Here is a 72,089-nt window from a genome sequence, read left to right as displayed (position 1 = left end):
CTTTGGGGATGGAATCTGCCATCCTTACCTGGTCTGACCTACATGTGACTCCAGACCCACAGCAATGGGGTTGACTCTCAACTGCCCTCTGGGCAATTAGGGATAGGGCAATAAATGCTGATGATGCCCACATCTCAAACATATTTTTAGAAAAGCAAAACTGCAAAGACATGATTTGTTGGAAAATGTGTAAGCTGACCTGCCAAATTACCAATCAGTACCATTTTCTCATGCAGTATAAATTGTTATTCCCTTGGAAATTTGATATTCTTGCAATGCTGCCCTGATTACTGCAAGATGTAAAGCTTCAACAGAACATCTCTTTTATTCATCAACAATCAAATTCTGACTGTGATCCCATTGGACAGCAGCAGACTTGATGGGCTGAATCACCTGCTTCTGTTCCTGTGTCTGATGGAGCAAAGAATTGAAATCTAGAACTTTCTCCCCCACACAGCTGTCAAGTCTGGGTGCCAGTTGAAAGTTTCAAATCTAGAATTGATAAACTTTCATTGGGTGAGAGTTTTATTGCTGATGGAGCCAAGGCAGTCAGATGGAGTTAAGATGCAGATCAGTCAGGATTGTTTTATTGTTAGTAATGCCCACACCTTGATCAATGCTTTCCAGTTGGCATGGCCTATCTCAGACACACCCCCAGCCTGTGCTATTGTTCCCACCCTTCAGTATTCTGAGGCATTGCAGCCTGGATACAGACCATCCTGCAAACCTCGCAGTATTGATGCTTCTAAATATTACTGAGATGTCAATATCATGTCCCAAGGTCAGACCGAACTCCCATTCCATGTTCAAAACAGCCAACATCAGCCCTGGGATTCTGGGTAACAAATGTTTGTGAATATTTAACCCCTGAAACGGACATTGATAAACTTGATGGGTGTCTAAGGCTTAAGGGATCACGCCTATTAGTGAATTTTTAACAAAGGAAACGACTTACATTGCTACACTTTTCAAAACTGTAGAAATTTTTTTAAAAATTATTTAGGGGCGTGGACATGATTGACTCAGCCCAGAGTTTATTGCCCCAAACAAAAAACTGTGGAATCTGGAGATCAGAAACAAAAGCAGAAATTGCCTGAGAAACTCAGCCTCCTTGCAGAGAGAGAAACTGAGTTAATATTTCAAGACCAGTGACCAATCGCAGCTTGGAAAAGATTAGTAAATATTTATTATATTGTATTTATTGCCCATCTCTACTTGCCCCCTTGAGAAGGTGGGGGTGAGCTGCCATCTTGAACCGCTGCAGTCCATGTGCTGTGAGTTGACCCACAATGCCCCTTAGGGAGGGAATTCCAGGATTCTGACCCAGTGACAGTGAAGGAATGGTGATATATTTCCAAGTCAGGGTGGTGAGTGACTTTGGAGGGAACTTGCAGGGGGTGGTGTTCCCATGTATCTACTATCCGTGTCCTTCCAGATGGAGGTGGTCGTGGGTTTGGAAGGTGCTGTCTGAGGATCTTTGGTGAGTTTCTGCAGTGCATCTTGTAGATAGTACACACTGCTGCTACTGAGCGCCAGTGATAGAGGGAGTGAATGTTTGTGGATGTGGTGTCAATCAAGCGTTACTTGAGTGTTGTTGGAGCTGCCCTCATCCAGGTAAGTGGGGAGTATTCCATCACACTCCTGACTTGTGCCTTGGAGATGATGGATAGACTTTGGAGAATCAGGAGGGGAGTTACTCTCCACAGTATTCCAAATCTCAGGCCTGCTCTTGTAGTCACTGTATTTATATGGAGAGGCCACAGTAACCCTCAGGATGTTGAGAGTATTTTCCAGCTCAGGAAGCTGTGTTATGATGAAGTGGCAGCGGAGTAATGAGCAGATCCTTTGTTTTTGATGTTAAATGAGGAATCAATGGAATTGCAGCAGGAAGGCATTTCACTTCCTTTTTCTCGCATGCAGTCATGGGATCGTTCACATCCACCCACCTGCAAAGATGGGGCATTGGTTAAACATCTCACCAAAAAGATGAGACCTCAGACAGTGTATACGCCCCTCCCCTCAACAGGGAATCGGGAGGGTCAGCCTGCTCAGATCTCCAGAGTGGGTTGTGATCTACAGCTCGGGACAGCTTTCTCTTTAAACATGTCAGATTCTTAACGGGCTGGATAAGGTCAATGCTGAGAGGGTATTTCCCCTCATGGCAGAGCCTGGGACCAGAGGTCATAGTCTCAGAATAAAGGGGCACCAAATTCAGACTGAGATGAAGAAGAACTTCTTTTCTCAGAGGTTTGAGAGTCTTTGGAACTCCTTGCCACAGAGAGCTGTAGGGAGCAGAGTCCTTGTGTATACTTAAGGCTGAGATAGAGAGATAAATACATGAATAGAAAGCGGGCCATGCCACCAGTGCTTCATCCAGAGGCTCACTGATGATGCTGCCCAGTACGGTGATGAAACGTCTGAAAACGAACTTTTTAGCTCAGCGAGCAAACCTACATCCAGAGATAGAGGAATTCTCGATCAGTCGGGGAATCAAGGCTTACAGGGAAAGTTGTTTGTTCCACTCACAAGATGGGCATGTCTCTGGCCAGCCCAGCATTTATAGCCCATTCCTAATTGCGCAGAGGGCAGTTAAGACTCATCCACATTGCTGCAGGTCCTGAGTCACATGTAGGCCAGACCAGGTGAGGACAGCAGATTTCCTTCCCTCAAGGACATCAGTGAACCAGATGGGTTTTTCCAACAATCAACATGGTCATCATTAGATTCTTAATTTCAGATTAATTATTCAATTCAAATTTCACCAGCTGCCTTAGGAGCATTTGAACAGAGGTCCCCAGAACATTCACTGAGTTTCTGGATTAATAGTTTAGCATTAATACTATCACTTCACTGATGTGATAAATATTGGCTCAGCCCTGATCCCAGTGAGTGGCAGAGCAGGCTCGAGGGACTGAATGGCCTGTTCCTATTGCTTATGGTCTTAGGGGTTATAAATGTTGGCCCAGCCGGTGACATCCCAGGAGAGTGAATTAAAAGAAAACCAAGTGTTCTCAAGTGAGTTAGGTTCTGATTGTTGTGAATTACAACTGCCTTACACTGTGGACAATTAGGTTGAATTATTTAAATTACTTTTGCTCAAAATGTTTAATCACCTCTTACTGATAAGCCCATTCACGGTGACAGTTGTGCTGGGTGGGTGCCCATAGTGTTAGTCAGGGGTAAATATAGGGTAGGGAATGGGTCTGGGTGGGTTACTCTTTGGAGGGTTGGTGTGGACTTGTTGGGCCATACTGTAGGGAATCTAATCTAATCTAAACAAAAACATTACATCACATCGACACAACCCAACTTTCAAACAGCACTATCTGACAGTCCATGTACAGCAGCAGCAATAGAATAGCCTCACACAGCCTTCCAACTTCACTGAGAAATCCTGAGAAGGGGCAGTGTCTGATCCTGAAGAACTTTCCACACGAGAATTGCACAGGGGCTCGGTTCTGGAGACTCCCAGCAAGCTGCTCGGTGACATTCAGGACACTTTATACCACACCAGAGGTCCACTTGCTGTATAATACTCACAGACCTGTCTTTCACAGAGGAGGCCATTCAGCTCATTGTGTCTGCACCAGCTGTCCGAATGGGCATCAGCATCATTGACCTGACATTTCCTCCCATGACCCTGAATATTTCCTTTTTATTTAAATAACTATCCAATGCCCAGTAGGAATGCCTCATTTAAACCTGCCTTCACCACATTTCCTGGTAGCATATCTTGTTTTCTTGCTCTTTATTCATTCATAGGATGAGGGTGTCGCTGGCCAGGCAGCATTTATTACCCATCCCTAATTGCCCAGAGGGCAGTTGCAAGTCAACCCCATTGTTATGGGTCTGAATTTACATGTAGGCCAGGATGGCAGATTTCCTTCCCTAAAGGGCATTAATGAACCAGATGGATTTTCCCCGACAATGGACAATTGATTTATAGTGGTCATTAGATTCTTAATTCCAGATATTTATTGAATTCAAATTCCACTATCTGCTGTGGTGGGACTTGAACCCAGATCCTCGGAACGTTATCTGGGTCTCTGGATTAACATTCCAGCAATAATACTAGTAGGCCATTGAGTGCCCTAACTATCTCAGACCCTAACTACTCATTGTGTGAAAAAAGTTTCCCTCACATCATAAATACTTCTTTTGAAAATTCACTTACGTCTGTCTTCTCTCGTTCTTGAATCTTGTCTGAGCTGGAACAGTTTCTCCCTGTCCACTCTGTTCAGCCCCGCCTCATGCTTTCGTAAACCTTGATCAGATCTCCACTTAGCCTCGTCTTATTAAAGTTCCAACTTCCCCATTCTAGCTTCCCAGCGGAAGGGTCTCTTCCCTGAGACCATTATAAACATCCCTCCCATGTTCAGTCTCCTGGCCATGAAGACACTGTACAAGGATGTGCAGCTAAACCTTCACCAGGTAGACAGAGGTTTTTTGTGGTACCTCCCAGTGTTGTTCTACATCACCAACCTGTAACACATCGCAACGTGACAGATAAAGATCAGAAACGTCGCCTACCTTCTAGCCATACAAACACACCAGGAAAGCATTTCATATCACATGGCTCCGCCCATCAGTAAACTGATCTGCTTGTAGTTTCAAATCCATATTCTCACCAGCCCCTGATTATATTCCACGATCTTATATTACTTATAGTGTGGAAACAGGTCCTTCGGCCCAACAAGTCCACACCGACCCTCCGAAGAGTGACCCATTCAGACCCATTCTCCTACATTTACCCCTTCACCTAACATTACGGGCAATTTAGCATGGCCAATTCACCTAACCTGCACATCTTTGGACCCGGAGGAAACCCACACAGACACGGGGAGAATGTGCAAACTCCACACAGACTGTTGCCTGAGGCGGGAATTGAACCCGGGTCTCTGGCGCTGTGAGGCAGCAGCGCTAACCGAAAAGCAATTGACTGACCTCTGCCTTAAAAATATTCTGCTTCCACTACTTTTTCAGGAAGTCAGTTCCAAACACTCTCAACCCACAGAGAGAGGAAGCTTCACCTCATCTCTGTATAAATGGTTGACCCCATAGTCCTGGACTCTGCCACAAGAGAAAACACCTTCTCCTCACTGACCCTATCCCATTCAGTCTGATCATGGCTGATCCTCTATCTCAATGCTGTGCTCCCAGTCTCTCCGCATACACCTCGAAGCATTTAAAAATGTATCCATCTCTTCTGTGACCATACTCAATGACTTGGCCTCTCCAGCTTTCTGTGGGAGAGAATGTCACAGGTTCACAGTCCTAAATGCAGGCCCCTCATTTAACACCTGAGGTTTTTTGAATGAAACTTAAATCTTTGACTCAGAAACAAGCGGACATCCCCCATGGGGCCTGGAAGGCATAAGATATAAAAATTCATGAGTTCTGCCTTTGGAATTTTACTTTAAACACTTTGTAGGATTAGCAACAATGAACAAGTGTTGCTCCAAAGACTCATACTGGTCCCAAGACAGAGGAAAGTGATGGCCTAGTGGTATTATATTAGACTATTAATCCAGAAACACTGGTAATATTCTGGTGACTCTGGTTCAAATCGTGCCATGGTAGATGTTCGAATTTAAAATCATTTTTTTAAAAGCTTGTATGATCTTGGAACCATTGTCAGAAAAACCTATCTGATTTTGCTGTCCTTATCCGGTCTGGCCTACACGTGGCTGAACAATGTGGCTGAAGTTTAGCAGTCCTTTGGTCAATTAGGGATGGGCAATAAATGCTGGCCCAGCCAGTGACTTCCTCATCCCGTGGATGAATAAAAAAGAAGTTTCTCTTTCCACAGATGCTGCAGGACTTGCCAAGTTTCTCTGGCACTTTCTGTTTTTATTTCTGTAAAAGGGTGGAGTGGGGAGAATGAAGTGAAATGATAAAAAAGTGAACATATTATCAGGCCAGTCTGATCAAGAACAGCTCACAGTAAAAAAACAGAAAATGCTTATCATCAACCTGACTGGGTAACTCTACGTCTTTGACTTCAGATTTACAGTATTTTGCATTTGTATCAATTTACAGCTATCACCCTTTCTCGTTCACTACTTTCATTTTACAAGAAACAAACATTTGCTTTCCACACAGTGTGAAACTCAATGGGTGTGTATCAGTCGCTTGGTTCTACTCGGTAAGATATCTTTATTACTCACTCTCTGACCTTTCTACACAGGTCCCCAATTCAAACATGTCAATCAGGCAAAATTTGACCGCATGACAAGGAAGTTTGTTTCGTAGTTTCGCGATGTGAATCACTAAACAACATCTTTCACCTCTTAGCCCAGCTGCTGTATTCATAAATACCACTGGAATCCTTCAGAATCTGGGCACACATCTGTGTACTCACCCAGACTTCCCCTGGAACTGGTCAAATTTCCAGGCAAGATGCCAGCTGACTCTTTGGGTTTGGATCCTACACAATGCTGCACACGGTCACAGAGAGAGTGCATGAGAGCATTGCCCAGCCCACTCGGAGAGACTGCAGAAGCTGGACTGTTCTCCTTGGGACTCAGAAGATTAAAGGGTAAAGGGTGAATTAATAAAGGCATTCAAAATATTGAAGGTGTTTCCACTTCTATAAAACTGCTCCAATCCATGCTCCCTCAGCTCACCCTCTGCTGTAACTCACATCAATGGTACCTCGAGATTTGGCCATTCCAATACACTCACAATCAACCATCCCAAACCTGACAGTATCCAACACTGTATTCCTGCCCATGTCCCATTCTACAGAAAGTCCCATTCTCCTCTCACTCCCAGCACCATGCTCACTAACTCCTCAATAAGCAGTGCTTCCATTTTAAAATTCCCATCCATGGCCATCTCTGAAATCGCCTCCAGCCCCATGACCCTTTGAGATCTCTGCCTTCTTCAGTTCTGGTTTCTTGTGCATCCTCTGTAATTAATCAATCCTCTGTCAAGGACGACCTTCAATTGCCTGGGTCTTCCACATTGAAATTCCCCCTTAAACCTCTCCAAAATTTCTTCCTTTCGGACAAATCTGAAAATCGATCTCTCAAACCAAGTTTTTTTCCAAATATCTCCTCTCATATGAAAACTTAACTCATTATATTCTATTTGAATGTTATTCAAATGCAAGTTGTTGTTGCAAGAAAGACACAGGTGAGGAGGTCAGTGAACAGAGAACATAAATGTAAGCAATTTGGTCTTTATTGTTATGGGACTGCAATTTAAAAATAAAGCCATCTTGTTGCAACTTTACAGAGTGTTGGAGAGGGTCCATCCAGAGTATGCTCTCCAGCCTTGGTCCTTCATAGATTCCCTACAGTGTGGAAACAGGCCCTTCAGCCCAACAAGCCCATACCAACACTCCAAAGAGTAACCCATCCAGAACCATTCTCCTAGCCAATTATCCTATACTTAGCCTGACTAATGCACTTAACCTACACATCCCTGAACACTATGGTGTTTTATCATGGCCAATACACCTGACCTGCACATCTTTAATTGTGGGAGGAAACAGGAGCACCCGGAGGAAACCCATGCAGACACAGGGAGAATGTCTGTGTGGGGTTTGCACAGTCACCAGAGGCTGGAATTGAACCTGGGTTCCTGGTGCTGTGAGGCTGCAGTACAATCCTTGTATTTATAAAAAGGATACACTGGAATTGGAAGCTGTTCAGAAGAGCTTCACTCCGTTGATTTTTGGGACGAAGGGATAACTTACCCAGAACACGGTTGGCCTTTATTCATCGGAGTTTAGCGGGCTGAGGGTGACCTCACTGAAACACACAACGTCCTGAGGGGGCTTGCCAGCAAAGAGGGTGAGAAGATAGTCCTGCTAGTTGGGGTGGGAGGGGAATTCTCAGTTTAGGGAACACTTACACAATAAAAGACTCTTGTTTAAAACTGAGATGCAAAGAAATTTGTTCTCCCAGAGGGTGGATATTGTGTAGAATTCTCTGCCCAGAGATGGAGGATCAACCAGAGAGAATTTAAAACAGAGGTTTTGAAATATCAGGGAGCTGAGGCCTGAGATAGTCAGCCATGAATGATCAGAATTGCAAGGTAGGCCCGAGGGGCTGAATGGCCTATTCCCATACCTAATTGTAATGGCCTTATAAGAACCAGATAGTAGGGATGAGAAACCTTCGTATGCAGAGGTGTGACCATCTTGAGTTGCAATAGTGACTTTCTAAAAGGAGTTTTAAAAAAAAGTTTGTAAGGCTATGAGGCTGGAATAGGGGAGTGGGTTTTAATTCTAATGTAGACACGATGGGCTGAAGAGCCTCCCTCTGTGCTGTCTAATTATGGAGTCATAGTCATAGAGTTGTATAGCACAGAAACAGACCCTTTGGTCCAACCCGTCCATGCCGACCAGATATCCTAACCTAATCCAGTACCACCTGCCAGCACTTGGCCCATATCCCTCTAAACCCTTCCTATTCATATACCCATCCAGATACCTTTTAAATGTTGCAATTGTACCAGCCTCCACCACATCCTCTGGCAGTTCATTCCACCCTCTGCATGAAAAAGTTGCCCCTTAGGTCTCTTTCATATCTTTCCCCTCTCACCCTAAGCCTATGCCCTCTAATTCTGGACTCCCCCAACCCAGGGAAAAGACTTTGTCTATTTACCCTATCCATGCCCCTCATGATTTTATAAACCTCTATAAGGTCACCCCTCAGCCTCCGACGCTCCAGAGAAACAGCCCCAGCCTGTTCAGCCTCTCCCAATAGCTCAAATCCTCCAACCTCGGCAACATTCTTGTAAATCTTTTCTGAACCCATTCAAGTTTCACAACTATCGGAAGGAGACCAGAATTACACACAATATTCCAAAAGTGTGTATGTTTCTGGAGGTGATTAATGATGGAATTACTGACTGATTGAGAAAGGGTGGGTGTGAAGAGCTGCAAAGACAGGAGAGAGGTGGTTTAGAAAATTAACTAATATAGAATATGTAACAAAATGAAAGTCTCGCATTTCTAGAGCACCTTTTATGATCACCAGAGCCTCAAATTGCTTGACAGTAAATGAACTACTTCTGAAGTGCCATAATGTAGTACAGAAAAATAAGCATTTTATACATATTCTATTACAATACAGAATTTGAAGCTGCAATAGGCCATTCAGCCCATCTGGCCAATGCTGTTTTCTGCTCCACACCAGCTTCTAGCACCAAACTTCATCTCACAACATCTATTCTTTTTATCCCTCATATTTATCCATCTTTCCCTTAAAGTGTATAAACAAATTCACTTCCCTCACTCTCAGAGACAGCAAGTTCCATTCTCCCAAATCTCTGATAAAGAAACTTGCCCTGAATTGTTGACTGGATTTATTAGTGACTTATATTTATGACCCCCTAATTTTAATGGAACCACCCCTTTTATTACCCTAACAAACCTTTACATTACTTTAAATAACACAATATGATCTCCCTTTGTTTTTCTACGGAAAAGAGTAGCAGTCTGTTTGGAATTATATCAGAGAAAGACAATGACAAAGAGAAGGTGCACACCACAGAAACACAATTTCACAACGAATCATGTGGGCTCATGTTTCCAAAGAATAACTGTTTTTAGAATTTTGTCAGCAAATAGTTGATTACAAATTGGAAACTTGACCTTCTTTAACTGCGTAAGTAAAAATGGTAAAAACAATGACTGCAGAATCTTAGATGCTGAAGGTCAATCTGCATTACAGTAAGAAAACAAACCTAGTTTATAGAGATTCTGCAACTCAAACTCTTTTTTTTTGCCTGTTAATGATTTAGGTTTGTCACTTAATTAGATCTGCCCATCTACGCACTCATCAATGTTTCAGCTCAAAGCATTTTTGTGCTGGCACAGGTTGGAAATATAATCAGTTAATGTTTCTATGTGTCTTGAGTATATCATTACTGACTCTGGCATGCTCCACCAATGGTGTGATCAATGCAGATTTTGCCTATATAATTTGGGGTGATGCAAGGCAGTTCAACAATGACCATGCTTTGATATCTTCAAAGGTTTTACCAATCACATTAAACCTCCAACTGAAATACTGGATGTGCAAACAGAGATTGGGAAACATTTATCAGTTACCCTCTGATCAACATTGTTCCCATATTATATGTATTTACATATGATACAACCTGACAATTAAAATGTTCAAACTCCTTACAAATCCAACACTAGAAATTGAACATCAGTTGTTTGAGAAAAATCTTCTCTCCCATTACTGTGAGTCCTTGTTTGAAGTTGCTTTAACATCATTCAGTAAAACGAATGTGTAATCTCATTGAGATTTGTATTAAAGTTGTCCCTGCATGACCCATTTGGCACCTCCCTACTTCCCTGTCTCTGTCTTGTGACCTTCCTTCCCACTCCCTGGAATCACCTACGTAATTGCCGTTCAAGATCCAGAGTGAACTGGGAGCTGAAGGCGGAGTCCGGATGATTTAGAAATGCTGGCCTTTTAGGAGCCCTGACTTTTATAAGGGCTGTTCAAAGCTGCCGCTGCCTTGCTGCTCTTCCTCCCTCAGGAAAGGGAAATGGCGAGTGGGAGTCGGTTATTGCAGCAGATACATGGGAACACTACAACCTGTAAGTTCCCCTCCAAGCCACTCACCATCCTGACTCGGAAATATATCGTCAAATGTCACTAGGTCAAAATCCTGGAACTTCTTCCCGAACAGCAACGAGGGTCTACATATAGTAAGGACTGCAACAGTTCAAGACAGCAGCTCACTGTTTTGAAGAACTGGAGAATTATCCTTCTTGTACTAGTCAGTATCTATCCTTAAACCAACATCACACACAAATGCATAATCCAGTCACTACCATGTTGCTGTTACTGGGAGTTGTCAGCTCCTTCCCTAGGGTAATTCCAGATGGGTAATAAATGTCCAGCCAAATTTGTCCACATCCACAATCAAATAAAAAATACTGCATCACACACTCCCCCTCGCCCAGACTAAACTACATAATAACTTTGTTCCTATTCCAAACTCTACATTCCTTTTCCATCTTCTCACAAATTACTTGAGCTTCATTTCCATTAGATCCAGCTCTTCTTCCTTCGACTAATTGCTAACCTAAATTTTTGGAATTAAAGGATCTCTCCATAATTTGCTGGTACAAGTTGCTCCTTCCTTTTGAGCATTGAAACGGGATCTACCCCACTCACCTCTCTTGCCGCTTCCTGTTTGGAAGCTTTCAAGCAGGTGATGCCTACCAGTCACATCACTGATGCTAAATGCCGCGGTTGGATCAAGTGCGTGTTGGACAACCTTATTTTGCCTGATTTCTGATGTTTTCATGCAATCCTCTCCCTGTGTTCTTGTAAGGGAAAGAACATTCCCGAAGGACAGTGCATGGCTAGCCATTTGTCTGAAAATACGGTGCATAAGATAACAAAGTCCACTGGAAAATGAATCATTGTTTCTCCCTCCAAACAAGAGGGCACAGGGATCTTGTCAGAGACTTTGCCCAAATAATAGTATTCAAATGAATTTTAGACTAAAATTTTACTGTCACATATACTCAAGTGTAGGAGTACAGTGAAAAGTATAATGTTGTCACACATGACCCATTTGAGGTACAAAGGTCCTAGGTACAAAAATGTAGGCACAAAGGAATAAGAGAAACAACATTAAAAAGTTAAGTATTACTTTCATTGAAGAAGTAGAAGAATAAAGAAATAAGGTAATAATTAACATTACAGACTTTAATTTAACTAGAAATAAAGGAATTAAAATAAAAGTTCAACCATCTTCAATGCGTCGTCTGTTTAGCTCGCTCTCTGAGAGACTTCAGCTGCCCGTTCTCGCTGCCACCACAGATTCTGGGGGAGCTCCCTCAGTGCTCGCTCTTTCTGCATTGGGCCACGATGCCATCGCTGCTGCTGAAGCTGCCGTCTCCCTGATCTCCCCACCGTACCTCGGGAACATGCCCAAGTAGGACCCACTCACATGTTGAACTGAGACACTGCCATGAGTTGCCAGGACACCAGGCCAAGACCCAAGACCCACCGAGAGACCAGGCCGAAGTTTCCCATGTGCCGCTGAGAGGCCATGGCAAGTTACCCACTGAGAGACCAGGCCGAGACCTGCCAAGAGACCAGGCTGATGCCCACCAAGACCCACCGAGAGACCGGGCCATGGCCCGCCAAGACCCACCGAGAGACCAGGCCGTGGCCCAGCAAGACCCACCGAGAGACCAGGCCGTGGCCCAGCAAGAGACCAGGCCGAGGCCTCCCATGATCCACCGAGAGACCAGGCCGAGGCCCACCGTGAGTCGCTGAGAGACTAGGCCAAGGCCTCCCATGCGCCGCTGAGAAACCATGGCAAGTTACCCACTGAGAGATCAGGCCGAGACACCGTCACTGGCGCCTTGCTGGATCCGCTCCAAGGCTGGGAAGAAACACCAAGAGAAAATGAAAACAAAAGAGAAAGGAAGAGAATGAATGAGAGAGAAAAATGAATGGTGCTATTTAAAAGATAAACAATAGGAGCAACTGCCAATCAAGGGGTGACTGTGTGTGCACTGTTCATCTGCTCATGGTCTCAATCAGAAAATCATCTTCAATCAGGTTCTCTTGCAGTGTTAGTTTTATTCCTTTTCCATTCCAGACTTCTAACTCATTCTCAGCGTATATGAAAGTATTATCACTCATTATCCTGCCATTTACAGGGAGCTTCCTGATGGAGCTGATTAGATTAGATTATTTAGAGTGTGGAAACAGGCCCTTCGGCCCAACAAGTCCAAACCGACCCACTGAAGCGTAACCCACCCAGACCCATTCTCCTATATTTACCCCTTCACCTAACACTACGGGCAATTCAGCATGGCCAATTCACCTAACCTGCACATTTTTTTTTGGACTGTGGGAGGAAACCGGAGCACCCGGAGGAAACCCACGCAGACACGGGGAGAATGTGCAAACTCCACACAGAGAGTCGCCTGAGGTAGGAATTGAACCCGGGTCTCTGGCATTGTGAGGCAGCAGTGCTAACCACTGTGCCACCGTGCCGCCCAAAATCTTCCCTCTGTAGATGGTGAGCCACGTTGTAAAGCTCTGTGGTCCCTGGATAAAGACAAAGAATAGCTGCACCACTGGCTGGGCAATACGGAAACCTGGCTGTGGCTGCAGACTTCATTATAGCTACTTCAGCACTAGCTCCGGCTTTATCACAAATACACTTTAAAACCTGACCCAACCAACACACATTCTTCTTTGGAGATCTCTGATAGTAATAACTAGTTCCTGAGATGAAAAGGACTGAAAGGTCCTCATTAATTTTAATGACAGTTCTGTCACATTATTTACATGTAGAAAACATCACAAACTTTGTGAAGGATCATGAGAGTTAGTTCTAACATTATGAAAGTAATATTAGTTTGTTATATTCTCAGAAACATGGGGTCTAACTTTCCTTAAACTGAGTCCATTTGAAACGGTGTCGATATCATCATGTTCCATTCGTCAGTGTGTTCACTGGTCTACATTCACCCCTACAGCAACAATACTTCAACTCCACAATCCTAGTTCCAAGTTTCAAATCCCTCCATTGGCTTGTCTTTTTCACCTGTCACCTCCGGTTCTATAGCACTCTAAGAACTTTGGGAGCCTTTTTTAGACTCAGGCATCCAGAATTCAATCACGCCACCAGTGGAAGCCTCGTCTTCAGTTCCGGAAGGTAAAAGGAAGCCCAGCACTTTGGATTCCACATTATGTGCCTGAAGATCAGCATGTTGAGAATTGGCCTGTTCAGTCATGTACAGAAACCTGTGACCACAGGTACGTGTCAACTGTGATCGAGGGACACTTGTTGCTGACAGAACTCTAGAATTTTGCAGTTTCCTTCCAGAATAGTCCTTCTGTTTCTAACACTGAATGGAGACTAGTTTGATTCTGGTAGGTGTTGATCTTCGATTGGCATTCAGCCACTAGATGGTGGTAACTCTCTAGAAAGCATGATTTGGAGATGCCGGTGTTGGACTGGGGTGTACAAAGTTAAAAATCACACAACACCAGGTTATAGTCCAACAGGTTTAATTGGAAGCACACTAGCTTTGGGAGCGACGCTCCTTCATCAGGTGATTGAGGGCTCGATCGTAACACAAGTCCACACCGACCCGCCGAAGCGCAACCCACCCATACCCCTACATGTACCCCTTACCTAACACTATGGGCAATTTAGCATGGCCAATTCACCTGACCTGCACATCTTTGGACTGTAGGAGGAAACCGGAGCACCCGGAGGAAACCCACGCAGACACGGGGAGAATGTGCAAACTCCACACAGTCAGTCGCCTGAGGCGGGAATTGAACCCGGGTCTCTGGCGCTGTGAGGCAGCAGTGCTAACCACTGTGCCACCGTGCCGCCCACAATATTGTTCCAGCCAATATTTACGTTGCTACCACTATCACTCAAAATGGATTATCGGCTCATTATCTCATTAATGTTTGAGGGAGCTGGCGTTGCACAGACACATTTCTAAATTACAACACTTACTGTTTTGAAAAGCACTTTGTTGGCTGTAAATTGTTTTCTAAGTAGAACTGCAAAAGTGCAGACAAGACTTTTTGTTCTCATAATTTTTTCAGTCAAATTAACAGCAGTTAACTGTACATTCAGTCCTTCTCAGTGCGTGTCGTGATATATTTGACAGATGACCATGTCACCATGTTACTAAGGTGTATCTATATCTGCCATCATCAACCTTTTGGTAACTTTCTCAAGAAAAACCTCAATCCAGTTTGTGACATACGATTTTCCTCATACAAAACCATGCTGACTATCCCTAACCAATTTTTGCCTCTCGAAGGAATAGGATGCCAGATGATGAGAAAAGATTCAACTGTTCTGCTCCAACTTTCGCTTTAGTCCCTCCAAACTGCAAAATGGAAGGTGGTGTTATATAAGGTCATAAGGGTCACAGAGTCAGAGAGACGTACAGCACAGAAACAGGTCCTTCAGTTCAACTCGTCCATGCCGACCAGATATCCTAAAGTAATCTAGTCCCATTTGCCAGCACTTGGCCCACATCCTTCTAGTCGTGTACCCATCCAAAAAGTTAATGCTGAGGAATGCCTTAAGCATCACTCACCAAGATAATGTCATATTGGCTTGCTGGGAGAACAGTTTAGAATCTCAAGGGAGTAAGACCTACCATCTCCCTGCCCCTAATTGTTAGAGACTATATCTGTCACATCAGTGTCAAAACATGTGTTGCTGGAAAAGCACAGCAGGTCAGGCAACACCTAAGGAGCAGGAGAGTCGACATTTCGGGCATCCTGATGAAGGGCTTTTACCCAAAACGTCGATTCTCCTGCTCCTCGGATGTTGCCTGACTTGTTGTGCTTTTCCAGCGCCACACTCTTCGACTCTGATCTCCAGCATCTACAGTCCTCACTTTCTCCTGTCACATCAGTGTAACCTGTCTGCAATTGTTAGTATGCAATAAACAATATCTCATTAGACTACCAAGTGGTCGTCTTCTATCACACTAAACCAAGCAAGCTTTGCAGATCCCCTGCCCTGAAGAGGAAAGGGGGGTGGGGATGGGGCAACCAATCTAATAGATAACTCATACAATAAGCTGAGCAATGATGAGGATTAATTTTATGACAGGGACAGCCATCCAACAGCAACAGATGAGTCATGTGGCTGAACTGAGTCAGATTATGAAATCTGTTCTTCAAAGCTGATTTTGTAATTTATATGATCCAAAATATACCATCCAGGGAAAGTAGTGCATAATTCACATTGTACCATAAGCACAATTGTTCCAAAATATAGTCAAACATGTTTAGCAGTTCAACAGAAACTTATTTTAATATGTGCTGTGATATCGGGATATAAGATACAAGCAATCAGACCTTCACCACCTAAACATTAATATTCAGTTTATAAATTTAATCCTAATGCAACTACAAAGTTTGAATTACACATCCAATCAAAGATCTTCATTCAAATGCTCTAATTTTTCAGCTCCAACCCTGATCTACCAAATTTGCATAGTAACTATCAAAGGATAACAAATCAGATGCAAAGTTGTCAGAATGTATATAATATGCACATATGTAACTTTAATTGGCTTTCTTAAAATATATAGAATATTAAACTAAGGCGATGGCCTAGAGGTATTATTGCTGAACTGTTCATCCAGAGATTCTGGGAACACTAGGTTCAAGTCCACAATGGTAGAAAGAAAATCTGGAATTAAGTGTCTGATAATGACCATGCGTCAATTGTCGGAAAAACCCACCTAGTTCACTGATGTCCCTTAGGGAAGGAAACTGCCATCCTTACTTGATCTAGTCTACATGTGACTCCAGACCCACAGCAATGTGGGTGACTCTTAACTGCCCCCTGGGCAATTAGGGATGGGCAATAAATACAGGTCTAACTGGTGATGTCTTCATCCCGTGAATGAATTTTAAAAAGGTGACAAATTGTTTTTCAAAATTGTAAGTGATTTCTATGATTATAAACACGAGCTACCACACATTAAATACATTGCAGCAAAGTCTATTGCCTTATTAGCTAACTTTGCAATCTCCTCAAATTAATAGAAATGCTACCATTTATACACTAGAAATTTACAACATACCCAAATTCAATTAAGTTCCCAATCAGATATCTTTACATGTTTATTATCAGATTATATACTCCTCAAATGTAAGGTTTAACATATGAAGACATAGTCCAAAAATATGCTAACCTTACCCATGATAAATATATTTCTTCAAATCTGTCCTGTGAGGGTTTTGCACCCAGAGGCTTAAGATAAGTTTGGTCTATTCCCAAAGTTTGAATTCTTCCCCTGAGCCATTTTACTTTTTGGTCAGAGTATTTCAGGACATTGTAGATAGAACCTCAATACCCATAACATCATTCTTCAGCTCCTGCTTCAGATCCACTTGGTCCAGCCTTTCCTCCTGTGACAGGGCACTATCATTGAGCACATTCCATCTCCTTGTTCACTTCGACTATACACACTTCCCCGAGAGATTCAATATTCAATACTGACCAAAAACACAATCTCCCAGCTGACCGAGAGAGAACAATACCAAGGCAAAGCATCAAAACTTAAAAACCAAGAAAGAAGACTCAACAAAACCAACTGTTAAATGGAGGATAACTTTATGCATTCGTGGGATGTGGAAGTCATCAACACACCCAGCATTTGTCCATCCTGAACTACCCAAGGAGGTGGTGATGAGCTGTCCTCTTAAAACTATGGCTGTACTTTGCTGTCAGGGTTTGTTACATCTGAGTGGTTTGCAAGACTATTTCGGAGGTCAGTTAAGAGTCAACGTGGGTGTGGGGTCACATATAGGCTAGATTGGATAAGGACATTAGTAAACCACGAGGTTTACGATAATCCAGAAATTGCACTGTAATTATTGATAAGAAATTAAGTGTAGAACGTACAGTCCTTCATGTCTGCTCTGCCATTCAATATGATCATGGCTGATCTTTTACCTCAATGCCACTTTCCAAATGCCTAACTTCCTGAAAGACCAAAGACCTACTTCATCCTTAAATATACTCAACAATGTAACATTAAGAACACTCTGGGGTACATAACCCCAAAGATGAACAAACCTTAAAGCAAAGAAATTTCTGCAAATCTCAGCCTAAAATGACTGCACCATTATCCTGAGACTGTGCCTCAGCACGTTAGATTCCCAGGTGGGGAATAAGCCTGCCAGTGTCACAATCGGTCAAGCAAACTTCTCACCCTTCAGAGTCATAAATGTTTCAAAAGAATCATTTCTCATTCTTTTCAACTCGAGAGAATTACAGACCCACTTTACACAGCCGCTCATCAGAGTACAGCTCTAGGGACCAATCCAGCAAGTCTCTGTTGTGCTTTCATTGATTCATACAATCTTACAGTGCACAAAAGGCCGTTTGGCCCATCAAATCTGCACCAACATAACTAGCACTAAAGGTGAGCTAATCCCAATTTCCTGCACTTGTCCCATATCATTGAATGTTATGATATTTCAAGTACTCATCCAAGTATTTTTAAAGGTTATAAGGTTTCCAGCCTCCACTACCTTCTCAGGTAGTATAGCCCAGATTCCCACCACCCACTGAGTGAAAAAGATGTTTCCCCCCCCAAATCCCCTCTGAATCTCCTGTCCCTTACCCTAAAACATTACCCTCATGTGACTGGCCCTTCAACCAAGGAGAACAGCTGCTCTCTATTCACCCTGTTCTTACCCCTCATAATCTTATACATCTCAACATGTCCTCCTCAATCTTGTGTTCTAAACAGTCCAAGCCTATCTAGTCTCTCCTTACAGCTCAATTTCTTTATCCCAAGCAACATCCTCTGTACCCCTAGAGCCATCACATCCTTCCTGTAGTGAGGTGACCAGACCTGCATGCAATATTCCAGCTGTGGCCTCACCGATGCTCTGTACAACTCCAATATTATGTCCTTGCGCTTATACTGAATGCCATGACTAATGAAAGCACTTGTTCCATATATCTTCTTAACTGTCCTATTTGCATGTTCTGCCAACTTCAAGGATCTGTGAATAATTACAAGATTCCTCTGAGCTATCCAGTGTCCTGCCTCTCATTAAATACTCCCTCATCTTGTTTCTTCATCCAAAGTGCATAATCTCTCACTTATTGGGGTTAAATATCATCTGCCACTGGTCTGCCCATCTGACCAACTCATCTATATTTTCCTGTAAGCTACAACCATCTTCTTTGCTATTAACCACTCTACTAATCTTGGTGTCATCTGTAAATTTGCTTAACATTTCCCCACATTTCCATCTATATCATTTATGCATGTAACAATCAGTGAGGGTTCCAGTATTGATCTTTATGGTACACCGCTGGACACCGTCCTCCAGTCATTCAAAGTCATCTACCGCTACCCTTTGTGAGTTATTACTGAGCCAGTTTCTGATCCATCTCGCTAACATTCCCTCAATTACATTGCGTTAACTTTCACTATCAGTCTCAATGTGGATCTTGTCAAAAGCTCATCTAAAATCTGTCTCAGCTTCCTCAACTGAACTGCCCTCATCCACACAAAATCACATTTTCAAAAAATTCTAACAAACTTGTTAGTTATTAGATTAGATTAGATTACAGGGTGGAAACAGGCCCTTCGGCCCAACAAGTCCACACCGACCCGCCGAAGCGAAACCCACCCATACCCCTACATTTACCCCTTATCTAACACTACGGGCAATTTAGTATGGCCAATTCACCTGACCCTGCACATCTTTGGACTGTGGGAGGAAACCGGAGCACCCGGAGGAAACCCACGCAGACACGGGGAGAACGTGCAAACTCCACACAGTCAGTCGCCTGAGTCGGGAATTGAACCCGGGTCTCTGGCGCTGCGAGGCAGCAGTGCTAACCACTGTGCCACCGTGCCGCCCACAATGACCTCCCTATACTGACTATCCCTAATTAACCCATGCCTTTCTAAGTGGATACTAATTTGTTCCTTCAGAATTTTCTCCAATAGTTTCCCTCCCAGTGACATGAGACACATCGGTCTGTAAACTCCTGATTAATCTCAACCACGCTTCTTGAAAGGTGGAACCACATTATCTGTCCTCCAGTCCTCTGGCACATCCCCCATGGCCAGGGAGGAATTAAAATTTGCGTCAGCGCCCCTGCAACTTCCTGTCTCGTCTCCCACAGCAGTCGGGGATGCAATTCATCCAGGCTAGGGGGTTTGTCGGTTTTTAAGCCCAACAGAGCTTCCAATACCTGCCCTTTTCCTTTGTCATATTGTGCTAGTTTCTCACAATTCCTTTTCCTGAATTCCATATCTATGTTTCCTTTTCCAGAGTGAAGACTGAAGAGAAGTATTCAATTATCAATGCTGCCTTCAAGTAGAGTATATTCTTCCTCATACACAGGAACCAAAGCTGTGAATGATACTCCAGAGGAGGTCTCACCAAAACCCTGTACAGCTCCTTTCCAACTGTACTCCAAGAGGTTTTCACCTGTGTTTCCCTCAGGTTCCTCTGCATTTCTAGCCATTTAGGACTCAGTGCACATCTGATACTAACTCAATGGAGTAAAGATAGAAATACCAGAGACCATAGAAGTACAATTACAGGTGGATAAAGTCAGGAAACATTAACCTGCCCTGGCTTTTATACAGTAGCAGTACATATATTCCAGAGATTACTAACAGTCTATACTAGAAATCAGTTGAGGCACAGTTGGGGTATTGAATGAATGACTTTATTGTTACATGTATTTGGGAAAATACAGTGAAAACTGTTGTGTCGCCACAATCCAGCGCCATTTTGGATTACAAAATGAATAAGAAAAAATTACTTTGAGACTCATCTTTTGTTTAAATGACAGAAAAATAAGAAATAATATTCAACCTAACAGTCCTTCTTTTCAAGCCCGGCTCCAGGTTTTCTGAAGGTATTCCAGTCTGCGAGCTACAATGAGTCCCTATTCCGGGTCTAGCCGATGCCCCAGGAGTCCCTGCCCTGGGTCTACCACAACCATGAGCCACCTCCTCACTGCCTTCCCCATGAATCCCAGTCCAGCCTCCTCCATGATGACACCTCGTTTCCCACCAAGAAAAAGAAGACAGACGACAAAAACAGAAAAAAAAGGATGCGGCAGACCTGGAGCGGACAGATTGAAGAGCCCAAACGTTATCTACCTTGCTGCTACCACCACTGTGAGAACCTTTGTGCATTTATCTGCATTCATAACAAATCTTATTGGTAGCATCAGTGAGTAAATAGTATCCATTCAGGGAATGGAGTGTCTTGCATTGTTTTTAGTCTCAAGTTGATCTTAAGAATGCAACTCATGGACATTTAGTTCCAGGATACAAACGCTTGCTATTTATACCCAAGCAATAACAGGCATATTAGAGAAAAAGAATGATTTGTGACTGTGAACTTCTTTCATGACTTCAGGACACTCCAAAGCACAGTGCATAGAGGCTGGTACCCTGTCACCAAGTCCCCCTTTATTTACACGGGGAGAGTCCTGGACACTGATCCAGCTCCCTCAGAGCCAGCTCTCAGAGTGAGCCGAATCTCTGACCCTCCTGTTTATATCTGTCAGCCAAAGCTCCCTGAATGAACCAGATTAACAGCCCCAGTTAGGGAACTCAGATTCTATGAGGTCCACCTGGCTGACCCTGTTACAGTCACAACAGTAGCCAGTGAAGTAAGTGCAGTCACTGTTGTACCATAGGAAAAGTGACAGAGGTTTGCATATAGCAAACTGCCACAAACAGAAGTGAGATGAACAGAATTTGCTTGACTGATATTGGCTGATGGTTGACTATTAGCCCGACCACTGGGATGAATGCACCTGCTCATCTTTGAAATAGTGCAAGGAGATCGTTGACATCAGCCTGAGAGGAGCGGAGGGTGCCTTGCTCTAACATTTAATCTGCAAAACAGCACCCTCCAGTAGTGCAGCATTTCCTCTGTATTCCACCAGGAATATTAGCCTGGATAATGCAATCGAGACTATGGAATGGGTCTTGAAGCCACAAGATCACTGACTCAGAGATGTAAATGCTGTCTATTGACTCAGCTGATGCATACGAAACAAAAGCACATCTCAGCAGTTAGCCTTTGATTTAGTTGGCTTGTGCGCAATGGAGGTTCACCACTCACTGGGAGTGGCAGATGAAAGATCCATTGGAATAAAAGGAAGATGATGATATTGAAAACTAACACATTGCATATTGAAATACTAGAAGTCATAAAAACATGCTTAAAACAAAGACAATGAAGCAGAAGACTGCCAGAAGCAAAGTAAATAAAGTGTCAAATGAGACTGTTGACGTGAAAATGTCAATGTAAACAATATTCACAATTTAGTACTTTTTATACTTTTATAGGGCTTGCACGGTACCTTAAAGAATGCACAATCTATATTGCAGTAAGCTGTAGGACATTAAAGAGCGTGCACAACATGCAATCCTGAATGTAAAACTATAAACCTGGTGCTTGAGAACAAAATGACATACATGACTAAATAAAACCCAAAGACAGTTCTAAATACTAAATTCATGCAGAGCATTGATTCAAAGGATGTATTATTATATTGGCTTAGCTGCAGCAATTGATTTGAGGAGCAAAAATATTCTGCAAAAGAAAGCAAGAACTTCTATTCGAGATTCTGAGCTACAAGATAACACACAGTTTTCCGATACCCATGATTGCAGAACGTGTGAGCGTGAAAGCACATCCAGAAATAACTGAACATCTTTCAGTGCACCAATGTGAATTGAAAGATCAGCTGATCTAAGTACAAGACAAGCCAGTTTCTCGATCCTAACATGCTGGAAAATAGTTTCAACTTTACCTGCCAATGTACAGAGTAAATGGGGAAAACTACTATACACAAAAAAAGTAAGGATTTAAGTGGATTATTGGCCCCCTAGACAATGAATTTACATTTAATGAACAGTAATTATGGATGCTTTCTGATTGCTAGTTGGATAATTGTCAGAAGGAAGTTCGCCAACCAGATATTTTGAGTTCATTTTCAAGAGGTTTCATTGAGAGCTCTTCAGGCTGGCAGGCTGTGTGCGCATCATTGTTCTCCCTGTGCTGACATCGGTCCTCCATCTTGGGCAGTGTTGTAAGACCCACATCCACTACACTTCAAACCCAAAACATGGAAGGGCGTGGTGCTATGCAGCTGGCAGTCATTGCACATGATCTGAGGAAGAAACCACACAATCACATCTACAGTCTACCAACCCTGCAGGCAGGAAAGCAACCATTTGTCATTATTTAGTGGCGTCTGTGATTCCACATACCCCAACCTGTTTTACAGCCAATGGAGTACCATTTGAATAGCTGTCACTGTTGTAATGTAGGAAATGCACAATCTATTGCACAGCAAGATCCCACAAACAATAAAAGCACAATTTTCAGTAACGTTGATGGAGAGATAAATATTGACCAAAACACTAGCCAGGACTCCATAAATTCTCTTTGGAATAATGCAAATGGATCTCTTATGTTCACCATAACAGCCTCAGTTAATGTCCAGTTTGAAACACACCACCTCCAACGACGCCGCACTCCCTCAGCAATGACACCAGGAATGGCAGCATCTATTTTATGCACAAGTCCCTGGAGTAGGACATGAACCCATAACCTTCTGGTTCATAGGTGCAACGTACTGTTTCCACTTTCAAAATGGAGCATTGTTACATAGATGGCGATCTAAACAGTCATGCACACTGCAGAATTCAAGTTACTGGTTTCTAGGATCCTATGTGAAATGGCTGGTTCTCATTTAATTATCTCAACTGCAGTATCTGAATGACTTAGTAGACCTTATTGTGGAATGTTACAAGTCAAGTGGGGGGCTGCAGTTGCAATGACAATCTGATCAAGAACAGGTGGTAGATTCGTTGCTGATTCGTTACAACATGCCTGGCTCATGACTTTGGCCCAGTGCCCTAACATCTTGTTATGTGGCTCTCAGTTAAATCTGGTCCGTAATGCTTCCTGAGAGAGCTCACGGTATAGTCGATTAAAAGGTTTTTTTTATAATTGCTATTTTTGGCCATTTGCTATATTAATATCCATCTGAAAGGAAGAGATAATCTAAACCGGAATAATATTCTAACGTCGTGAACATTTCACAGTGACATTAGTAAATGGTTTTAAGTTACAGACATTAAATGTCCACTTTTAACTATTTCTTGGAGATTGTTGCAAATGCTGGATGTTAAATTTGGAAAGTAAAACTCAGCTCTTACCTTAACAACCATATTCTGATAATCTGATGGCATAGCAGTTTGGGCTATTTCCAAGTCAAGTTCCTCCCAATATTTTGTCATGTCCACAGCAGACTGCATACACAAAGGGCATCGATAGGCTCTGAAACAACAGGGAGAAAGTGAAGACTGCAGATCCTGGGGATCAGAATTGAGAATGTGGTGCTGGAAAAGCACAGCTGGTCAGGCAGCATCCGAGGAGCAGAAGAACCGATGTTTTGAGCATACGCTCTTCATTGGGATGAAGACCATATGCTTAAAATGTCGATTCTTTGCTCCTCGGATGCTGCCTGACCAGCTGTGCTTTTCCAGCACCAGACTCTTCCACTCAAACAGCAGGATTATAGAAATGCTTGAACAAAACAGAATCAAAATACAATTGATAGAATTTGGTGTAAAAGTAATCATCAGACTAATGGTGCTCATCAATATTTACACAGAGAGAATGGCAAATTCCTCTTATTTTATTTTGATATTTGTCTCTGTGTTTTAAGTTCCATACTTGATTTGATATTGAGTTCTAACTTGTATAACTTCTCTTTCCAATCTTCCCACTTCCTCTAAACCAAAGGAGTAGCCATGGGCACCCGCATGGGCCCCAGCTATGCCTGCCTCTTCATCGCTTATGTGGAACAGTCCATCTTCCGCAGCTACACTGGCACCACCCCCCATCTTTTCCTCCGCTAAATCGATGACTGTATCGGCGCTACCTTGTGTTCCCACGAGGAGGTTGAACAGTTCATCCACTTTATTAACACGTTCCACCCCGACCTCAAATTTACCTGGATCACCTCAGACTCCTCCCTCCCCTTCCGAGACCTCTCCATTTCTATCTCAGGTGACCGACTCAATACGGACATTCACTATAAACCGATGGACTCCCACAGCTACCTAGATTACACCTCCTCCCACCCTGCCCCCTGTAAAAACGCCATCCCATATTCCCAAATCCTTCGCCTCCGCCGCATCTGCTCCCAGGAGGACCAATTCCACTACCGAACAACCTAAATGGCCTCCTTCTTCAAAGACCGCAATTTCCCCCTAGACGAGGTTGACGATGCTCTCCACCGCATCTCCTCCACTTCCCGCTCCTCCGCCCTTGAACCCCGGCCCTCCAATCGCCACCAGGTCAGAACCCCACTGGTCCTCACCTACCACCCCACCAACCTCCAGAGGCAGGCATCATCCTTCGTCATTTCCGCCACCTCCAAACAGACCCCACCACCAAGGATATATTTCCCTCCCCCTCCCCCATCAGTGTTCCGGAAAGACCACTCCCTCCGCGACTCCAAACCCCCCACCAACCCAACCTTCACTCCCGGCACCTTCCCCTGCAACCGCAAGAAGTGCAAAACTTGTGCCCACACCTCCCCCCTTACTTCCCTCCAAGGCCCCAAGGGATCCTTCTATATCCATCACAAATTCACCTGCACCTCCACATACATCATTTACTGCACCCGATGTGGCCTCCTCTACATTGGGGACACAGGCCGCTTACTTGCGGAACGTTTCAGAGAACACCTCTGGTATACCCGCACCAACCAACCCAACTGCCCTGTGGCTGAATACTTTAACTCCCCCTCCCACTCTGCCAAGGACATGCAGGTCCTTGGCCTCCTCCATCGCCAGACCATGGCAACACAATGCCTGGAGGAAGAGTGCCTCATCTCCGCCTAGGAACCCTCCAACCACAAGGGATGAATGCAGATTTCTCCAGCTTCATTTCCCCTCCCCCCACCTTATCTCAGTCCCAACCCTCAGACTCAGCACCGCTTTTTGACCTGCAATTTTCTTCCCGACCTCTTCCCCCCCACCCCCTCTCCGACCTATCACCCTCACCTTAATCTCCTTCCACCTATTGCATTCCCAATGCCCCTCCCCCAAGTCCCTCCTCCCTACCTTTTATCTTAGCCTGCTTGGCACACCCTCCTCATTCCTGAAGAAGGGCTTATGCCCGAAACGTCGAGTGTCCTGCTCCTTGGATGCTGCCTGAGCTGCTGCGCTTTTCCAGCAACACTTTTTTCAGTTCTAACTTGCATATCCTGGTGTAGAGTTTTGTTACTTGTTAATGGTGTTTCAGATTAGTTTACAAGATCCTTTTGTTTTAAATCTCCAACACTAAATTTCAATGAATGAGTCCATAACCGTTGACAGTAATGATCACTGAACACCCCTTTAAAAAATTCACTCCCTTCCAAATATATCAGCCCTATTTTCTCGGGATGTTTCGTGGATTATATGAAAATAGCAACAGCTTCTGCTGGCAGAATGAGCACGCTCCAGAACCTCAGAGATGGTGATGCTGTCTTGTCAAGAAGTACTGAGGGTATGTCTGAGACAGTAAAGGGAGAAGTTGTTCAAACATTTCTCCTGTTCAACAAATGTTGTCCAAGTCTCACCACTGCAGAAGAGACGGTTTACACCTGTTCTCAGTTATGCAGCTGTGGATACGTATTCTCTTATTAGCTTCAACAGAACAGACGCAGCTTTTGTGATGAGTACATGGATTTCAGTGTTATGTTGCAGATTGCTGGTGAGATGTGAAGCTACCATCAATCTCCAATACTGACGGGTGGAGGTCTGGCATTGACAATGACCCAGGTCCTTTTGATGTTGATGACAAAACTAAATTCAACAAGAAAGAGTTTGCCTACTTTTGGCTGAAGGTGTTGTTCATTACGGATTGCATCATCAGCATAGAATTTGGAAACTTGACACATTTGCGTCTTGTATCTCAGGTCAGCAATGTTGAACAGCTTTTAATTAGTTCTGGTACATAAGTAGACATCCTGTGTATTGAATGTGAAAGCATATGACAGCAGTAGGGAAGATGATGTCAATGAGTGATGGCACCACAATACAAATCTGTTGGACCCCACTGTAGATCTCAAAAGGATCAGTGCTGCACTGTGCTAGCTGACTGTACCCATCTTACTGTCAGGGAAAGTGGAGATCACACTGAGCAGCTTAAAAAGAGAGTCAGTTTTCTTTAGCAAGTCAATTATAGCTCACCCTGATCTGAAACTGGAATTCAGGGCAGATGCACTCAGTCAGGATGGGCAAACCAACAAATCTGTAATTTATTTCTTAAAAATTACGTAGGATCCTTTCAAATCAGTAACTAATAATAATACTTTAAAACACTTACCCTTTGTTAAACAGCATTTCATAGCATGTCCTGGGAGAGATGTGAGAGAGAGATAAAATTACTTTTTATTGTCATTTAGTTATTGGAAGTTCTGACTTCCATTACCTGCAGTCCAATCAAACGATTGGATGCAGTCTCTGAGCAAATGATTATTTACAAAGGCTGATGCTAAAAGCATCTGCTACCACCACAGTTACATACAGAACATTTCAGATCTTAACAACTCACTGTGTGAGACTCCCCTTACCTTTATGTTACGACTGGTTCTTTTGTCAATTCTCTTAAACTGGCCTCTGACTTTTCTGCCACTGGAAACAGCATTTCCAGATTTACTCTATAAGACCCTCGGAGTACCTTTATTTAATCTCTGCATCAAGGAGAATGAACCCAGCTTCTCCAGTCTTTCCTCATTACTGACATTCTTCATCTTTGGCATTAACCTGGTAAAATCTTTTCTGAAAACTTGCCCAAGGTCTGAAGATACTCCGAATTGGCTACAATACTCCTGCAAAGGTCTAACCAGTATTTTATGAATATTTATCATCGTAGATTATTATTCACAATTTCTCTTTAAAACTTATTTCCTCAGTGGTTGCAGAGATTTCCAATAGAAATTTGAATATTTTGAAATGGCTTGCTGATGTCCTCTACAGCCGCATTGTGGTGTCCCGGTTCCTATACTCAGTGCACTGAAAGAATTCAGAAAAAATTTACAAGAATGTTGCCAGGACTGGAAGGTTTCAGCTACAGGGAGAGGCTGAATAAGCTGGGGCTGTTTTTCGTGGAGTTTCAAACTCTAACAGCTGACCTTAGAGGATTATAACAGCGTGATGGGTATGAATTGGGTGAATAGTCCTGGTCGGTAAAAACAATAACTGCAGATGCTGGAAACCAGATTCTGGATCAGTGGTGCTGGAAGAGCACAGCAATTCAGGCAGCATCCGACGAGCAGCTTGTTGGATGCTGCCTGAATTGCTGTGCTCTTCCAGCACCACTGATCCGGAAAGTCCAGGTCTTTTACCCAGGGTAGGGTGCTCCAAAGTTAGAGGCCATAGGTTTAAGGTGAAAGGGGAAAGATTTAAAAGGGACCTCAAGGGCAACATTTTCACACAGAGGGTGGTGCCTGTATGGAATGAACTGCCACAGGAAGCAGAGAAGGTTGGTACAATTACAGCATTTAAAAGGCACCTGGATGGGTCTATGAATAGGGAGGTTTGAGAGGGATATGTGCCAAATACTGGAAAATGAGACTAGATTAATTTAGGATATCTGGTCGGCATGGACGAGTTGGACTGAAGGGTCTGTTTCCATGCTGTACATCTCCATGACCAGGAAGGTTGACAAGGGCAGGGTAGTAGATGTAGTCAATATGGTTTTCAGTAAGGCCTTTGCTAAGGTTCCAGAGAGTAGGCTGTTCTGAAAGGTTAGATTGTGTGGAATCCAGGGCAAGTTGGCAAATTGGATACAAAATTGGCTTGATGGTAGTAAGTAGAGGATAATAGTGGAAGGATGCTTGTCGGACTGGAGACCTGTGACTAGTGGATTGCCTCAGGGATTAGTGCTGGGCCCATTGCTGCTTGCTATCTATATCAATGATTTGGATGAGAATGTACAAGGCATGATTAGTAAGTTGGTTGATGATACTAAAATAGGTGGTATTGTGGACAGTGAAGAAAGTTATCAGAAATTGCAGCAGGAACTTGATCAGCTGGGGAAGTGGGCGAAGAAATGGCAAATAGAGTTTAATATAGATAAGTGTAAGGTCTTGCATTTTGGAATGTCAAATCAAGTTCGGAGTTTCATGGTGAGTAGCAGGGCCTTAAAGAGTGTAGTGGAACTTGGAGTTTAGGGTCACAGTCTCTGAAAGTGGAGTCACAGATAGACAGGGCAATGAAGAAAGCTTTTGGCACAATGGCCTTCATCAGTCAGAGCATCGAGTATAGAAGTTGGGCAGTTATGTATAGTTGTACAGGACTATGAGCCAACACTTGGAGTATTATGTTCAGTTTTGGTCACCTTTGCTCTAGGAAGGATGTTATTAAACTGGAAAGAGTGCAGAAGAAATTTACAAGGATGTTGCTTGGACTCAATGGTCTGAGTACAGCTCTATGACTCTATCATGATCCTTTGCTTTCATGCTCTATGTCCATCATTTTACTCATCGATCCACTCTACCTTCCGACTAACCAATCACAATAACCCCCTACCTGCATCCACCTATCACCATCCTACCTCACCTGCCCCTAGTCCCTCCTCCCTCCCTCATCTGGACTCCCTCCTCCTCTCCAGTCCTGACTTTCCTGCTCCTCGGATACTGTCTGACCTGCTGGGCTTTTCCAGCTCCACATCTATTGACTCCAGCTTCCAGTATCTACAGTTCTCACTGTCGCCAGGACAAAATAAAGTAACCATTATTGGAGTAACATTACAGCTAATGTCATAAATTACAACTTACGATGCAAACAGGCCTTGCAGCCCAACTGAACTCTGCTGAGATGCACCAGACGATATTAATTCAAGCAGAGTTCCACAGTTCTCTCCAATTGCCAGTTGTTGAAAATCACAACCATCAGCACATATCCCCCAATTTACAAGGAGGCTCCTGGGGTACTCTTTACACTGTAATAGCCCTTACAAATCTTTCCCTCTCTTAATCCAGATCAGAAGGCACACAATACCACACTATAGTCCAACAGGTTTATTTGAAATCACAAGCTTTCGGAGCGCTGCTCCTTTGTCTGGTGAAGTGAAGCACAGAATTGGTAGGCAGAGAGATCAAAAGATTGTATGTAGGGTGTGAGCTGAGTGTCGACGGCTGAGTAACAAGTCTCTGCGTGTGATGAAAAATGTCAGACGGTGTGAGTAAAATGTCAACCGCTGAATAGCAAGTGAAGGGACGCCCTATGACCTTTGGGGCAGCACGGTGGCTCAGTGGTCAGCTTTGCAGTCTCACAGCACCAGGGACCCGAGTTCGATTCCCACCTCAGGCGACTGTTTGAGTGGAGTTTGCACATTCTCCCCATGTCTGCATGGGCTTCATCTGGGTGCTCCGGTTTCTTCCCACAATGTGCAGGTCAGGTGAATTGGCCATGCTAAATTGCCCATAGTGTTAGGTGCATTAGTCAGGGGTAAATACAGGGTTAGGGAATGGGTCTGGGTGGGTTACTCTTCGGACGGTTGGTGTGGACTTGTTGGGCTGAAGGGCCTGTTTCCATACTGTAGGGAATCTAATCTAATACCATCACATGTGGGAACACCACCCACCATGTACATGGCAGATACTCATGAGATTCAGTCAATATTGTCTATTTCATACATTGCAGGCAAGGATGCCCCAAGGCATGGTTTATTGGTGAGATCATACAGACATTATGACAATTGATGAATGGACACCGCGTAATAATTGCCAGCCAGGAAATATTCCCTCCCAGTTGGGGAACACCTCAGTGGTCAAGGACATTCAGCCTCCTATCTTCGGGTAAGCTTCCTCCAAGGCAGCCTTCGTGTTATACAACAATACAGAATCACCAAACAGAAACTGATAAGCCAAGTTCGGTACCCATGAAGACAGCGTCAACTGTGATTTGGAATTCATGTTGGGCTGTATCTATAAAATCTTCCGTACTGCCCTGTTTTGACACTATCACTTTGATAACTTGTGATCACTCGACCTTAATTAGTTTGTACAGTTTTGGATTACTTGTTACCCTTGGCATGTGACTCTTATACATTCATGTTATTTCAGCCATTTGGTTTGTCTCCAGCACCACCTGATTTTTAATATTTTGTAATTATATCTCTGCCTCAATTAGTCAGATCGTAGGTCATCCCTTCACTTGCTATTCAGCTGTTAACACTTTATTCACACTGTCTGACTCTTTTAATCACCTGCGGAGACTTGTTCTTCATCCGTCAACACTCTACTCCCACCTGTTGGATAGTCTTTTGATCTATTTGCGCCTATGTGCTTCTGTCTCACCTCATCTCATGAAGGAGCAACACTCCAAACCCTTGTGATTTCAAATAAACCTGCTGGACCTGGTGTCATGTGACTTCCGACCTTGTCCACACTAGTCCATATTGGCACCTCCACATCATCTCTTAATCCAGGTTTTCCCTTTTTAATTCCCTTTCTGTCTCAATTTCCTGCCCTTAATTTCCTTTTCCACTGTCCCTCTGCTTCTTCATCAATCTTAAATCTATTAAGCACGCAGACTATCCATCCTGCTATTCACACCCTTTTGCCCTCTCCATGCTATTAATCAGTTTCCACCACCAGCAAGTTGCAAGCAAAAATATTTGAGTTTAAATCTAACTAACGGGGTCACATTATGAGATGCCCCACTCTAGGAAATTGAGGGACATTTGATTTCTCTCCAATCTGCTTCCTACCCTCTCTCCACACTGTACCAACCCATCATCCCAACCAAAACCAGCTGTTTATTAACTTTTGCATGTTTCACTAACTCACAGCCTGGTCTACTATCAATCAGCTGAGCTCAGAGTGATGTCATGACCAAACTTGTGACTCCAACTCATGATCCTTAGTTGGCTGAGGAGCAAAACTGCATGAAATTCAAATACATCTCATTCCTAACATACTGACAGCTCAGAGAGAAAAATAATAAATAATTTTAGTTTTTCGACACGTACCAAACCATGCATTAAAGCATTAATACACTGGTGTGAGTTGCCTCTTTATTCATGTGGGATATTTAGTTTTCGGGTCGTCATATATGAAAACAAGTTGTCTGTTGACTTTTCTTCCCTTTGTTGATTCCTACATTAACCCTCCATGGTACCAACAGGGACTCGAACCAAGGGCCTAGTTGTGATAATTTAGCTGCTGTTGTACTGCTGCTCAAACCCTCACACACAGTGCCAAGATAATGGATTTGCTTATTAGCAGCTGACAGACCTTTATTCAATGCCTGGACTGGAACTTTAACTTTAGCACAACTGCAAGGCAGTTTCTGTTTCATACTGACTTTCATGTAACAATGTAAACCTGAAGACAGGGACTAACCCCAATTTCATGATGGGGAGACTGCAGTCCCACTGCTTAAAATAAAGAGACTGCATTATCATGCTGCTTGGGATCAGATAAGGAGGCTGCAGACTCACTGCCTAAGTTACATAAGAAGGTTTCTGTCATATTGTTGGGTTGGAATAAGGATGAGCTAGGTTTAACTCCAGTGCATTGACTAATGGTTTGAGGAGGACAGACTTTTTAATTCCTTACACTTAGTTCCGGGCAGCAATTTATTAGGGAGAGAGTGAGGTCTGCAGATGCTGGAGATCAGAGATGGAAATGTGTTGCTGGAAAAGCGCAGCAGGTCAGGCAGCATCTAGGGAACAGGAGAATCGACGTTTCGGGCATTAGCCCTTCTTCAGGGCTCCTGAAGATGGGCTAATGCCCGAAACGTCGATTCTCCTGTTCCCTAGATGCTGCCTGACCTGCTGCGCTTTTCCAGCAACACATTTCCAGCAGCAATTTATTACCCAGCTGAAGCCCACCGTGTTTCTACTGGTCTGAGTAAGCCCAAGCAACAATTAGAAGAGGAACCAACACCAAGGGTCAATTCCTTAATCTGTGCCATACTTTTCATTTTCTTGTTTACTTCACTTTCAGTAGCTCCCCAACATGCTGTCAAATACTGCGAAGTATTTTAGAATAAATGCCCTTTTAAATTGTCTTTAGTCAACAGCTGAAGGTCTCACACTCTCATCAGTTCCTCTCAGTAGTGATCTGAACGTAGTATGCATTCTTCAGTCAAGGAAAGAATTTGGTACACTTACTTGTGAAGAAGATGACCACAGGTCAGGACATGAGCCCCAATACGAGAAGTATGAATATCCTATGACAACAAAATTAAACCAGCAAATGATTAAACAGAATAAAACAAGAGGGGTATTTCGGATTATAAGATAAATTCAGCAGTTTCAGCAGAGATTCAATGGAAGTGCACAGGTCAGAGAAGCTATAGAACACTGGTCTAAAACAAGCCTAAACACAAGCACAGAGTAATTGGGCTTAAATGGCCTGTTGTGCTTTACAAATGCAATCCATCTTTATTCATCTGAGTGCAGCACTCTACCAGAAGCAGGATATCACTGGACATATTTATCATCGGAATCTAATTTTTTATCCAAAGCCTGATACTGCCATACATCAGTTCAATTATACAACTATCAAGGTAAACAACAATGACTTGTGTTTATATAGCATCTTAACATAATAAAGCAGTGGTAGTCCAAAATGCTTCACAGGAACACTACATGACAACAAAAATATAGCAGCAAAATAGAACACAAAAGGGAATATTAAGTCAAAAACGAAAAGCCTGGTCAAAGAAGTGACTTAAAGGAGGAGAATAAGGTGGAGAGACCGAACGGTGTAGGGAGAGAATTCCAAACCTTGGGACTGAGGCACAGCTCCCAATGGTGGAACAATTAAAATTGGGGATGCACAAGAGGTCAGAATTAGAAGAGTTTAAGTATCTCAGGGGGTTAAAAACCAAAAGAAATGTGAATGTTGGATTTCAGAACAAAACAGAAATTGCTGGAAAGACCTAGCAGGTCTGGCAGCATCTTGAGAGAGAAAGCAGTGTTAATGTGTCAGGTTTGGGCTCTATCTCCACCTATCTTTCATTCCTTACCCCTTCCCCAATCTATTTACTACATAAACACCAAATGTTTCCCTTGGTACTATCAGTTTGGAGGAAGGGTCACTGACCCGAAATGTTAACGCTGGTTTATACAGATGTTGCTAGACCTGCTAAGCTTTTCCAGCAATTTCTGTTTTTTTGTATCTCAGAGTTGGGGATTGGAGGAGGTTTCACAGCAACTCATTGAGGGATTTGAAAACAAAGACGAGAAGTTTAAATCAAGACATTGCTTGACTGAGAGTCAATAGTCAGCGAAATCAGAAGTGCTAGAGAATCAGTACTGAAAACACCAAGTGTTGGAGGTCACAGCATATCAGACAGCATCCATGGAGAGAGAACAAGCTAATGTTTCAAGTCTAGATGCCTCTTCGTCAGAGCTGAAGTGAACTGGTGAGAGTGCAAACTGGGCAATGCAGCATCATTAAGGGTCCGCTAGAGTTACAGATCCAGTCACAAATCTGGCCAGCTGTGCAGTGATTGCAATTAGATCTGCCAGACTTCATAGCATGAGTTCCCTGATTGGGGTTATTAATCTGGTCTAATCGGGGGCCCTGGCTGACAGATAAGAACACAGAGTCAGCACTGCCCTTTGTCACTGGGCTGCTTTGTCTGGTGTTTCCTTTCTTCCTGGTGGTGGAAAATGAATAAAGATTTACATACTTGTTGCTCTTCACTGTGTCCTACACCTGTACACACATGGCATGGGTGCTGGGGAAGAATAAGCACTACCACATTTAAAAATTAAAGAAAAAAAAAGAGAAAAAAATAAATAGGAGTGTCAGAACCCAAGTGTCAGCATTGCCCTTTGTCTAGAGGGGCACTGCTTGTCATTGGCCACACTGGTGCTTCCTTTCTTCCTGGTGGTGGAATATAATTAAAGATGTAGACACTAGTTGTTCCTCACTGTGTCTCACACCTACACACACACACACACACCATGGGTGCTGGGGAATGAATAAGCACTATCGCTGTTAGGTAGTAGTGTGGGGGTTTATAAAAGAAAAAAAAGATTAGAATCTCCTCAGTACAAATTATAACCAGGAGAACAGAATCTCCTCAGTTCAGTTGACTGTCAAAAAAAAGCACAAGTGTTGCCCAGGCAGCTGGGTGCGACCCAATCCCAGGGACAATGGCAGGTGGGGAGTTTGACAACAGGGTATGCTTCTGTAGTGTAGTGGTTATCATGTTCGCCTCCCACGTAGAACCTCTTGGTTCAAAACCATGTTGGAACTGGAACTAGAACTGAAACTGAGGAGCTGTCCTACAGGCGACCCAATGACATTGCTTGGTGGCTCTATTGGCACAACTGATCAATGCCGGGTACTTAACGGAGCATAAAATGCCACGGTTGTAAGTTCAATCCTCATATAAAGTTGCTTTGGCAGGATCCTGGGCTGGGCGCTGCCGCAGGATATAGTGAGCAGGGCAGCGGTAGACATCCAGTTCATGACCATTGCCATTCACACCTTAAAATGGCAGTGCTCGGACCAGACGTAGTGCACCAGTTGGAGGATGCTCAGGTGTGCGGTGGGATCCCGTCCACGCTCACCCCAGCCCAGACAAAATTTCACATTGGCCCCAAGGTCCCGTACTTCCTGCAGGAGCCTGTCCCCCACAACCTGAGCTGCCACCGGAATTTTAGTTTTGTCCCCTTTAGGGACGAAAAACGGTGGGCCCTGAACAGACTGCTACTGCACACAGTCCAACTCTTCTCCCTCATTCAACACCCAGACACGCCTTGGCATGCCCACTTACCAGGAGTCCTCGCTCTTTCCCTCGGGGATCTGGGGTGGAGGGTGTTGTACGCAGCGGTCCCCTGCAACCACAGGGGCATGGGCTCCCAGCCCAACTGCTTGTTCTGTGGTGCAGTGGAGTCTGTATACCATGTATATATTGGGTGTGGGCACTTGCATGCCTCTGTTTTTTGGTTGCTCTTCAGTCCCATGCTCCTGATCTTCGGGCACCCGGTACGGAGGAGGGAGGGCAGGTCTGAAGACTTCCTCGTGGGTCTGCTCCTGGGCCTGGCCAAACTGGCCATAAACAGGTCCAGGCAGTGGGCCGCAGAGTGGTCATTATGGCTGATTGCCTGCCCCTCTTGCGCGGTTATGTTCGAGACTGGGTGTCCCTGGAGAAGGAACATGCGGTGTCTACCGACACCCTCAAAATGTTCAGGGAAAGGCGGGCAATGCAGAGAGTGGAGTGTTTTATTTCCCACTCCAAATTTATTTTGATTTAATCCCTTCCCTCCCTTTCACGTTTTTGATCATGCAGCATCGCCCTTTATTGAGAAGGGCACAGCTCGTCACTGACCACTCTAGTGTTTTCTTTCTTCCTGATGGTGGAATATAAATAAAGGTTTACACACTTGTTTTTCACCGTGTCTCACACCTGCACACACACACCATGGGTGCTGGGGAAAAAAATAAGCACTACCGCAGTTAGGCAGTAGTTTTGGGGGGGGGGGGGGGGGGGGTGGCAGAAGAGAGAGAGAGAAGAAAATGAAAAACAAAGAACAAGTGTCAGAGGTTCTATTCTCTCAGAGCTGGCTCAGTGGTAAAGGGTGATTTGGTTACTGGATACTGGCCTCTGGCCAGTTTATTTCAAGCTGCTTTGTAATTAGTGCAACAGATACATATTTACTTTGAGAAGCAAGCAGGTTTTCTCAGAATCTATTAAAAACATATAATACCATTAAAAAAGTTCATTAAACAGAAGTTTACAAACTGTCCAATCCAGCAAATGTAAAATAGATAATATGTACACGTTGGATATGCAGTTCAGTTAGTTTGTTGTAATCATATTGTAGGACAATCCTAGAATCAGGTAAATAGGAAAATGTACACCCACTCCAGAAACAAACTGAAGACCAATTTCATATTCAACAACTACTCTTGGTGAGTTTGATCTTACCTCCATGCACACTGGACAGTTCTGCCGGGAAACATTTTCAACACACTGCACAGAAAGGAAACTTACTGTCAATATTCAAATACCATTAACCATAAGTCCTTTTCTACACAACCTATGTCAAATACCAGAACATATCAGCATTAATATATTGGCGTCACTGCAAGCATTACTGAAACAAGTATCAAAAAACAATTATCATTGACAAATGCCAAAACATGATAAACATATGTGAAACCTGTCTGGCATTTCTTGGGTGCAAGGGAAACTCAGAGCAATGTACAGGATGACAACATAGAACTGACGGTGGAAAAGCATGGAAGCAGATTAAACTTCCAAGACACAATTCAATATATACTTGAAGGGAAACATTTACCAGGCTCCAGGGAGGAGCAAGAGCATGGAATTAATAGAACATAGAACAATACAGCACAGAACAGGCCCTTCGGCCCACAATGTTGTGCCGAACATTTGTCCTAGCTTAAGCACCTATCCATGTGGAGAAAGTGAGGTCTGCAGATGCTGGAGATCAGAGCTGAAAATGTGTTGCTGGAAAAGCGCAGCAGGTCAGGCAGCATCCAGGGAACAGGAGAATCGACGTTTCGGGCATAAGCCCTTCTTCAGGAACGAGGAAAGTTTGTCCAGCAGGCTAAGATAAAAGGTAGGGAGGAGGTACTTGGGGGAGGGGCGTCGGAAATGTGATAGGTGGAAAGAGGTCAAGGTGAGGGTGATAGGTCAGACTGGGGTGGGGGCGGAGAGGTCAGGAAGAAGATTGCAGGTTAGGAAGGCGGTGCTGAATTCGATGGATTTGACTGAGACAAGGTGGGGGGAGATGACCTCTTTCCACCTATCACATTTCCGACGCCCCTCCCCCAAGTCCCTCCTCCCTACCTTTTTTCTTAGCCTGCTGGACAAACTTTCCTCGTTCCTGAAGAAGGGCTTATGCCCGAAACGTCGATTCTCCTGTTCCCTGGATGCTGCCTGACCTGCTGCGCTTTTCCAGCAACACATTTTCAGCACCTATCCATGTACCTATCCAATTGCCGCTTAAAGGTCACCAATGATTCTGACTCTGCCACTCCCACAGGCAGCACATTCCATGCCCCCACCACCCTCTGGGTAAAGAATCTACCCCTGACATTCCCCCTATACCTTCCACCCTTCACCTAAAATTTATGTCTCCTTGTAACACTCTGTTGTACCCGGGGAAAAAGTTTCTGACTGTCTACTCTATCTATTCCCCTGATCAACTTATAAACCTCTATCAAGTCACCCCTCATCCTTCGCCGTTCCAATGAGAAAAGGCCTAGCACTCTCAACCTATCCTCGTACGACCTATTCTCCATTCCAGGCAACATCCTGGTAAATCTCCTCTGCACCCTCTCCAAAGCTTCCACATCTTTCCTAAAGTGAGGCAACCAGAACTGCACACAGTACTCCAAATGTGGCCTTACCAAGGTCCTGTACAGCTGCAACATCACCTCACGACTCTTGAATTCAATCCCTCTGCTAATGAACGCTAATACACCATAGGCCTTCTTACAAGCTCTATCCACCTGAGAGGCAACTTTCAAAGAGCTATGAACATAGACCCCAAGATCCCTCTGCTCCTCCACCTCACTAAGAACCCTACTGTTAACCCTGTATTCCGCATTCTTATTTGTCCTTCCAAAATGGACAATCTCACACTTGACAGGGTTGAACTCCATCTGCCACTCCTCAGCCCAGCTCTGCATCATATCTAAGTCCCTTTGCAGCCGACAACAGCCCTCCTCACTATCTACAACTCCACCAATCTTCGCATCATCTGCAAATTTACTGACCCACCCTTCGACTCCCTCTTCCAAGTCATTAATAAAAATTACAAACAACAAAGGACCCAGAACTGATCCCTGCAGAACTCCACTTATAACTGGGCTCCAGGCTGAATATTTACCATCTACCACCACTCTCTGACTTCGACCGGTTAGCCAGTTCTCTATCCAACTGGCCAAATTTCCCTCTACTCCATGCCTCCTGACTTTCCGCATAAGCCTACCACGGGGAACCTTATCAAATGCCTTACTAAAATCCATGTCACTACATCCACTGCTCTACCCTCATCCACATGCTTGGTCACCTCCTCGAAGAATTCAATAAGACTTGTAAGGCAAGACCTACCCCTCACAAATCCGTGCTGGCTGTCCCTAATCAAGCAGTGTCTTTCCAGATACTCATAAATCCTATCCCTCAGTACCCTTTCCATTACTTTGCCTACCACCGAAGTACGACTAACTGGCCTGCGGGGTTATCCCTATTCCCTTTTTTGAACAGGGGCACAACATTTGCCACTCTCCAGTCCCCTGAGACCACCCCAGGTAATAGGGCAGCTCTATCAAAGAACTAGTACAGGCACAACCAGCTCTTTTCATGCCACGATGAAAACTAATAAAAGTTTTTTTTAAAATTTGATTTCACTGCTAGCTTTTTGTTGTGAAGGTGAACCCTTTCCTATCATGTAGTGACTTAAGGATGCTTTCAAGTTTCATTTATGCTTTAACAACACTGATGTCAGAGTAGTATTTGAGCCAGTCTGATGCATTTTGAGTTTTATCTTAAAGTCAACTTGTATCTGATCACAGACTAATCTTATTTCAACATCTAATCTACTAGCCAAGGTAATGATAGGTGTATGGGGTAGCTGGTTTGTCAAAGAATACAGTCACATGTTGTCAGCAAAAATCCAACAGGAGGCACAGAGCTAAAGCAGCGTCAAATCAGCACATCACTTCCTGCAGAATCTACAAGTCATCAGTTTCTTACAGACTCTCTCTCTGGTCAAACATGGGGAGTAATGTGCTTCAAAGTGATAAGCTCCATCATAACCGCTTCAGATAACAACAACTAGCACAGTTACTCTTTCAGTATCAATGTACAATAGGCACACTATCAATCTTCATCTACATGTCAGCTTGGCTCAGTGACTTTGCCCAAATCAACAAGTTATATTTAAACAAGTCTCCAATACAACAAGTTGAACCCTCAGGAAATATGATATTGTCCTATATATAAACAGCAGAAAAGTTCATGTAAATAATTTATAACCTTTTGCTATATATATACACATTTATGAAATAGTGTTTAAATTCTGAATGAAGAGAGTGAACATTTTATTCAAAGGTTTAATTAACTTTTCAAAATAATAGCCGGTCCAAAGATAATATTTAATTCATATTTAGTCTAGGCGGACCAGTAGCGTTTGCACATTGCATCACACCCAACACTAATCAAATGTACTCATTATACTCATTATTTGATTTATCCATGAATTAAGAAAGGTTTGTAGCATGATTCAGGTGAGATTGCCAGTTTGTTTTTAAATGTAGAAAAGTACTGCCCCAAATACTGTAGTGTGTAAATGAGGGCAGGATCTACTAGTGGTTTCCAGACTTAACAGCACAGAAACTGGGCACACAAGTTGCTCCCCTAACAGTACAACCCTCCATTCAGTTTGCCCTTCACATACTCATCTAACTTCCTTTTAAATATTCTTTTTTATTTGGCAGCTATTTATGTCAACCTGACAGTTGTTTTCAATCAAACTACATTTTTTTAATAATAATTTTTCTTTCCACTGTTGGCTTTTGACATTTGTACCTCTGCTGCCACCTGTGGGCAGGAATATGTACAGTCTGAATCACAAGGACTGCTCAGCCATCAAGATGCTTAGCAAATAAACTGCAGAAGCAGGATGATATATTCATTCTTTTTCTCTCCACTCATCCTCAACAAAGTTCCCATAATAAAACCAGAATTACTTCTCCTGGAATACGCTGCAAGGTGAGGTGATAGAAACAGATGACAGCAACATTTAAGAGACATTTAGACAGACACATGAACAGACAGGAAACAGAGGGATGCAGACCACTTGTAGGGAGGTGGGATTAATTTAGAATTGTATCCTGGCCAGCACAGACATGGCTGGCTGAAAGGCCTGCTCCTGTGCAGCACTGTTCTATGTAAAATGCAGTGACTGGGTGATAGCTATATCATACAATGTAAGCACAAAAATAATCCAGTCATTTATACCAGGCAAAATTGATAGATAATTTAGCCAATCATCTTCATCTGGATAGGACTTGTGCTAATTTGTGAATCTGGTAAAATTAGTTCAGTTTTAATTAACTTGCACAAACACATGCAGAGAACTAATTTACAAGAATTAGTTGTGTGAAGACCCGCAATGCAAATTTGATGAATATGATTAACAGCTATACTGTTATTTCACATATAAACCAAATAAAAGTCAAGACTCAGGTTATTCAAAAACCAGTTTAGCCAAAATTAAAAGCTGGAATCACTCAGATCCAGCAGAATGTGTGGGGACTGCAGGGAAGGAGCAATCGAGCAGAATAGGACAGCTCCACCAAAGAGTCAGCACAGACACAACGGACTGCTACTGCGCAGTGACAAAACCGTTGTGCTGGCAGCATTTTCTTCGAAAGGGATCAAGTGAACCCATTTCTGTTATGTAGTCAAGTTAGTTAAGGATGCTTTCATATTGCATTTATGCTGTAACCACATTGATGCAAGGGAAGCAAAGTGGCATTTGAACCACAGCCTTTCAGGTTGTATCTGAAGCATTTTAAGTTTTATCTTAAAGTCAATTTGTGTCTGATCACATACTAGGTAATAGATAGGTGCTGCCCGCTGAAGCCCTGACACCTCAGTAAACAACAAGAGTGGTTTACCTTGTGGTTCCCACGGAGATGAGTAGCTAGACACAGGTTACATTTCACGCAATGGAAAAAATCATCTTTAGGCCCAATTCTGCTTGGAAGATATTTTAAAAATGTTATGAAACAGCATAATTACATCAATGCAGTGCCACTGGTAACCATGTTCCCCACCATCCCCACTGCCACATGTTTGAGCAATTATTTGATCACTTTTCTTGTTACCAGAGATGGAAATTTCTGAGAGATGAGAATAACTGTCCCTTAAATGCTCTGAACAGACGTTCTCAAGGGCAATTAGGAATAAGCAACAAATGCTTATCTTGTCAGTGATGTTCACATTTCATGAAATAATGTTTTAAAAATCAGCTTTATGTTATTTTCCCCAACTTAGAAGAATTGAGGAAAATGAAAATCCAGTTGAGCTTGGAACATGCTGCAGATTTTAAGAACTTTCTATAATCCATTTAGACAGCAATGTGTTCAGCTCTGACAAGCGCAGACCACAAACTGCAAACCGTACACACCATTAAAGAAAGATATGATCATCCCTTGTTAGCAAAGAACTACAACCTGAAACAATTTTGTTTTCTAGCTCATTACAATTCCTTCATTTGTAATTTTGGAAAATCATCACCTGAATAACAATTTTGCCAAGTAATATTATTTACTGAACTGTTCTCATCCTTAAACTATTGTAGCTGCTGTGTGAAGTGCTCACGGCTGGTCCCGGCCTAGCCTCTCATGGCAGTGTCTTGGTTCGGTGTGCAAGTGGATCTTGCCCTGGCATGTTTCTGAGGCACCAGGGATGTTGGAGAGATGGCAATTCCAGCAGCAGTGATGGTATCAAGAACAGGCAGCCGAGGTCTCCCAGAGAGTGAGATAAGCAGAGGACTCAAAGACTGGTCCTAAGTTTATACTACAAAAGACTTTAAAGTAACTACAGAGGAACCTCAATTATCCAAACGGGCACTATTTCGTTCGGATAATTGATTATTCGGTTAATTGCTTCTATGCCTGTTCTGGGGCTTGGAGTTTCCTCTTTCCTTGCTCTGCCTGCCTTGCTCCCTCTCTCTGTCTCAGGGTTTGTTTCTGAGCAGACACACACTTGTGTGTAAGGGAAGTGCAGCATTACTGAAGCCTCCCGCAGCCCCATCAGTTCAATGGGATTGACACAGCGAGCACTTGCTAAGTCCACTCCCTATTCAGGAGACGACGCAGCAGCACACTGCACACAAGCCCCCGCCCCACTTCTGCCCCCCCAACTCCGTTCAAACCCATACCCCATCCACCCCCTCCCACCATCCAACCCCGTGTCCCCCAGGCTGGGTATCAACATCAAGACTGCTACTGCATTTGGGGGGGGGTGTTGAGTCTCAAAGTAGCGCACACAAACATTTTACTGCAACATTTTGACAAGTTCCATCTTTGCCCTATACAGGACAATGTTGGAGAGATTATCTTGCAAAGGGGGGGTTTGGGGTACACCCCTGTGTAGAACTCCGAAGAGAGAGGGCGGGCAGTCAGTCATTTGGAGAAGGTGCCTGGGGTCCCAGCCAGGACTGTTCTCGGCAGCATTTCAGTAAGCCCAGATCGTTTTTAATCATTGTAAACAAAAGACGTGATCAGTGATGGGTACACCTCTTTGATGTAATGTTTCTATCAGGACCCTGAGATCTTCTTCGGATAATCCAAAATTCAGGTTATTGATATTCGGATAATTGAGGTTCCTCTGTGTTATATTATTTCTTTATTTTTCTACTATTCTATGAAGTAATGCTTAACTTTTTAACTCTCATTTCTTTTACAACCTTGCACCTAAGTTTATTTTGTACCTTGGTACCCAAGATGGTACCATGCACAGCGATATTATACACTTTTCACTGTGCTCCTGTACTTGGTATATGTGATCATAAAACCTAAATCTAAAGTGTCAAAAAGGGCTAAAATTGGAACACAAACAATATTATAAAACTGGCCCTGAAATTATATAAAATTCAAAGTATATTCATATCTCTTGCTTCATTGCAATATGCACAATACAGTGCCACAAACAAATCTTTTAAAAGTTTACTGATGTTGGCAGCCCCTTGGGTTGAGATGACAACTGTGAGGCTAGATGACTCATGAACCCAATTTTGGATCCACAAATCTTTCTGCAATGAGGCACGTTATTACGTGGGGAAATGGAATGTGTAGTCTTCTTTCTCCTTCCTCTGTTGCCAACACTCCACCTCACAGACAACTCACTGAGCCTCGTGGTTTGCACCTTGATGGATCAGCAAGTGCCAAACTGAGCAGTTGGTAGCTTCCTCCTCCCAGGAAAGGGCTGGGAGGAGGAAGGGCTGACGAGGTGGAGTCATTAAATATATTCAAGGTTGAGGCAGACAGAATTTTAATCAGTAAGGAAATCTAAGATGTTGGGGGAAAAGGCAGGAAAACGAATTTGAGGGTCATCAGATCAGCTTGATCTCACTGAGTGGTAGAAGGGACTTGATGGGCCAAATTACTTACTTCTTTTCCTAGAACAAAGAACAGCTCAGCACAGGAACAGACTCTTCAGCCCATGACGTCTACGGTCTACGCCAACCTTTCATTTTAATGGTTGGAGTAAAGAACTTTCAAAACTTGACTGGAGTAGACTGTTCACACATAAGGGGACAACAGACAATTGAGAGGCCTTCAGAAGTATGATAACGCTTATAGGCTTCAGTAAAGCCTTTGATAAGGTTCCACATGGTAGGCTGTTGGAGAAAATGCAGAGGCATGGAATTGAGGGTGATTTAGCAGTTTGGATTAGAAACTGGCTTTCTGAAAGAAGGCAGCGAGTGGTGGTTGATGGAAAATATTTAGCCTGGAGTCTGGTTACTAGTGGTGTGCCACAAGGATCTGTTTTGGGACCACTGCTGTGTGTCATTTTTATAAATGACTTAGACACAGGCATAGGTGGATGGATTAGTAAGTTTGCAGACGACACTAAAATCGGTGGAGTAGTGGACAGTTTGGAAGAATGTTACAGGTTGCAGGGGGACTTGGATAAACTGCAGAATTGGGGCTGAGAGATGGCAAATGGAGTTTAATGCAGCGAAATATGAGGTGATGCACTTTGGGAAGAATAATAGGAAGGCAGAGTACTGGGTCAATGGAAAGGCTCTTGGCAGTGTGGATATGCAGAGGGATCTTGGAGTCCATGTACATAGATCCCTGAAAGTTGCCACCCAGGTGGATAGTGCTGTAAGGCAGCATACGGTGTGTTAGGTTTCATTGGTAGAGGGATTGAGTTCTGGAGCTGCAATATCATGCTGCAACTGTACAAAACGCTAGTGCGGCCACACTTGGAATATTGTGTACAGTTCTGGTCGCCCCATTACAGGAAGCATTGGAAAAGGTGCAGAGGAGATTTACAAGGATGTTGCCTGGTCTGGAGGGAAGATTTTATGAGGAAAGGCTGAGAGACCTGTTCTCATTGTAAAAGAAGAAGGCTAAGATGGGATTTGATAGAGACATACAAGATGTTCAGAGGATTAGATAGGGTAGACAGTGAAAGACTTTTTCCTAGGCTCAGTTTATACGAGGGAGCATAACTACAAATTGAGGGGTGATAGATTTAAGACAGATGGCAGAGGCAGGTTTTTTATGCAGAGAGTGGTAAGGGCGTGGAATGCCCTACCTGCCAATGCAGTCAACTCAGCCACATTAGGGAGATTTAAACAATCCTTGGACAAGCACACGGATGATGATGGGATAGTGTAGGGGGACGAGCTGAGAATAGTTCACAGGTCGGCACAACATCGAGGGCTGCAGGGCCTGTTCTGTGCTGTATTGTTCTATGTGAAGTTATTTGGGTGGAAATGAGAAATAAGAAAGGGACGATCACCTTATCGGGATTGTATTATTGACGCCCTAATAGTCAGAGAGAAATTGAGAAACAAACTTGTAAGGAGATCTCAGCTATCTGTAAAAATAATAGGGTGGTTATGGTAGGGGATTTTAACTTTCCAAACGTAGACTGGGACTGCCATAGTGTTAAGGGTTTAGATGGAGAGGAATTTGTTAACTGTGTACAAGACAATTTTGATTCAGCATGTGGGTGTACCTACTAGAGAAGGTGCAAACCTTGACCTACTCTTGGGAAATAAGGCAAGGCTGGTGACTGAGGTGTCAGTGGGGGAGCACTTTGGGGCCACCGACTATAATTCCATTATATTTAAAATAGTGATGGAAAAGGATAGACCAGATCTAAAAGTTGAAGTTCTAAATTGGAGAAAGGCCAATTTTGATGGTATTAGGCAAGAACTTTCAAAAGCTGATTGGGGGCAGATGTTCGCAGGTAAAGGGACGGCTGGAAAATGGGAAGCCTTCAGGAATGCGATAACGAGAATCCAGAGAAAGTATATTCCTGTTAGGGAGAAAGGAAAGACTAGTAGGTATAGGGAATGCTGGATGACTAAAGAAATTGAGGGTTTGGTTAAGAAAAAGAAGGAAGCATATGTTAGGTATAGACAGGATAGATCAAGTGAATCCTTAGAAGAGTATAAAGGAAGTAGGAGTATACTTAAGAGGGAAATCAGGAGGGTAAAAAGGGGACATGAAATATCTTTGGCAAATAGAATTAAGGAGAATCCAAAGGGTTTTTACAAATACATTAAGGACAAAAGGGTAACTAGGGAGAGAATAGGGCCCCTCAAAGCACAGCAAGGCAGCCTTTGTGTGGAGCCGCAGAAAATGGGGGAGATACTAAACAGGTATTTTGCATCAGTATTTACAATGGAAAAGGTTATGGGAAGATATAGAATGTAGGGAAATAGATGGCGACACCATGCAAAATGTCCAAATTACAGAGGAGGAAGTGCTGGATGTCTTGAAACGCATAAAGGTGGATAAATCCCCAGGACCTGATCAGGTGTGCCCTAGAACTCTACGGGAAGCTAGAGAAGTGATTGCTGATATTTGTATCATCAATAGTCACAGGTGAGGTGCCGGAAGACTGAAGGTTGGCAAACGTAGTGCACTGTTTAAGAAGGGTGGTAAGGACAAGCCAGGGAACTATAGACCAGTGAGCCTGACGTCGGTCGTTAGAGGGAAGCCTGAGGGACAGGATGTGCATGTATTGGGAAAGGCAAGGACTGATTAGGGATAATCAACATGGCTTTGTGCATGGGAAATCATGTCTCACAAACTTGATTGAGTTTTTTGAAGAAGTAACAAAGAGGATTGATGAGGGCAGAGTGGTAAATATGATCCACATGGACTTCAGTAAGGTGTTCGACAAGGTACCCCATGGGAGACTGATTAGCAAGGTTAGATCTCACGGAATACAGGGAGAACTAGCCATTTGGATACAGAACTGGCTCAAAGGAAGAAGACAGAGGGTGGTGGTGGAGGGCTGTTTTTCAGACTGGAGTCCTGTGACCAGTGGAGTGCCACAAGGATCGGTGCTGGGTCCACTATTTTTTGTCATTTACATGATTTGGATATGAGCCTAAGAAGTATAGTTAGTAAGTTTGCAGATGACATCAAAATTGGAGGTGTAGTGGACAGTGAAGAAGGTTACCTCAGATTACAACAGGATCTTGACCAGATGGGCCAATTGGCTGAGAAGCTGCAGATTTAGTTTAATTCAGATAAATGCTATGTGCTGCATTTTGGGAAAGCAAATCTTAGCAGGACTTGTACACTTAATGAAAGATCCTAGGGAGTGTTGCTGAACAAAGAGACCTTGGAGTGCAGGTTCATAGCTCCCTGAAAGTGGAGTTGAAGGTAGATAGGATAGTGAAGGCAGCATTTGGTATGCTTTCCTTTATTGGTCAGAGTATTGAGTACAGGAGTTGGGAGGTCATGTTGCGGCTGTACAGGACATTGGTTAGGCCGCTGTTGAAATATTGCGTGCAATTCTGGTCTCCTTCCTCTCGGAAAGATGCTGTGAAACTTGAAAGGGTTCAGAAAAGATTTACAAGAATGTTGCCAGGGTTGGAGGATTTGAGCTATAGAGAGAGGCAAAACACACTGGGGCTGTTTTCCCTGGAGCGTCAGAGGTTGAGGGGTGACCTTATAGAGGTTTACAAAATTATGAGGGGCATGGATAGGGTAAATAGACAAAGTCTTTTTCCCGGGGTCGGGGAGTCCAGAACTACAGGGCATAGGTTTAGGGTGAGAGGGGAAAGATATAAAAGAGACCTAAGAGGCAAATTTTTCACACAGAGGGTGGTACGTGTATGGAATGAGCTGCCAGAGGAAGTGGTGGAGGCTGGTACAATTGCAACATTTAAGTGGCATTTGGATGGGTTAATGAATAGTAAGGGTTTGGAGGGATATGGGCAGGGTGCTGGCAGGTGGAACGAGATTGGGTTGGGATATCTGGTCGGCATGGACAGGTTGGACCGAAGGGTCTGTTTCCATGCTGTACATCTCTATGACTATATTCTATGTAACGCGAGTTCATAGGCATCATGTTCCCATTAGTGAAAGGCAAGTCTAGTGAGATTAGGAAACAATGGATGAATAAAGATACTGAGTGAGCTTTGAGAAGATTTGTAACTCAAGTTGAGGTTCTGGATGTAAATTTGTTCGCTGAGCTGGAAGGCTTGTGATCAGACATTTCGTCACTATACTAGATAACATCATCAGTGAGCCTCCAGTGAAGCGCTGGTGTTATGTCCTGCTTTCTATTTGTGTGTTTAGGTTTCCTTTGGTTGGTGATGTCATTTCTTGTTCTTTTTCTCAGAGGGTGGTAAAGGGGTCTAAGTCAATGTGTTTATTGATAGAGTTCCAGTTGGAATGCCATGCTTGCAGGAATTCTCGCGTGTGTCTTTGTTTGGCTTGTCCTAGGATGGATGTGTTGTCCCAGTCAAAGTGGTGTCCTTCCTCATCTGTATGTAAGGATACTAGTGATCGTGGGTCATGTCTTTTATGGCTAGTTGATGTTCATGTATCCTGGTAGCTAGTTTTCGGTCTATTTGTCCAATGTGGTGTTTGTTACAGTTCTTGCAAGGTATTTTGTAAATGACATTAGTTTTGCTTGTTGTCTGTATAGGGTTTTTCAGGTTCATTAGCTGCTGTTTTAGTGCGTTGGTGGGTTTGTGGGCTACCATGATGCCAAGGGGTCTGAGTAATCTGGTGGTCATTTCCGAGACGTCTTTGATGAGGGGAGAGTGGCTAGGGTTTCTGGGTGCATTTTGTCTGCTTGTTTGGGTTTGATGCTGAGAAATCAGCGGACTGTACCCGTTCTTTTTGAATATGCTGTACAGGCGATTTTCCTCTGCTCTTTGTAGTTTCTCTGTGCTGCAGTGTGTGGTGGCTCATTGAAATAATGTTCTAATGCAGCTTCGTTTGTGGGTGTTGGGATGATTGCTTCTGTAGTTCAGTATTTAATCCATGTGTGTTGTTTTCCTATAGACGCTGGTTTGAAGTTCCCTATTGACTGTTTGTGGCATTTAGGAATGGCTGTTTGTTGTTGTTTTCCTCCTCTTTTGTAAATTTTATACCAGTAAGGGTATTATTGAAGGTCTTGAAGGTTTCCTCTAATTTGTTTCATTTAGTGATGACAAAGGTGTCATCCACATAGCAGACCTGAAGTTTGGGTTGGATGGTTGGCAGAGCTGTCTGTTAGAGTCTCTGCATTATTGCCTCTGTTAATAACCCTGATATCGGAGATCCATGGGTGTTCCATTGGTTTGTCTGTAGTGTTGTTATTGAAAGTGAATTGTGGTAAGGCATAGGTCCACTAGCTTGAAAATATTGTCCTTGCTGATGAAGTTGGTGGCGTTTGGTGTACGTGTCTTTGGTTCTTCTAATAGCGTAGCCAGTGTTTCTTTGGCCAGGTTGATGTTCATGGATGTAAATAGGGCTGTTACATCAAAAGAGAGCATTATTTCATCCTCTTCTATCTTGGTGTCTTTGACAGTGTTCAGGAATTCTTGGATGGAGTGCATGAGTCTTCTACTAAGTGTTTTAGTCTTTGGTGTACTTCCTACCAGACTACTCAGATCTCTTGGCATCATGGTAGCCCACAAACCCACCAACACACTAAAACAGCAGCTAATGAACTGAAAAGACCCTATACAGACAACAAGCAAAATGAACATCATTTACAAAATACCTTGCAAGAACTGTAACAAATAGACAGAAATCTAGCCACCAGGATACATAAACGTCAACTAGCCACTATCACTAGTATCCTTACATAGAGATGAGGAAGGACTGGGACAACACATCCATCCTTGCACAAGCCAAACACACATGCACGAGAATTCCTAGAAGCATGGCATTCCAACTAGATCTCTATCAACAAATACATCGATTTGGACCCCATCTACCGCCCTCTGAGAAAAAGAACTGGAAGTGACATCAACACAAGAAATGACATCACCAACCAAAGGAAACCTAAACACAGAAATAGAAAGCAGGACATAACACCAGCGCTTCACTGGAGGCTCACTGATGATGTTACCTAGTAAGGTGATGAAACGTCCAAAAACGAATCTTCCAGCTCAGTGAGCAACTTACACCCAAAGATACTGAGGTCAATGGGCTGATGAATGGAAGATGGAGTTTATAGAGTCAGAGCATACAGCATGGAAACAGACCCTTTGGTCCAACAAGTCCACACTGACCATGTTCCCAAATTAAACTAGTTCCACTTGCCTGCATTTGGCCCATATCCCTCCAAACTTTTCCTATTTGTGTACTTATCCAAATGTCTTTTAGATGTTGTAACTGTATCTGTATCCACCACTTTCACTAGCAATTCATTCCACATAACAAACACTATCTGCCCCACATGTCTTTTCTAAAACTTTCTCCTTTCACCTTAAAAATATGCCCCCTAGTATTGAACTCCCCCACCCTAGGGAAAAGACCCTTGCTACTGACCTTATCTATACCCATCATGATTTCATAAACCTCAAGAAAGTCACCCTTCAATCTCTTACGCTCCATTGGAAAAGTCCAAGCCTATCCAGCCTATTTTTATAACTCAAACCCTTCATTTCCAGCAACATCCTGGTAAATCTTTTCTGACTCCTCTCCAATTGAATAACATCCTTCCGATAGCAGGGCGACACAGTAGAAGAGGCCTCACCAATGTCCTGTACAATCTCAACATGGCATCCCAACTCCTATACTCAAAGATCTGAGCAATGAAGACAAGTGTGCAAAATGCCTTCATAACCACCCTGTCTATCTGTGACACAAATTTCAAAGAATTATGTACATGAACCCAGAGGTATGTCTATTCTCAAACAATACCAAAAGGCCCTACCATTAATTGAACAAGTCCTGCTCTTGTTTGTTTTACTAACATTAATACCTCATTTATCCAAATTAAACTCCAAATGCAAAGTACACGTTTGGCATGGACTAACTGGACCAAAGGGTCTGTTTCTGTGCTGTATGACTCTACAACAACGATGCAATTCTAAATTAATCCCATCTGGCTGCATGTGGTCCATATACCTCTACTCCCTGCATTTTCAGGAGTCTGTATAAATACCTCAGAAACACTGCTACGGTGTCTGCTTCTACCATTTCCCACGGCAGTATGTTACAGGCACCTACCCACCCTCTGTGTAAAAACCTTGCTTCACACATCTTCTTTAAACTTACCCCCTCTCACCTTAAACCTATGTCCCTTAGTATTTGACATTTCCATCCTGGGAAAAGACAGACTACCTACTCTATTCCATGCCTCTCATAATTTTATATACTTCTATCAGGTCACCCCTCAGCCTCCAATGCTCTAACAAGAACAATCCAAGTCTGTCCAACCTTTCCTTGAGGATAATACACTCCAATCCAAGCAACATACTGATAAATGTCAGTTTTCACCCTCTCCATAGCCTCCACATCTTTCATCCAGTCTAATGACCAAAACTGCACACAATACACCAAATGTGGCCCAGATAAAATCTTATACAGCTGCAACATGACTTGCATGACTTACATCTTACAGTCAATGTGTCTGTGTATTACAACAACCTTAGTGCATCCTTACACATTTTCCTCTAGTGCCTTTTTAGCATAGGTCAACAGAGAGCTGGGAGAAGAGAACCTTTCAAGATAAATGGGTTTGAAGCATCTAGACACAATGGCCTGTCTATTAAGGTTGGTTCTTCAGGAGCCAGGATGTGATACAGGTGGACGCAGCTTCGTGGAAAATGCTTGCATTGGTTTGGCCGACATGTAATCTGACTCCCAGGATTCAACTTAGGCTGGTGAAAGTTCTCAAAGATTGTCTAGGTCTTGTTGCAGTAGAGGAGGGTGGACAACACAACAGCCCTATTGACCAGGTCATTTGTTGACAATAGTGACCTCTAGAAGTCAAAGAGATATTGTTGCAGCTTGAAGAGGGCAGCAGTTGACTTGGTGCTGGATTTTTCATCGATGGTGGTCCCTTGGGAGAGGGACATACTCCAGTGGCACACATCGTTGGAACTGGAGTGTGGGGGTATTTCTCCAACAAATTGCAGCAAGTGGACATTAGTTACATTGTTCAATACAAATACACAAATCAATACCAGTCATTTACACCAGGCAAAACCAATGGGAAAATTTACCTAATCATCTCCATTGTGGCTGGGAGTTGTGGCACTAATTTATGGATCTAATAAAGTTAGGTAAAGAACCAGTTAATCAAGAAGTAAATGCTGGAATCATTCAGAACTAGGAAACAGCTAATAGTTATAGGTTAATTATGAGATAATTGGATGAGTGATTGACTGTATGTACACATGTCTGAACAAATTGATTAAAGCATCTATACTTGGGGAGCCAGTAATCAATGGGTTTGGGTTTGTGCTGTGAGTGCTGAAATAAAACTGACTGATACAGTAAATGACAGGACTTTGTCTAACCAACATTGTAGCCTCCAGGGTCTAACAATTCAATCGAGTGCACACTTCTACTCAACACTTACAACTACACTGCTTGAGGCTGACCCCTGTCTGGTTGATGCTCTATGACTACAAACCAGATAAAACAATTTGTTTTTAAAGTTTCCATCTCACTGAGGAAACTTGAGCCTACATCCACCAACCTACTCTGTAAACTCTGTTCGCTGTGATAGCTTTTACTAATTTTACATATTGTGTTCACAGACAGGCTAAGGAAAAGGAGCAAAAACATTACCTTCGCCCAACTTCAGTGGCAGAGATATGAATTAAGGTTGATCATTTATTGGCAAAACCAAACATATTATCCCTGTTCCCATAAATGCTGCTTGAACTCCTATGAGCTTTTCATCAGTTATTCAATGGGCTGGCACAAATACAATGGACTAATTTCTGTGTTGCAAGACTTTCTACCATTTCTAGCAACCCAGTGTTTTGCGTCAGCCTAAAGTGAAGATTTATTGTTATAAGTTGAACATCTAGAAGAGTTCATTAAATGGGGACTTAACATTTAACTTATTTAGCATTGCTCTTTTTCTACATAGATATTTTCTAATCAACTTGTTCAGCGATGTCATTACTTACCTCTGGAGCAGGTGGGACTTGAAGCTGGACCTCCTGGCTCAGTGGTAGGGACACTATCACAGTACCACAGGCACAAGAATTTCTTTCCGTCAACAGTTGATATCTGTGGTGCAATCAACAACCTTCGTGTCCAGACTGACCACTTCAGCTGGCCACAAAGAACTGACAATCTTCAGTTTCCTAAATTTGGAATTTGCAACATTACCTGGATACTTCTTTGCGATCCAAAACAGACTAACTACAATGTTTGCAGAAAATACTATAATCTCAAAAATACTTATTAAAGCTCAACCGGAATAAACACTTAAAAGGAAATGGAGGATAAACACAGAGTGTATGGGTCAAAGAGATTGTTTCCAGGTTGTAATTTACATTGCATGTACAGCACAGAAACAGCCTGTTCAGCCGATCTAATCCTTGGTGATTTTCACAGTCTGCTTAAACTTCCTCCTATTCATTTTCATCCTTCCCCAATGGCAGGTCATCCTATTCCTTTCTACCTCATGTCTTTATCAGGCTTGTACCAGTCTGATTTGTGATGAAGGTTCATTATGCAGTATTATTTTGATTTGGAACCTTGGGATCTAACTTGATTTGTATTTCTGTAGTGTGTGTGTTTGGAAGGGGGAAAGACAGTTGTAGTGTCATCTTAGATTTGTTCTGAGAGTAGTGCCAGAGTGTCTGAAGTTAGCTTTATGCATGTTAGGGAGATGATTAAACATGAGGTGAATTGTGCAATGCATTACAAAGAAAAATCCTCCAGTGACACAAAGACAGAAACATCCAGAATCAGTCCGGCAGTTTGCAGTCAGAAAGAACAGATCTGTAGCAGCAGAGATCCTGTTAGCTTGGCAGTTTCCAAACAGCTTGCGCTGAAAAGAAGCCCTGATGAACTTAAAAGTGAACAAGAGAAAAACTCCAGAGTCAGAAGGTTGTGGAAGACACATTTAAGGAATCTATCTTAGAAGTAGATGAGTTGCGACGGCAGTTGGTTTAAGAAGTTCGGGAAGAGACATTAAATTTTAGAAAAAGCATTGTGTGAATGCAGAAATTTGACAAACAGAAACTGATTATGGTTGTGCCAACTGAACAGGGTGTTTGTAAATGGAGTGAGAGTGACCCTTCATTGAGGTTTGAACATCTGTAACATCGCTGTTGAGTTTGAACTTTTAATTCTGATATTTGTAACAAGAGCTTTTCATACAGTTTTCACATGATGCAACATATTTACAGCCTCCCTTATAAATACATTGTTAAAAATCACACCATACCAGGTTATAGTCCAACAAGTTTATTTGGAAGTACTAGCTTTCGGAGACCTATTGAACAATTCTACCTATTGAAGAAGCAGTGCTCCAAAAGCTAGTACTTCCAGATAAATCTGTTCGACTGTAACCTGGTGTTGTGATTTTTATCTTTGCTCAACCCAGTCCAACACCAGCACCTCCACATTATAAACACATTGGCCCCTTATGAAATCAATGTGACTGAGTACTATTGTAAACAAATATCAAAACAAAAATGATGGCCGTTCAACTTAGGCCTTATTTTGATATCTGACTTGTCCATTGGCTAGGATTATAATACATTAATGGGGCAATAATTGCCACATTCTCACCGCACTCCTAAGTTGCTTTCGGATAAATTGGTTACATTATTAAATATTCAACTTAAAATCATTCTTTAGTGTAACCAGTCACAACAAACATTAATTACTTCACCTTAATTGCCCTTGAGAAAACGATGGTCAGCACCTTTCTGGAACAGCTGTGTGGATTATAATATTTCCAAGCAGTTTTTAATATACTTGAGTGACTTTCCAGGCCAATTAAAAGCATAGTTAGGAGCAGTGGAGCCATATGTAGGCCACACCAGATAAGTCCTCCCCTAAACGACATTAGCAGATGGTATTTGACAACGATGTAGTAGTTTCACGTTCACCGTCACTGCCAATAGCTTTTTAATTCTAGATTTTATTCATTGATTTTAAATTCCACAGCTGCTGGAAATTGAAACCACATTTCCACAGTTCTAACAGTAACCTCTAGATTACTAGCAAAGTAACTAAAGCATTGCACTACCCATGCTCATTATAAATAAGCACAGTTTATTAAATACAAAAGGTGCTAAAATTACATACTACAGTCAGCTCTGTTAAAGCTCACCTACAAATTCCACATGGTGGGCAATGGTACTGCTTCTTGTCTACATCAAAGAGATGACAGGTGTCACAGTAGTATTCTCCGAACACAGTTTTACAGTTTTCACAGGTCTTTTTCACCTACCGGGAAAAGTAACAGAATAAAGAAAGCGTCAAATTGCACATGCAAAACAGTAACCCACAAGTAAATGATCAAACAATATTATTGCACAAATTGATAAAACTGATGCTAACAGAAAAAGAAAACTTCAGTCTCAAGATCTGAAGTATATAGTTTAATAATGTTGTAGATGATAATCAATTCATATCAAACAAATACACACAAATTTCTTTCATCCACAACGAACCAGTAACCTCTACCACCTAGAACAGTGTTACCCAAACTTTTCCCAACATTACCTCATTTTGAGACGTGTGAATTGTTAGAATCCCTCATTGAGAATTATGAAGGCAGAAGGGGCAGGGAGAAGAACAACTGGGGGGTGGGGGCAAAGAGAACAGACCTCCTCTATGACCACTGCTACCTCAGAGCTCCTGACACCAACATTTTAGCTTGCGATCCCATCTCTGAAAATCACATGCCATCTTCCTTCACTGTAGCCAGGCAAATTCCTGGGAGTCCCTCAACAGCATTGTGGATGTACATATAGCACAAGCACTGCAGCTACTCAAAAAAGCAGCTCACCATCACGTGCTGAAAAGCAATTAAGGATTGATAATAATGTCCTTGCCAGTAACATATACACAGAGTCATAGAGATGTACAGCACGGAAACAGACCCATTGGTCCAAATTGTCCACACCGACCAGATATCCCATCCCAAACAAGTCCCACCTGCCAGCAGCCGGCCCATATCCCTGCAAACCCTTTCTGTTCATATACCCATCAAGATGCCTTTTAAATGGTATTCTTCTTCGCTGTCCACTACACCTCCAATTTTGGTGACATCTGCAAGCTTACTAACTATACCTTTTATGCTCACATCCAAATCATTTATATAAATGCAAAAAAATCTCATGAATGAACAAAAAAAGCACAGTTAGTTCTGAAGAGAGGGGCGATACACTGAGGTTGGTTTCCTTGGAGCAGAGGAGACTGAGAGGGGACATGATTGAAATGTCCAACATTATGTGGGACATATATGGGGTAGTCAGGAAGAAACTTTTCCCCTTGGTGGTGGGATTAGTGATCAGGAGGCATAGATTTAAGGACTTGAGGTTCAGATAGGATGTGAGGAAAAATGTTTTCACTGAGAAGATGGTGGGAATCTGTAACTCACTGTAAGAGTGGGAGATGCAGAAACCCTCAAAACATTTAAGAAGTATGCATTTGTGATTCCAAGGCATACGAGGCTATGGGTCAAGTACTAGAAAATGGGACTAGAATTGTTAGTTTGTTGCTGTTGACTTGATGGGCAGAAGGGCCTTTTGCACTGAAGATCCTTATGACTATGACAACACATAAGCAATTCTTTAAAAATTCTAAATCTTAATTTGTGGTTGCTAAGCTAGCCTAACAGTTACAATATGGAGGATGCCCTATGTGTACAACCTAAAATGCAAATCCAAGGTTTGGACTAAACATAAAATAATAAAGTGCTTACTTTGCATATTCCTAAATTCATCCACTTAACAAATGCCTTCAGGAAATCAAGAGGAAATGCAAAATTAATGAGGATTTGGAAAAACCTTTTTTTTTATTCTAACTATACTTGTATTGCTGGATTTTGTAGAACATCTAAAAGGTCGAAGTCAAAGCAAAACATGAAATTAATCCCATGGGATGTAGCAATTACTAACAGATCTAAGCTTAACATTCACGCTCATTATTAGTTTATTCCACTGAATTATGCTCAAATGATAACTATTTGTAGTTGTACCAACATTCAAATGTTGCGGGCTGACTACTAAACTTGAACAAACAGTTCTTGATTCAACACTGGCATCCAGAAACAGAGTCATAATGAGTGACTTAAAGGCAGAGAGACGACTGATGTTTTGTGCTTGTGATCCTGAATATCAATATTTAAGTTTTCAAACATCCATAAAGTTTCTGCGGATAGAATTATTTAACAATTCCAAAGCTTCCCTTGCTGACCTCCATGTTCCATATATTCCATTCTATCAATATTTGCAGATGTCACCAAAATTGAAGGTGTAGTGGACAGCAAAGAAGGTTACCTCAGAATACAACGGATCTTGATCAGATGGATCAATGGGCTGAGGAGTGGCAGATGGAGTTTAATTCAGATAAATGCGAGGTACTGCATTTTGGAAAAGCAAATCTTAGCAGGACTTATACACTGAATGGTAAGGTCCTGGGGAGTGCTGCTGATCAAAGAGACCTTGGAGTGCAGGTTCATAGCTCCTTGAAAGTAAAGTCGCAGGTAGATAGGATAGTGAAGTTGGTATACTTTCCTTTATTGGTCAGAGTATTGAGTATAGGAGTTGGGAGGACATGTTGTGGCTGTACAGGACATTGGTTAGGCCACTTCTGGAATACTGCGAGCAATTCTGATCTCCCTGCCATCGGAAGGATGTTATGAAACTTGAAAGGGTTCAGAAAAGATTTACAAGGATGTTGCTGGTATTGGAGAGTTTGAGCTATTAGGAGAGGCTGAATAAGCTGGGGCTGTTTTCCCTGGAGCGTCAGAGGCTGAGGGGTGAATTTACAGAGGTTTATTAAATCATGAGGGGCATGGATAGGATAAATAGACAAAGTCTTTTCCCTGGGGTCAGGGAGTCCAGAACTAGGGGGTATAGGTTTAGGGTGAGAGGGGAAAGATTTAAAATGGACCAAATGGGCAACTTTTTCACACAGAGGGTAGTGTGTGTATGGAATGAGCTTCCAGAAGAAGAGGTGGAGTTTGGTACAATTGCAGCATTTAAAAGGTATCTGGATGAGTATATGAATAGGAAGGGTTTAGAGGGATATGGGCCAAGTGCTGGCAAATGGGACTAGATTAGGTTAGGATATTTGGTCGGCATGGATGAGTTGGAACAGTAGGTCTGTTTCTGTGCTGGACATCTCTATGCCCCTCATGATTTAATAAACCTCTGTAAGGTCACCCCTCAGCCTCTGACGCTCCAGGGAAAACAGTCCCAGCTTACTCAGCTTTTCCTAATAGCTCAAACCCTCCAACCCCAGCAACATCCTTGTCAATCTTTTCTGAACCCTTTCATGTTTCACTGTATGCATCTGTCCCACACTAAGTCCAATTCATCATGAATTTGCACCAGTTCCTTTCCAGCAATATTACCTCTAAGTTGCATGAGCACACATCAGTCCAGAATTTAATATGCAAGGGATAAGACTGGGACCAAAAAGTGATCTTTTTACGATGTATACATATTTAGCTGTGTTGGAATCATAGAAGGAGCATGAAGACAACTGATTCTGGACTCAAAATGCTAACTTTTACTCTTTCCATAGATGAGCCAGATCTACTGAGTTTCGCCAGCACTTTCTGGTTTATTTTATATGGAACAAACCAAACGACTTACACACACATAAACGAGGAGGAGTCTTGCCTGCTATCCTAAGGTCCTCCTCCTCTTAATTTATGCCATGACTTCACTTATTCAATCATTGAAACCTCCACCAGTTAGCCTCCAGCTGTCCTCAGTTCTGCTGTGGGTTCATCTCTCTCACACACAGCCAGCTCTGACCACACATTCTTAAAGGTGCCTAAGTCAAGTATCCCTATTTTTTCTAAATCAGACTTAAGATTCAATATTTTTCACCCAAGCTTTCAGCTAACCATCCAAAATGGTGTCTTCCCTATATCTGTGTTTTTCAGAATTCCTCAGGATAGTTTGTATATTAATTTTGGACACTGAAGGGGTGAAGGGATATGGAGATTAAGCAAGACAGTGGAGTTAGACATGATCCTTTTGAAGAAGAATGCAGGCTCAAATCGCTATATGATCCATCCTGCCTCCTAATTACTGTGTTACAGATGTTAAAGGCTTCAAGAATATGGGGAGAAAGTGGAATAAATCATTGAGACAGAGTTTGCATATCAAATGGTGGAGCAGACTCAAAGGATCAAATGGCCAACCCCTAGTTTCCATGTAATGTTATTTATGCTGTTGTTTAATACAAGTTGTTGGAGAATTGTGGTGAAATGTGAAAGGATTGCTGGACAGTTGATTCCATGATGTGATGGTTACGTTATACATACATACACATCCACACACTTCGCACAGCTTAACTGGTACACTGATGCTCTGAAACAGATTTTTCCGTATTGACCAACCTGCTGAACTGTCTCACACTTTGCACACTGAACCTGTGTAACTTTGAAGCGATCCATCTGATGATTCTCTATGTCATCGTGACATAGTCGGCAAATGTAAAACTTCCCGCAGCATGGTGCCTGAAAGGTTAAAACAATGTCCTTCTCAGCTCTACACATCAGCGCTCTACACATCAGCTTTCTTTATTGTATACACATATTGATAGATTTCTCACAGTGCTGGTCCATGGTAATTTTGGTGTGTTGTTTCATAAGGACAGGATCATGTTTGAATTCAAACAAACATGCATATTTCTTTAAAACTGGAATGTACAATGATTTCTATATTCTTGAACAGGGTCAGAAAATAAGCTCCAGGTGGCTTTGTTTGACTGAAACAGCAACTTGTATTTCCGTAGTCACACTACTTTTGAAGCTTGACACAGTAATAATGTTTGAAATACACCAAGTTCTGACAATCAGCAATGTAATAATGACAAGATAGTCATTTTGTGGTTAGTAATAACTATTGGATAGAACAGTGGGGAGAAGTCGCCTACACGTCTTTGAGAGCTTAGGGATCTTTCACATCCACCTCAGAGAACAGATTGATAAGACAAAAAATCTGAAGGTTTTGTAGTTTTTGGAGATGAGTGAAGTGTGCAGCTTTTTAATATTCCTTTGTCACTTTGCAAGACAAATTAAAAATTCACAAGAGTTTGCAATATATAGTTATCAGCTAATCAGCCTTTGATATCCATAATTTGTTGAATATGGTAAAGCAAATCTCTTTTGTGATGAAGCAATTAACCATTGCCCTCTCAGCAGCTTCTATTAAAAATTAAAGCTAGCCAGTGTCAAGATTTAATTAATCTCGTTTGCAGGAAAGTACATTAACACCAGAGGAATAGAACACAGTAAAATTCAAAGTTAAAAATTAAAACAGTTAAAATAAATCTGAAGGATGATACAGAAAAGTCAATCTAAGCAGAGAAAGTTCACAGATCTATTGCACAACCCAACTAGTGGTTAATTCTGAAACTGCCTAATGTGCCACCAAGACAATTAATAGGCTTTACATTAAACATAACGGAGACAAAGGTCCTTTACCAAATTGGCTCCACCACACTGAAGTGACTCCAGTTATCAAAATCCAAAAGGCGGCTTTGGACAATGTGGATCACTTTCCTTAACTTCGGAGCCAAATGTCAACAACAGCAGACATTGATAATGAAATTCAACATAATCTTCAGTGTGCTAGTATAGGGTTCAGTTTTCTGAGGAAGATAATGTCTGAAGACCAGGAGTTCAAACCCAGTACCAAAGTCATGCCCTTCAAAGCAGTAGCAATACCTGCCCTCCGAAATGACAAAGTCAACAAGATACAAGGAGACACAGGTGGGGGAGGCAAGCAAAATGAAAGATGGAGTCTGAAGCATGGAACTCAATGAGTGCTACTGGCTGTACAGTGCCCAAGTATAAAATGAGGTGGTGTTCTACCAGCTTGTTATAAGCTTCATTTGAACACAGTAGCAGGCCAATGATGGGAATGCCAGCATCAGAGCAAACTGGTTTTGTGAAATGGCAAGCAACTGGAAGATCAGGGATATTCCAATGGTTAGAGCAGATGTGTTTCGCAAAGTAGTCACCCACTCCACATTTAGTCCCCAGTATAAAACAGATTGTGTTGTCAGCAGTGAATATGGTAGCCGACCTGAAAGAAATATACAAGTAAAACACACATCTACCAATACCGGAACAAAAAAAATCAGGATGTGTAAGAAAAATTGGAAAAATACAGTGATCTCCGAGGGCTACAGAGGTGAAGGAATTTCAGGACAAGTGAGATTCTGGAGGGTTTTGAAAACAAGGTGTTGCCAGACTGGCTATCAATATAAGTCAGTGAGGCGATGAGGAATAAGAACCAATAGGAGAAAAAATAAATAAAATGGTGATACAGAGCACAAAGAATGTAGTAACAGGAGGTCAAATTGTGCGCAATGTAAGAATATGTATAACATAAAAAGGCACAGACAGAACTACAGCCTGAAACCATCAAGATAATCATTTAGAATAGGCCAGTGAGCTTAACACCTGTCATAAGGCAAATGTGAGAAGTTATTATTAAAGAAGTTATGACAGGGCACTTTGTTAAGTTCAAGGTAATCAGGCAGAGTCAATATAATTTGACCAACATTTTGAAGTTCTTTAAGGAGGTATAATATGTCATGGTTGAAACTTTATTGCTGGAACAGCACAGCAGGTCAGGCAGCATCCAGGCAACAGGAGATTCGACGTTTCGGGCACAGGCCCTTCTTCAGGAATGCCCTTAATATGTCATGGATAAAGGGGAAATCAGTGGATGCACTAGCTCAGAAGTCACACATCACCAGGTTATAGTTATAAGCTTTCAGAGTGCTGCTCCTATGTCAGCTTACTCCACCTGGCAAAAGAGCAGCACTCTGCGAACTTGTGATTTCAAATAAACCTATTGGACTATAACCTGATGTTACATGACTTCTGACCTTATTCATGTCCACATCAGTTGATGCACTATACTTAGCTTTCCAGAAGGCATGTGATAAGGTACCACATCAAATATTATTGCAGAAAATAAAGTTCCTATTTGGGGAGTAGTATATTGGAATGAATAGAAGATTGGCTGACTAACAGAAAGCTAATAGACATAAATGGTCTTTTTCAAGTTGGCAAGATGTAACAAGTGGGATCAGTGCTGGGGCCTCAACTGTGTACAATTTACATAAATGATTTAGATGAACAGACTGAGGGTTTGTTTGCCAACTTTGCTGACAACCACAAACTAAGTTGGTTAGGGAGTAAGTTGTGAAGAGGACATGAAACTACAAAGAGATATATATGTATGGGTTAGGTGAGTGGACAAAGATATAACATAAAGAGTATAATGTTGGAAAATGTGAAATTGCCCATCATGGTAGGGGAAACTTAAAAACGCAGAAGCAGAGTCCTTGAATTTATTTAAGGAAAACAATGAGATGAAGAGGTTCTTGTTAAGCAAGTGGTGAAACATCATTAGGGCTGGGTGATAATGCAGATTTGTGGTTACAGTCAGATCACCCATGATGTTACTAAATGGCAGAGCAGGTTCAAGGGGGTGAAAGTCCTACATCTGTTCCTAATTCATGTGTTTGTATGTAAAAAGACTTTGAGAAATTGTATTCAAATACTGGCAAACCTGTTCAGGAAGAACAAGCTGCTTTAAAGATTATGACACTATGGTTACTCAATCCTGTGTTGTAGATTCAAAACACTCTTTCTATTACTCAACAGTTATTTAAGAAACATTTTACAGCTTCTAACATATTCTGTCTCTGTCAACATCATTATTTCTGGAATCAGAGTCTGAATCACTGAACTGTTTTTCCTTACACTAAATCCATGATATGTTTCTGCCTCCTTACAGACTACTATATTCAGTCTGAGAATAATCCAGACTCCGAGCTCCTAAAGAAAACTCCAGAACTAGAAATAAAATAGCTGGTTAATATTTTCAATCATCTTGAACACACATAACTATACAAGTCTACTTACTGAGATTGATTATCACTCATGTTTGGGATCGGCAGGAAGAGTAGTAACAAGAATATTCTGATTCTACTTATAATAATCTGAAAGGATCCTTGAGGCACAGTGGCAGTGTTCCTACCTCTGGATCAGAAGGCCTGGGTTCAAGCCCCGCCTGTTCCAGAAGTATATCATAGTATATCTGAACAGGTTGATTAAAAATATCTACAATAATCTAAATCGTGCTAAATCTTAACCCCAGTGAGTTTTTGAATGTTTTTCTTTTTATATATTAACAATGACTTGCTAACATGATGGTAAAAAGGCAACATTGGGCAGAGTCAACATGAATCGATGAAATAGAAATCCGGTTTGACACGAGCACTGGAGTTTTTTTTTCAGGATGTTACTTGGAGTATATAAAAGGTCAATCAACTGATGTAAAGCATTTATATTTTCAGAAGGCTTTTGATAAGATATCACTCAAGAGGCAAGTAAACAAAATTAGAGCTCATGGAATATGGAAGAATATATTGGTATGGATGACTTCATTAACAGACAGAAAGCAAATAGAAGGAACAAACTAATGAGCCTCAGGATGGCACTGTGTTACTTTTGGAATAAAGCAAAAGTCAGTGCTAGTACCATAACTGCTCACTATTGATATACACGAAATGATTTGTTTCTGGCGACCAATTTTAAATCTCCAAATTTGCTGACAACACCGAATGGGAACACAGGTTGTGAGGAGGTTGCAGGAAAGCCTCAAGAGGATGTGGCTGGGCTAATTCAGGCGAGAACATGGCAGGTGGAGCATATGTGAATTAATGTGAAAGTATTCATTTGGTAGAAAAAACAGAAAAACAAAATATTCTTAAATAGTGAGAAGTTGGGAAGTAATGGTGTTCAAAGGGATCTGGATGCCCTTATCTACAAGTCACTAGAAGCATGCTGATGAAGCAAGCAGTGAGACGTAATGCCAGTGAAACTTACAAAATTCTTTTAGGGAATGACAAATTGGATGTACATGGGAGCCTTTCCGAGGTGATAGCACAGAACTAAGGCACATAATCTCAGAATAAGAGATAGACCATTTAAAAATGAAATGATGGGGCCTTTTTCCATTCTAAAGGAATTCTCTAGCCTAGAAATTGTGGAATCTCAATCACTGAGCAGGTTTAATACAGAAATCAACAGCTTTCTGCAGATTAATGGAATTGAAGAATATGGAGGGACTACAGGGAAGCGGCATTGAGGTAGATGTTCAGCTATGATGTAACTGAAGGATAGGGCAAATTCAATGGGCTGAAAAGCCTTCTCCTGTTGCTACATTCGAATTACCAATAATGAGTAACATTAGTGCATTATAAAGTCTGTAAATCATAATTCTTTAAAGGTCTGTGAGACATTATCTGTTCTCTTTGCATTACTCACTTCAAGATATGAACCACACCTGTTCCAACAGATAGCTTATACAATTAGACCTTTTCCTGAGTCCATCTTCTGACCATTGTGAATAAAACATATTGGATTTCTCACTGATGGCGAAATAATAACTGTTTATTAGGACAAATGTTGAACACAATGTGGCATCCTAGATACTGATTACGTCAGGTCTCCAATTGGCCCTTCCTGCCTAGAGGGGGGAAGCAGGTTCTGGCGTGTAGTTGATTAGGTGTGGGATGTGAAGCACAGTTGGCTAGCAGAGGGAGGAGGCTGTACAGTCTCTCTGGAATTTCACTACAACACTTAGCCCTATGAAAAGATAATAATTATTTGCGTTTCTTTATTCATTCTTGCGATGTGGGCATCACTGGACTTACCAAAGTTTATCTCCGAATTGCCCAGAGGTCAGTTGAGAGTCAACCACATTGCTGTGGATTTGGAGTCACATGTAGGTCAGACCACACAAGACAGCAAATTCTCTCTGTTGTAGGACATTAGTGAATCATATGTTTTTTTTTCTCCCCCTGACAATTAGTTACGGTTTCATGGTCATCATTAATTCCAGGTTTTTATTGAACTTAACTCTAACATAGTGGGTTTTGACCTTGGGTCCCCTGATCATTTCATTAGTCTCTGTGTTAATAGTGTAGTGATTGTACCATCATCTTCCTATATAGTGCCTTTCACAACATCAGGAGATCCCAATGTGTTTTGTAGCTGACTTATAGAACTCAAATATACTACTTCAATATGATCTGCTCTGGCCCATAAGAACACAGAAATTAGGGACATGAGTAGGCCATTCAGTCCTGTTGAGCCCACTCTGCCATTCAATATGATCTACTTGTGGCTTTGACAGGCACTTTCCTGCCTGTCTCTCAAACCTGGAATCCCTTATCGATCAACAATCAGTCGAATTCAACCTCTGATGTATCAAATAATACAGCCTACACTGCTCAGTGGCAAAGCAAATTCCACAAACTCTGACTTTTTGAGAAATGCATCCTCATTTCTGCCCTCAATGGGAAACTCCTTGTCCTAGGACTATGTTCCCTGGCTCTAGATTCCCCTGTGGGTTGAAACACATGAACATTCAGCCTCGAGAGCGTGGTGCTGGAAAAACACAGGTCAGGCAGCAGAATCGCCTCCATCTACTGCGGTTTCTTATGATTTTAAATCTGAAATGCAACTGGAGGGGGTGGGGGAGTGACATTCGATGCTTATCCCTCAGTCAACATCGCCGTTAGGAGGAGGGGGAGGGAGGAGGAGGAGGGGGGGGGGGGGGGGTTCTCTGGGATCTTCCTGTGCACGAACAGGGGTGGCGTGGTCCGACGCTACATAAATACAGGTCCCTTGCTCTGCTCTCCCGCCTCAATGGGGGGGGGTTTATGATCAAGCTTACCTTGAGCCGGCAGGAGCGGGAGTAATGGGGGCAGGTGAGGAGTGGAACTCCAGGCCCAGGCTCGGCCTCCGCCATTAGGCCGCCCCCCGACCCGGTCACCTGGAGACGACCTGCGCAGCTGCAGTACCGCCGCCCTACCGACAGGGCGAAGGCGCAGGCGCCGGACACCTGATAGTATGCGCACGCGCGTAGAAGGCCCGAGTGTGGGCATCCCGACAATGTGCGCAGGCGCACAGCCGGTTCCCTGACAACATGCGCATGCGCCAAGCTGACCCCATGAGGGAATCCTGACATGGGAGAGCTGGTGTTGGACTGGGGTGGACAAAGTTCCAGAATCCCACAACACCAGGTCAGAGTCCAACAGGTTTATTTGAAAGCACTAGTTTTCTGAGCAACAACCACCTGATGAAGGAGCAGCGCTCCAAAACCTATTACAAATAAACCTGTTGCACTCTAACCTGGTGCTGGAAAAGCACAGCAGGAAAACCGACCTTTCGGGCAAAAGCCCTTCATCGGGAATGAGGCTGCGGTGGAAGGCAGTGAGGGTGCTTCATTCCTGATGAAGGGCTTTTGCTGCCTGACCTGCTGCGCTTTTCCAACACCCCACCCTTAGCCCCGAATCTCCAGTATCTGCTCTCCCCACTGGTGAGGGAATCCAGACAGTGTGCGCACGCGCAAACCCGGCACAGCGACGGGGACAATGTACGCAGGCGCAGAGGTGGCAGGCGTGGAGGTGGATACAGAGGGTGACAAAGTTATAAATCACACACAAGGCCAGGTTACAGTCCAACAGGTTTAATTGGAGTTAAAAATCACACAACACCAGGTTACAGTCCAACAGGTTTAATTGGAGTTAAAAATCACACACAACGCCAGGTTACACTCCAACAGGTTTAATTGGAGTTATAAATCACACAACGCCAGGTTACAGTCCAACAGGTTTAATTGGAGTTAAAAATCACACAACGCCAGGTTACAGTCCAACAGGTTTAATTGGAGTTAAAAATCACACAACGCCAGGTTACAGTCCAACAGGTTTAATTGGAGTTAAAAATCATACACAACGCCAGGTTACAGTCCAACAGGTTTAATTGGAGTTAAAAATCACACAAGGCCAGGTTACAGTCCAACAGGTTTAATTGGAGTTAAAAATCACACAACGCCAGGTTACAGTCCAACAGGTTTAATTGGAGTTAAAAATCACGCAACACCAGGTTACAGTCCAACAGGTTTAATTGGAGTTAAAAATCACACACAACGCCAGGTTACAGTCCAACAGGTTTAATTGGAGTTAAAAATCATACACAACGCCAGGTTACAGTCCAACAGGTTTAATTGGAGTTAAAAATCACACAAGGCCAGGTTACAGTCCAACAGGTTTAATTGGAGTTAAAAATCACACAACGCCAGGTTACAGTCCAACAGGTTTAATTGGAGTTAAAAATCATACACAACGCCAGGTTACAGTCCAACAGGTTTAATTGGAGTTAAAAATCACACACAACGCCAGGTTACAGTCCAACAGGTTTAATTGGAGTTAAAAATCACACACAACGCCAGGTTACAGTCCAACAGGTTTAATTGGAGTTAAAAATCACACACAACGCCAGGTTACAGTCCAACAGGTTTAATTGGAGTTAAAAATCACACACAACGCCAGGTTACAGTCCAACAGGTTTAATTGGAGTTAAAAATCACACACAACGCCAGGTTACAGTCCAACAGGTTTAATTGGAGTTAGAAATCACACACAACACCAGGTTACAGTCCAACAGGTTTAATTGGAGTTAAAAATCACACACAACGCCAGGTTACAGTCCAACAGGTTTAATTGGAGTTAAAAATCACACACAACGCCAGGTTACACTCCAACAGGTTTAATTGGAGTTAAAAATCACAACAACGCCAGGTTACAGTCCAACAGGATTAATTGGAGTTAAAAATCACACACAACACCAGGTTACAGTCCAACAGGTTTAATTGGAGTTAAAAATCACACACAACGCCAGGTTACAGTCCAACAGGTTTAATTGGAGTTAAAAATCACACACAACGCCAGGTTACAGTCCAACAGGTTTAATTGGAGTTAAAAATCACACACAACGCCAGGTTACAGTCCAACAGGTTTAATTGGAGTTAAAAATCACACACAACGCCAGGTTACAGTCCAACAGGTTTAATTGGAGTTAAAAATCACACACAACGCCAGGTTACAGTCCAACAGGTTTAATTGGAGTTAAAAATTATACACAAAACCAGGTTACAGTCCAACAGGTTTAATTGGAGTTAAAAATCACACAACGCCAGGTTACAGTCCAACAGGTTTAATTGGAGTTAAAAATCACACACAACACCAGGTTACAGTCCAACAGGTTTAATTGGAGTTAAAAATCACACACAACGCCAGGTTACAGTCCAACAGGTTTAATTGGAGTTAAAAATCACACACAACGCCAGGTTACAGTCCAACAGGTTTAATTGGAGTTAAAAATCACACACAACGCCAGGTTACAGTCCAACAGGTTTAATTGGAGTTAAAAATCACACACAACACCAGGTTACAGTCCAACAGGTTTAATTGGAGTTAAAAATCACACACAACACCAGGTTACAGTCCAACAGGTTCAATTGGAGTTAAAAATCACACACAAGGCCAGGTTACAGTCCAACAGGTTTAATTGGAGTTAAAAAATCACACACAACGCCAGGTTACAGTCCAACTGGTTTAATTGGAGTTAAAAATCACACACAACACCAGGTTACAGTCCAACAGGTTTAATTGGAGTTAAAAATCACACACAACACCAGGTTACAGTCCAACAGGTTCAATTGGAGTTAAAAATCACACAACGCCAGGTTACAGTCCAACAGGTTTAATTGGAGTTAAAAATCACACAACGCCAGGTTACAGTCCAACAGGTTTAATTGGAGTTAAAAATCACACACAAGGCCAGGTTACAGTCCAACAGGTTTAATTGGAGTTAAAAATCACACAACGCCAGGTTACAGTCCAACAGGTTTAATTGGAGTTAAAAATCACACACAACGCCAGGTTACAGTCCAACAGGTTTAATTGGAGATAAAAATCACACAACACCAGGTTACAGTACAACAGGTTCAATTGGAGTTAAAAAGCACCCAACGCCAGGTTACAGTCCAACAGGTTTAATTGGAGTTAAAAATCACACAACACCAGGTTACAGTACAACAGGTTCAATTGGAGTTAAAAATCACCCAACGCTAGGTTACAGTCCAACAGGTTTAATTGGACTTAAAAATCACCCAACGCCAGGTTACAGTCCAACAGGTTTAATTGGAGTTAAAAATCACACACAACACCAGGTTACAGTCCAACAGGTTTAATTGGAGTTAAAAATCACACACAATGCCAGGTTACAGTCCAACAGGTTTAATTGGAGTTAAAAATCACACACAACACAAGGTTACAGTCCAACAGGTTCAATTGGAGTTAAAAATCACCCAACGCCAGGTTACAGTCCAACAGGTTTAATTGGAGTTAAAAATCACACACAACACCAGGTTACAGTCCAACAGGTTTAATTGGAGTTAAAAATCACACAACGCCAGGTTACAGTCCAACAGGTTTAATTGGAGTTAAAAATCACACAACGCCAGGTTACAGTCCAACAGGTTTAATTGGAGTTAAAAATCACACAACGCCAGGTTACAGTCCAACAGGTTTAATTGGAGTTAAATATCACACACAACGCCAGGTTACAGTCCAACTTGTTTAATTGGAGTTAAAAATCACAAAACACCAGGTTACAGTACAACAGGTTCAATTGGAGTTAAAAATCACCCAATGCCAGGTTACAGTCCAACAGGTTTAATTGGAGTTAAAAATCACACACAACACCAGGTTACAGTCCAACAGGTTTAATTGGAGTTAAAAATCACACACAATGCCAGGTTACAGTCCAACAGGTTTAATTGGAGTTAAAAATCACACACAACACCAGGTTACAGTCCAACAGGTTCAATTGGAGTTAAAAATCACCCAACGCCAGGTTACAGTCCAACAGGTTTAATTGGAGTTAAAAATCACACGCAACACCAGGTTACAGTCCAACAGGTTTAATTGGAGTTAAAAATCACACACAACGCCAGGTTACAGTCCAACAGGTTTAATTGGAGTTAAAAATCACACACAACACCAGGTGACAGTCCAACAGGTTTAATTGGAGTTAAAAATCACACAACACCAGGTTACAGTCCAACAGGTTTAATTGGAGTTAAAAATCACATACAATGCCAGGTTACAGTCCAACAGGTTTAATTGGAGTTAAAAATCACACACAACACCAGGTTACAGTCCAACAGGTTTAATTGGAGTTAAAAATCACCCAACGCCAGGTTACAGTCCAACAGGTTTAATTGGAGTTAAAAATCACACACAACACCAGGTTACAGTCCAAGAGGTTTAATTGGAGTTAAAAACACACACAATGCCAGGTTACAGTCCAACAGGTTTAATTGGAGTTAAAAATCACACACAACACCAGGTTACAGTCCAACAGGTTCAATTGGAGTTAAAAATCACCCAACGCCAGGTTACAGTCCAACAGGTTTAATTGGAGTTAAAAATCACACACAACACCAGGTTACAGTCCAAGAGGTTTAATTGGAGTTAAAAACACACACAATGCCAGGTTACAGTCCAACAGGTTTAATTGGAGTTAAAAATCACACACAACACCAGGTTACAGTCCAACAGGTTCAATTGGAGTTAAAAATCACCCAACGCCAGGTTACAGTCCAACAGGTTTAATTGGAGTTAAAAATCACACACAACACCAGGTTACAGTCCAACAGGTTTAATTGGAGTTAAAAATCACACACAATGCCAGGTTACAGTCCAACAGGTTTAATTGGAGTTAAAAATCACACACAACACCAGGTGACAGTCCAACAGGTTTAATTGGAGTTAAAAATCACACAACACCAGGTTACAGTCCAACAGGTTTAATTGGAGTTAAAAATCACATACAATGCCAGGTTACAGTCCAACAGGTTTAATTGGAGTTAAAAATCACACACAACACCAGGTTACAGTCCAACAGGTTTAATTGGAGTTAAAAATCACACACAACGCCAGGTTACAGTCCAACAGGTTTAATTGGAGTTAAAAATCACACAACACCAGGTTACAGTCCAACAGGTTTAATTGGAGTTAAAAATCACCCAACGCCAGGTTACAGTCCAACAGGTTGAATTGGAGTTAAAAATCACACAACGCCAGGTTACAGTCCAACAGGTTTAATTGGAGTTAAAAATCACACAACACCAGGTTACAGTCCAACAGGTTTAATTGGAGTTAAAAATCACCCAACGCCAGGTTACAGTCCAACAGGTTTAATTGGAGTTAAAAATCACACAACGCCAGGTTACAGTCCAACAGGTTTAATTGGAGTTAAAAATCACACAACACCAGGTTACAGTCCAACAGGTTTAATTGGAGTTAAAAATCATACACAACACCAGGTTACAGTCCAACAGGTTTAATTGGACTTAAAAACCACACAACACCAGGTTACAGTTCAACAGGTTTAATTGGAGTTAAAAATCACACACAACGCCAGGTTACAGTCCAACAGGTTTAATTGGAGTTAAAAATCACACAACACCAGGTTACAGTCAAACAGGTTTAATTGGAGTTAAAAATCACACAACACCAGGTTACAGTCCAACAGCTTTAATTGGAGTTAAAAATCGCACACAACGCCAGGTTACAGTCCAACAGGTTAATTGGAGTTAAAAATCACACAACACCAGGTTACAGTCCAACAGGTTTAATTGGAGTTAAAAATCACAGACAACGCCAGGTTACAGTCCAACAGGTTTAATTGGAGTTAAAAATCACACAACACCAGGTTACAGTCCAACAGGTATAATTGGAGTTAAAAATCACACACAACGCCAGGTTACAGTCCAACAGGTTTAATTGGAGTTAAAAATCACACAACACCAGGTTACAGTCCAACAGGTTTAATTGGACTTAAAAATCACGCAACACCAGGTTACAGTCCAACAGGTTAAATTGGAGTTAAAAATCACGCAACACCAGGTTACAGTCCAACAGGTTAAATTGGAGTTAAAAATCACGCAACACCAGGTTACAGTCCAACAGGTTTAATTGGAGTTAAAAATCACACAACACCAGGTTACAGTCCAACAGGTATAATTGGAGTTAAAAATCACACACAACGCCAGGTTACAGTCCAACAGGTTTAATTGGAGTTAAAAATCACACAACACCAGGTTCCAGTCCAACAGGTTTAATTGGAGTTAAAAATCACACAATGCCAGGTTACAGTCCAAAAGGTTAAATTGGAGTTAAAAATCACGCAACACCAGGTTACAGTCCAACAGGTTAAATTGGAGTTAAAAATCACGCAACACCAGGTTACAGTCCAACAGGTTAAATTGGAGTTAAAAATCACGCAACACCAGGTTACAGTCCAACAGGTTTAATTGGAGTAAAAAATCACACAACGCCAGGTTACAGTCCAACAGGTTTAATTGGAGTTAAAAATCACACAATGCCAGGTTACAGTCCAACAGGTTTAATTGGAGTTAAAAATCACACAACACCAGGTTACAGTCCAACAGGTTTAATTGGAG

General features: G+C 42.5%; 1 protein-coding gene across 2 annotated transcripts; it reads right to left on the bottom strand.

Moving 5' to 3' along the window:
• Positions 1-20,186: 20,186 nt before the first annotated feature.
• On the bottom strand, positions 20,187-65,599 carry rchy1 (ring finger and CHY zinc finger domain containing 1). 2 transcript variants are annotated; one of them, XM_087979883.1, is made up of 9 exons: positions 65,448-65,599; positions 59,078-59,197; positions 54,824-54,939; positions 41,203-41,281; positions 36,476-36,520; positions 32,697-32,755; positions 26,898-26,927; positions 23,732-23,852; positions 20,187-22,677 (listed from the first exon to the last, which is right to left on the bottom strand). In XM_087979883.1, exons 1-9 carry the CDS (start codon positions 65,520-65,522, stop codon positions 22,549-22,551), a joined length of 774 nt encoding a protein of 257 aa, XP_087836009.1. In that variant the 5' UTR covers positions 65,523-65,599; the 3' UTR covers positions 20,187-22,548. The 2 variants fall into 2 exon arrangements, with proteins under 2 accessions (XP_087836009.1, XP_087836010.1); XM_087979884.1 differs by lacking the exon at positions 59,078-59,197 and having other exon boundaries at positions 65,448-65,586.
• Positions 65,600-72,089: the final 6,490 nt, after the last annotated feature.

The sequence above is a fragment of the Chiloscyllium plagiosum genome, unplaced genomic scaffold, assembly GCF_037043375.1.
Source record: "Chiloscyllium plagiosum isolate Xiang-an unplaced genomic scaffold, Cpla_swu_hap1 HiC_scaffold_36, whole genome shotgun sequence".
Classification (NCBI taxonomy): Eukaryota; Metazoa; Chordata; class Chondrichthyes; order Orectolobiformes; family Hemiscylliidae; genus Chiloscyllium; species Chiloscyllium plagiosum.
Note: the sequence above shows the minus strand (reverse complement) of the source record. Positions and strands in the feature narration are given on the sequence as shown.

Coding starts and splice junctions, on each gene's coding strand:
- rchy1 (XM_087979883.1), bottom strand. CDS start 65,522: ATGGCGGAGGCCGAGCCTGGGCCTGGAGTTCCACTCCTCACCTGCCCC. Junction 23,853..26,897: donor GAAATGCTGTTTAACAAAGG/GTAAGTGTTTTA, acceptor CTGTTGTTTCAG/AGCCTATCGATGCCCTTTGT. Junction 22,678..23,731: donor ATCAGAATATGGTTGTTAAG/GTAAGAGCTGAG, acceptor TTTCTTCCTCAG/ATCATGTGCAATGACTGCCA.